Source organism: Chelonoidis abingdonii, chromosome 10, assembly GCF_003597395.2.
Source record: "Chelonoidis abingdonii isolate Lonesome George chromosome 10, CheloAbing_2.0, whole genome shotgun sequence".
Taxonomy (NCBI): domain Eukaryota; kingdom Metazoa; phylum Chordata; order Testudines; family Testudinidae; genus Chelonoidis; species Chelonoidis abingdonii.
Window position 1 is genome coordinate 67,728,867 of NC_133778.1, and position 63,555 is coordinate 67,792,421.

The window sequence follows — 63,555 nt, forward strand, 5'->3', positions numbered from 1 at the left end:
AGCATTACCTGTGTCAATGGAATGGTATGCCCGTTCAGTCCGATCTGGGGTGGCTGAGAATATCGCCGTGAAGCTAGTGCACAGCTCCTTGATCTGCTGTCGCTGCATGCGTCCAAGGGTCATGGAGAGGTTCACCTCTTCCACGCTACCGTCACTTTTTCCTTCATAGTATACACCTTCAGGCCACTTAGCATTATCCCCTCCCTGGGCTGTAAACTGACAAACCTTTAATTCTCTGGAATAAAAGGGCTTTAGAGAATTAACATTGTACACTTTAGGCTTTAGGTTTGGGGTGGGGGATGCTATAAGATAGGTAACAGCTCCAGGCACTCTTGGACTGTGAATGGCTCTTCCCCTGACGCTTCCATCTTATGGGCCTGGAGCACCTTCAAGACCATAACCTGGTCCCCTACTTTGAAGGAACGCTCCCTGGCATGTTTATCATACCAGACTTTTTGCTTTTCCTGAGCCTCCTTGTGTAGGTTTATCTGCTGCTGCTGCCAGTGCAGGCTTGGTGGTGCCCTCTGGTGTTGAAGTTGTAGATGGGTTTGCAAGTGCTGGACTCAGTGCTGGCAATGGTTCTGGTGCTGGTTGCTTTGCCAGTTCCAGTTCTGGGACGGGCTTTGGCAGGGTCTCTGGGATTTGATCTACTATGGCTGTTGCAGTCGTTGGCAGGGAATCCGGTTCCACCACATCTGTCTGGGTCTCTGGTAACACAGACAGGGCCCTGTGGAAAACTCAGGAACAGGGATAGGTGTGAAAGCTTCCTTAGCCTGGCTGCAGGTGGCCATTCCCACCCTCTTGGCTAGCTTCATGTGGTTGGCCAAATCTTCCCCCAGCAGCATAGGAATGGGATAATCATCATAGACTGCAAAAGTCCACATTCCTGACCAGACCTTGTACTGGACAGGCAACTCAGTTGTAGGCAAGTTTAAAGATTTTGACATGAATGGTTGAATTGTCACTTGGGCCTCTGCGTTGATGAATTTGGGATCCACTAAGGATTGGTGGATAGCTGACACCTGTGCTCCAGTGTCCCTCCACGCTGTAACCTTCTTCCCGCCCACACACTCAGTTTCCCTTCGTTCTGAGGGTACCTGGGAGGCATCTGGGCCTGAGGATCTTGGGTGTGACTCTGGCATAATGAACTGCAGTCTGTTGGGATTCTTGAGGCAGTTGGCCTTCACATGCCCCAGCTCATTACATTTAAAACATCACCTAGCTGACTGATCACTGGGGCGAGGTGGGTTGCTGGAGACGGGTGTGGTGGGACGATAAGGTGTCTGGGGTTTTCCTTGGGATGTATATGGGGCCTTGCATTGCCCCCGGTGATAGGGTTTTGTTTCGGGTTGCCCCTTTTGATATTCACTCCAACTGCTACTAGTTTTTTTGGAGGGGGTTCTGCCACCTCCAACCTTTTGGCTCCAATTTCCCCCGCCTCGATTACAATTTTGGGCTTTCTATCTAGGATGTACCTTTCTATTTCCTCAGAAACACCCTCTAAGAACTGCTTCATTTGCATTAGGAAGGGCAACTCTTCTGGAGATTTAACACTTGCTCCTGATGTCCAGGCATCCCAATTTTTCACAATGTGGTAGGCATGTCAGGTAAATGACACATCTGGTTTCTACCTTAGGGCTCTGAACCGCTGATGGGCATGCTTGGGTTTTAGCCCCATTCTGATTCTGGCCTTGTTTTTAAAAAGTTCATAACTGTTCATGTGTTCCTTAGGCATTTCAGCTGCCACCTCTGCTAAGGATCTACTGAGCTGCAGTCTCAGCTCTAGCATGTACTAGTGTAAAGATGCTGAACCCAAGGCAGGCCCTTTCAAAGTTTTCTAAAAAGGCCTTGGTATCATCACCTGCCTTGTAGGTGGGGAACTTTCTGGGATGGGAAGCAGTACCTGGGGAAGGATTGCTAGGGTTGTCTGGTGTATTTTGCTTAGCCCTCACTAACTCCAGTTCATCCTCTGGGCCTCCCTAGCTCTCTTGTGGGTAGCCATTTTGGCTTTCTCTTCTCTTTCAGCAGCTTCCTTCTTGAGTTGTTTTAATTACATCAGTTTCTTTCCTTTTCTTTCTCTTGTGCTTGCAATCTGGCTAAATCCAGTTTTTTCTGGACATCACTGTCTGTCATCCTAGCCTTTCTATGTTTAATCTAGTTATAACCGTGTGAAAGTAGAATGAATTATATTGTAAAAATAAGAATGGATTAAAGAAATGTTGTATGTACCTTTAAGCAGAAATAAGAAATGTTGAAATACAGGTGCCAGGAAAAGAAACATTAGGATAAAGCCTTTATATAAAAACGAACAGTTAAAAAGCACATAAAATGGTCTCTGTTTATTATGGTGAGCAATGATGATAACAAGGGGGGAATGTTTGGTATAAATGTGATACAATAAGTTTGAAAATAACACTGAGCTTTATGGGTAGAAGAAGTTATACATTTTAAACATTCCACAACTACACAGTTAAATAGAAAACAATTATAAAACCTATCCTTGTTTCATACCTGTACTGAACATTGTGGGAACACAGTTAAGATTCAAGGAGGACTGGATAATTTATGCTAGAGAGGAACTCTCTAAGCCGAGGAGCATGCTAGAGCGGGAGGGAGAGACCATTTCCTAATACGGAGAGCAATACAACATTTCGCGACAGTAAATGAAGTAACCCGCCGAGCGAAGGTTGTGAGATATGAGAAATACAGTTTCCATGATGGTCCTGGTTCAGGAGGTTTGGTTACCTTTGTTAACCCCTTACAGGTAAACGAAACGTTAATCTATATCTGTATATGACCAGAAAAGACTTGGCTGCACTTCGCGGTGGATCCGCTCAGCAGTAATTCGGAGAGGAGGAAGCCCCGCGCGGATCTGCAGGCATTTCAGTGGTAGGGTCCGGACGGAGGTTCTCCGCCGCTGAAGATGAACCACGCTGCTCGCGCAGAATCCTGCGTCAGACGGGCTGCGGTCTGGGGGGGAATGACCAGGATTGGATGATCAGTTATGGGTAAACTGAGTGGAGCTCTTGGCTGGAGGAGATGATTCACGTCTTGGGTAGTGGCTGGTAGAAAAGGGAAATTGGTGATTTGCAGGTCTGGGTTACCTATCCTTCACTGGGGGGCTCCGGCTTCCTTGGCACCTGAGGCCAGAACGAATGCTGTTCTCGGAGCCCAGTTTCCTCGCAGACATGTGACGGCCTGGAGAATCCATTGCGCTCGAAGATGCAGCCTCGGAGAGTGTGATCTCTAACTGGTACTCGGAAGGTGCACCTCACAAAGTAGAAATCTTGTAGATTTACAAAAAATTAATTTATTATCACATTTAGCCCGATGAGCCCACACAAAACATATCGCAAAGACTGGTTAATGGTAGGGACGTAGAGAATTACAGACAGTTAGCATGTGTACACTCCTGCCGCATGCCCCATCCTTTTGATGAAAATATAATGTTGCCAATAACTTCCTCATATCACTCACCTTCTACCATCTTTGGCCTATTGGTCATTTCTGGCCCTCGGTCGTCTCAGGCTACAACTTGCTCTCTCTCTCTACTTGCCGGCTGAAGGAGGATGCCCAACTGGTGTTAAAATCGTTACGCGGATGTTACCAACATCACGTTCTTAATGCACATTCAAGTGAAGGCGGAGTTATCCTCGTTTGATGTTTATATTCCACCTTTACCGAATGTTCAGGGATGTCCTTAGATCTTATACTTCAGGCAGAGTGTTATGTGTAGAAGTTAAGCTCGACCATTATATATATACATCAATTCTGATCGAGGCCTCAGGAGAATCTAGGATTTAGTTGTAGGGGTCCCTATGCAGCTGTATATAAAAACCTGCCTCTGTTCAGAGTGCCCATGCTATGGCTCGGATCCGTGGGGCGAGCTCGGATTGCTCCTCCAGCACTCTATTAACGACCTCTGTGGTCACTGTTGACCTACTCATCGCCGAATTAGCATTCCTATACACCAGTAGCAGAGATGTTTCTGTGGAAGCCAGGGCTCACACCTTGGAGGGAGGGATCGAGGCAGCACAGGTATACCACCCTCTCAAGGCACCGCAGCATAAGTGAATTCAGAGACGACAATGCCCACGGAGCACACGTACCTTTCAGCTCATGGTGACAGAAAGACAAATAGGAGTTTAGAGTACAGTTTTGCAAAATTTGTGTTATTAGAACTATGTGTTGAATGCAGGAGAAGTGGGACTCTAAGAAGTTTGGTGACGTAGATTGTTTGAACGTGACAGGATTTGTTTTCAGCTAATGGTAGTTCCGATTATAAGCATGATTTTGCGATGTGTAGGAGGATTGTAGACCACTTTTTGCATACAATTTGGAGAGATGATTTTGTGAGTGTGCTCTGTTAGTTCATTCTTTGTTGTTTATTATTAGAAGCTTGTTATTTTTTAAAACCTCGTTTGAGGTGTCATTGGCTTAAAGGCTGATAGGAACGACAGGGAGGCGCGCACATGACTCGCTTAGTGTTGTTCTACCAACGCTTCTTGGTTACGATGCGAATTTGACATGCCACTTAGACACGGCATGGAGACAGGAGGGCGTGGCAGAAATGTGACAGACTCTGTTCTTGCATCTTAGATGAGAGTTTAATCGGTAATCTAGTGTATTACTTAATTATGGCGTGCCCAGCAGATAACCCAACGGAATGGGAGCTGGGGACGAGCGAAAGAAGAAAGAGAGACATGGCGAGGGAGAGAGTATGTTAACTCCTTGTGTGATGACCCGCTAAAAGACGATATGAGATCAAACTTGGTGTCCCTCTCACAGGAAGACGTATTGAGGTATGCACAGCAGCAGGGAGTCTGCTCGCTCGAACCTCCCATGCGATCAGAGAGTTGGTCTAGCGGAGGATCCAATCCACAAGTGTACAGCTCACGCTGTGAGGGGACAGTGTCTACTACCCACAAGAAAAACGCATGGACCTATTAGGGAATCTGCGTCATGGAGGCAGTCTCAGGGAATTATAGCAGAAATAGGGGCATCCTATGCCGGTTGCAGAGGCAGACACCAGCCCGGAGCCCGGGAAGACTGAAAGGTGAGAACAGATTTCGTGGCATTATGGTGTAGGCTAGATTGTAAAACACCTTATGCGCAAGGTGTATGAATCGTGCAGGAGTTAGTTGCTCGATCTAGCTAGCCCAACATACCTAAATGTTTTGTATTCTTTCCATCTGAGATGTTGTGGAATGCACACAAATGATGCATCAGGCACACACAGATAAGGTGTGGAAAAGCCATTGTATCATGTGATACTCAGAGTCCAATGGAAGGAAGCAAAGAGACTTACAAAAAAAAATCAATTCAAAGACATCATCACTGTTACTGCTTACCAGACATCACGACCTGTTAACACTGTCTGGCATATTGCAACAAGAGTGAATACAGAGTCTTCACAGGTAATGAATGCACCAGCACCCCATGCGACCTATCACGACCTTAGGACATTAGCGCAGAGTACCAATTTGAATGCACGAAGGAAGACAAGTTAGAGGAACAGCTCTGCAATGCTTACAATCTACGCTCTCAATAGGGTTGCAGAAGCCAGACGACGACGCTAAAGAGCAAGGCCAAGAAGCAGCAGTTAGTAGCTCTAACTGCCTGTCTGGCCTGGTGGGATGTAAAACACATGACTGCGGTTCCCTCTCATGTGTGAGGTGTCAGAACCAAATGAAGGGCCCTGCATCAACAGGCACGTCTGGTCGGCGCCTTTCCTCAGCGGTGGTGTCTTAAAGGTCTGGGGAATTCCACAATGAAATTCTTTTATCCAGCAGCAAGTGTGGATAGCTCAACCCCTAAATATTTTAAAAATGCCTAAGGGTCCTGCAGCCACAATCACCAGCCCATTCTCAAGCTGGTGTTTTCCGTCGCTGTTATTGCCCACCAATTGCCTCAAGACTCACTTGGAGGACCTCGTCGTTTAACACAATATCGGAACAGCAATGACATCCTGCGACAGAGACTATTGGCAGTTCCCTTTATCCCACTGGGGAGAATACACATGCAAAAGGCCCTGAGTCAAGCAGTATTAATAATGGCAAATAAAATTGACCGAAAGTTTACGAAGTCCCTGGCAAGAAACAGGGGCAATCCACAGATGACCCTCCAAACCAGCAGGCATGAACGGAGTGCTAGTCGGCCAAAGGCAGGTACTCTGCATCATTGGGAAAAACGCCAACCGATGAGGAACCAGATCGCTCTAGCCACTTAGAACAAATCACATATCTTCCCCTAAAAGAAGCAAGTCCTTTATGGAAGTGACTAATAATCCTGTTAATTTCTCATGGGCATAGAAACTGTTGTCTCAGGAGCCCTGACTATCCTGTTTGGAATCCTAATAATTTTTTGATGTTTTCAGTCAATCTCCATGTTTAATCCAAATTGTGTAAGGCATGCCATGCAGGTGACTGCACAGAACAGAGGTCTAATATGATGATTTTGAATATCGCTGATGAACAAAAGAGTAAAGACAAGTTAATATGTGGAACCCAGTAAAATATTGTCATGACGAAAGCTTGACAAAAGGAGGGATTGTGAAGTAGAATGAATTTATATTGTAAAAAACAGAATGGATTAAAGAAATGTTGTATGTTACCTTTAAGCCAGGAATAAGAAAATTTGAAAATCAGGTGCAGGAAAAGAACATTAGGCATACAAATGGTGCTACTGGCAAACATAACAGAAGAGATGGTAATAGTTGGTAAGGAAAAGATAAATGCATGCCTACCGGCCAGTAAGGCTTATCAGATTCTGCTTCCTTTGTTTCTGTAAGTCTCTGCCCTTTTATCGTATAAATACAGATAGTTTGTGTCTCATGGGGCTCACATTATCTGGGTGTTACAGAGGGCTGTGCTAATAAAACAGAGTAGTCTGACAAACTGTGAGTCTGAGTCTAACTTTGACATAAGAGAGCTAGAAGAAAAACAAACAACCCAGCTTGTGAATTCCTTTGCTACTGTATTGACCTCTGCCTCAGGCAGAGAAAAAAACTCGAACAGAAAAAATCGCCTTTAAAACCTGCTGTGCTTTTGGTTCAAAAATGATCCACACTGTCAGTGACCACGCTAGACTATGCGCTCGGATCGGCACGTTAAAATGATCGTGCTTCGGGGATCGAAATATTGCGTCTGGTCTGAGACGATATCTCTGATCCAGAGCGTGCTTAGATCGATTCCGGAACTCCAGCTAGATAACCCCAACTTCCGGATTCGACACAGTGAGCCGTGCGGATGATTCCCACGTGGTGAAGACGGGTGAGTAAATCGATTTAGATAATTCGATTTCAGCTACCCACTAATTCCGAGCTGAAATTGCGTACTAAAACGATTAATCTCGTCACGTGTATGAACTGGCCACAAGTCCAGGGTCCTTTGCTAGGTCTGCAGCCACATCCCAGCCCATTCTCAAGCTGATGTTCCTGTCTGGTTATCCCACTCAATTCCTCAGACCTCACTGGAGGACCTCGTCCGTTTAACACATATGGAACAGCAATGACACCTGCAAAGAGACTATTGGCAGTTCCTTTATCCCACTTGGGGGAGTAATACACCATGCAAAAGGCTCCTGAGGTTACAAGCAGTAGTTAAAATAATGGCAAATAAAGTTGGAGAAAGTTTAGAAGCCCTGGCCAAAGAAACAGGGGCAATCCAACAGATGCCCTCCAAAACCTCAGGCATTGAACGTAGTGCTAGCGGCCAAAGGAGGGTACTGTGCTCTCATTGGAAAACACCACCAATGAGGAACAGATCGTGCTAGCCACTTAGAACAAATCGCATATCTTCCCCATAAAGAGCCAAGTTCTTTATGGAAGTGGCTAAAGTAACCTGTTCAATTTCTCTGGCATAAGAAACTGGTTGTTTCAGGAGCCCTGACTATCCTGTTTGGAATCCTAATAATTTTTTGTATGTTTTCAGTCAGTCTCCTGTTGTATCCAAAATTGTGTAAGGCATGCCACGCAGGTGACTGCCCCAGAACAGAGTGCTAATATGATGATTTTGAATATCGCTGATGAACAAAGAGATAAAGAACAGTTAATATGTGGAACCCAGTAAAATATTGGTCATAGCGAAAGCTTGACCAAAAGGAGGGATTGTGAAAGTAGAATGAATTATATTGTAAAAATAAGAATGGATTAAAGAAATGTTGTATGTACCTTTAAGCAGGAATAAGAAATTTGAAATACAGGTGCCAGGAAAAGAAACATTAGGCATAAACAATGGTGCTATGGCGAAACATTAACAGAAGATCGGTAATAGTTAGTAAGGAAATAAGATATGCATGCCTAGCCCAGGTAAACTTATCAGATTCTGCTTCCTTTGTTATCTGTTAAGTTCTCGCCCTTTTATCTGTATAAATAAGATAGTTTGTGTCTTGCATGGTGTAGAGAGCTAGATAAGAAAAAAAACAAACAAACCCAGCTTGTGAATTCCTTTGCTACTGTACTTGACCTCTGCTTCAGGCAGAGAAAAAAACTCGCAACAAGAAAAAATCGCCTTTTAAAATCCTGCTGTGCTTTTGTTCAAAAAATGATCTGCCACCAACTGTCACAGTGACCACGTCTAGAACTATGCGCCGGATCGGCACGTTAAAATCGATCGCTTCGGGGATCGAAATATTGCGTCTGGTCTGGACGCGATATCTCGATCCCAGAGCGTGCTTAGATCGATTCCGGAACTCCAGCTAGATAACCGGACTTCCGGATTCGACACAGTGAGCCGTGCGGATCGATCCCACGTGGTGAAGACGGGTGAGTAAATCGATTTTAGATATTCGATTTCAGCTACACTATTCTCGTAGCTGAAATTGCGTATCTAAAATCGATTTAATCTCGTAGTGTAGACCTGGCCAAAGTCAGGGTTCCTTCCCCAATCTGAACTGGGGGGAGGCGGGGAGAGCAGTGAGATCCTAAAAGGTAAAGAGAAAAAATTCCCTGGGAGTTGTAGCATGAGATGAGCTGAGAAACTATTTTTGTTGGTTTGGCTTAAGTTTGGAAAATAAAACTGTCTAAAAGAAACTCTGGGTGGGGCAGTGGGTTCCTTGGGAGAGAAGGGGAGAAGCCCTGTCTTGTTACACTATCCACAACCCTGTACTGGACATGCACAGGAGGGCATTGTGGGTGGAGCCTTCACGTAGGTCTCACCAACATTCTCTGTGCACCATATAAGTGGCTGTGATTCAATGCATCAAAAAACATTCAGTAGTAGTGGAGGTGATTTACTTTCCCACTCATCTTACAAAGGCCCAAAGCAGCTAAGATATACTACCATGAGTAGTTTCACTGGCAGGGGGGTTCTGGTAGTACTGGCCCCTATCCATTCAGGTCTACACCACAAAAAAAATAATTTTAGTTAAAGAGAAAATAAGGGTGATGGGACAAAAATGGATTAGTGATTAAAAGGTGGAAGTGTTAAGAAAAGTATACTATAGAAAAAAGTGAAATCAACTAGGACATAAGTGACAACACAAGTATAGTCAGTGATAAGGAAGCACGCTCAATAACTGTCACTGGGTGAAATGTAAAAATATGGAAGGTGACAAACTTAATGAAAGCACAAAAAACAGGAAGTATGAGGAACTTTACATTAGATTTGGCTCTATGTGCATTATACAAGAAGATATACAATCACTTAGTACTGGGGAAATAGAGTGCCAAAAAATTCTGCACATAATATTTTAAAATTCTGCAAATTTTACTTGTCAAAATAACGGTATAATCATGGCATGGTAATTTATTTCAAAGTACCTGTCAGCAAGTATGTCTCTAACAATACATGCAACAAAAAAGATTCCTCCAGGAGTAGAGTTAAAGAAACCCCTATGACAAGCCAATTCCTGTTTCTTTGTCATGTTTTTGTTGGGCACCTCAGTCTGAGTGTGTCATATGTGCTATCTGGGCACATCTTGGGGAAAAATGCTGCCCCTCTGGTCTTTTAGTTGATTCTCATTTTTTCATCTTGTCCCCATCCTGACACTGATGTTGGGAGAGAGGTACAACTGGGAGGTGCTGGAGGGATTTATGTTTACAGGGAGAGGGTATTTGGAGGGGGCTGCATGTGGCCCCCTTGCTCAGACAACCCTGACCCCTAGAGCCGAGCAGCAGGGCCAGGCACCTGCACCCCCTCCCCCAAAAAGCCCAGCTACAGGATGTCCCCCAACCCAGACACCCACTCCCCACCCCTGAGCCCAGTCTCAGGCCAGACACCTGCACTTTCTTCCCCCAGAGCCCAGGGATCCAGAGGGAGAAACAGCCTGATGTTGGTCAAGCCCGGCTTGTGTGAAGTTTCCTGCATGCTGCGTGCGTGCGTCCTTCCTTCAGGGTGTGCCAGGAACAGCAGCTGCTGAGAACTGTTGGGGACCCCGGTGCCCCAATAATAGCAAGGTTTGTTGTCTGACCGCGAGAGTGACAGGCAACACCAGCAAAGTCTAAACAAAAGCTCTTTACTGAAGAGTGTACACGACAACAAAGAGCAAGCTCGTCTATGTAGAGAACCAGCTTGCACCTTTACAGCTAACATAAGGTTTTACAGACAGTTCCGTCGCGTCACTAATTATTCATTTAAACAACCCACCCCCTTCTACTAATCACTAGAAACCAAAACTTCTATTATACATGTTTCTTTTCTTGTTAAGACTAATTGACCTATGTGAGTAATAATGCCTTAACAATCACTAACAAGCAGGAATGTAGGGGAGTTAGGAATAGACATAAAACAGAAACAGGGAGTAATTCACAGGAGTCTGGGAGTCTGAACACCTGGCTCCTCATCAGTTCTTCAAACAAACCGTTTTCAGAACAACACGAGTAGTACTATGCCAGGAATCCCATTTCTTTATTATCTCATCATTTCCCAACTTTGTAAGCAACATACTGCTTCTTCAGTACTTTTCCACTCAAAGATTACCCAGAGACCTCTGCTAGCCTGACTTCAGTCAGGTTGGCATAACTGGCTTTATGCTATGTTTCCAGTTAGGCCTAACAGAACCCTCCAGCTCCCAGTCCCTCTCCTGCTTCTCTCCTCCCAGCAGCAGTATCCTCTATTTGGGGGCTGGGGAGCCAGGCATTGTGTGGTCCAGCGGCCCCTAGTGGTAGCTAACAGCTCTGCAATGTCAGTTCTGTGAGGAAAAATGAAATTCTGCACAGAACTTCCTTTGACCACTTTCCCTCTGAGAATAACTTTGCCTCAGCTGCGGATTTGAGCCCAGTATTTTTATTTCCATATATTTGTTTTCTTCCTAGATTGGTTTTTGGTTTTGTGTATGGGAGGGGAAATAAAAAATTACAACAAAAAAGTAAAAAATATTAACTGTTGTAATACAGGGAGGTGGTGTGGCTAAAGGGCGGAGCAAGAGCCGATAGCTGCAATTCTCAGTTATGCCAATTTTGTAGGCTCCATATTCTCAGGGTGTCCAGGGACTGGACCTTCACACTGCCACTTTCACACCTTACTGTATCTCTCTAATATCCTGGGATCAACACAGCTACAACACTGCATTCTTTCATACATGACACACAGTCCCCACAACATGGCTGCTGCCAGCAGGAGGCTCAGAAGTGCCAACTGTAATTAAAAACTTTCAGCAAATCTAACCTTTTCCCATTTTATGCATAGGGTGAAGTGCTAGGATTTACCAGACTGTATAGTAGAAATTCCCCTTCCTAGAGATCCTTGTACTGCAGAAGGATTTAGAAGGCTATAAAAGACTAGGCCAGTGAAAACTCCAGCTGTCATAGGGGTGTAATTCAGAAAATGTAAAAAAGTTGACAATGGCTAAGAAGTTGAAAAATTGGACAGTAACAGATTATGAATCCCCATGATGATCTAACCTGGTAACAGTCTCAACAAAAAGAGCTCTCCAGCATGCCTGTAGCTGTTTCCATTCCTTTCCACTGACTCAACCAGCCTTCAAGGGTTTACAATGACATAGGAGACAATCCTGACATCTCATTACATAGATGACTGTATTTGTAGCAGATTGTTACATAACCACTGAGGTCCTTGATTTCTTTCAGGCCTGGTCTACAGTACGCGTTTAAATCGATTTAAAGAGCATTAAATCGATTTAACGCTGTACCCGTCCACACTACAACGCCCTTTATATCGATATAAAGGGCTCTTTAAATGATTTGCTGTATTCTCATCCCCAACGAGAGGAGTAGCGCTTAAATTCGATATTAACATATGGATTACGGTTAGTGTGGACGGAAATCGACGTTATTGGCCTCCGGGCGATATCCCACAGTGCACCACTGACGCCTGGACAGCAATCTGAATCGGATGCAGCGGGCAGGTAAACGGAAAAGCCCCGCGACTTTGAATTACATTTCCTGTTTGCCCAGCGTGGAGTCTTGATCAGTATGGGTGGCGATGCATGTCTCACATAAAAAGAGCTCCAGCATGGACCGTACGGGAGATCTGGATCTGATCGCTGTATGGGAGACAAATCTGTTGTATCAGAGCTCCATTACAGAACACGAAATCCAAAGGGTTTGAAAAATCTCCAGGATACACAGCGCTGCGTGACAAGCGTAACGGGAAGCCAGAGACTCAAATGGATACTCATGGATGGAGGGGTATTGAGGACTCCAGCTATCCACAGTCCATACAGTCTCGCTGGAAAGTATTGCATTTTGGCTGAGCTCCCAATGTCAGTAGGTTCAAACACAGTGTCTGGCGTGGTTCAGGGATAGCTCCTCAGTTTCTTCCCCTCCCCCCCCTGCAGCACGTGAAAGAAAGGGAAAGAAATAATTTCTTGACTTCTTTCAATGTCTATTCTGTACTGAATGCTGTGGTAGATGCGATGCTGCAGCAGTGAAGAGCAGTATCCGTCCTCTCCCCTCCCCTCCCCTCCCGGTGGTAGACGGTGCAGTAGGACTAGTAACCGTCCTCAGAATATCTAACATTTTGACATGAGGGATCATTCCTGGTTACTCCCAGTAGATAGGCAGAACGGCTATAACTAGCTTCATCATAGCAACTGGGGCTTCACCCCCTCCCTTTCTGTGTAAGAAAAAGATTCTGTACTGCTGGACTGTCAAGCAGCAGCATGCTGTGCTCCCTCCTCACACTGCTTAATGTCCTGCCTGGACTATCATTGCGCTGGGAGGCTTCCTCCCCTCTTTTTGTCACTAATAGTTTTCTATTCCTGCATTCTTTATTACTTCATGACACAATGGGCAGGACACTGCCACGGGTAGCCCAGAAGGTTGGGGGAGAAGAAGCAACGGGTGGGTTTGTTGCAGGGGCACCCCCTGTGAATACTGACCGGAGCAGCTGTGCTCTCTGATACACTGGTCCTCTAATACACTTGCCCCTTATTCTAGGCAGACTGACTCTATTTTTAGAAACCATAAGGGAGGTTGACTCGGGGAGTCTATCCCAATTTTGCTTTTGCGTTGTGCCCCCCGGCCGATTTCAGCCAGGGGCACTCATGATAGCAGCGGACAGTACAGAGAAAGAGATAACCGTCATTTCATTGCCAGTTTTCTCTGGCAGTAGACAGTACAGAAAACCAGTAACCATCTCTGCTATCATGCAAAAGCAAGTGAATGCTGCTGTGTAGCGCTGGAGTATCGCCTCTCTGTCCGCGGCATCAGTACAACATACGGTGCCAGAAGAAAAAAAGCTGAACGGGCTCCATGGTGCCGTGCTATGGGCTCTGCCAGGGCATCCAGGGAAAAACGGCGCGAAAGGATTGTCAGCTGATGTTTTCCGGAGAAAGGAATGCTGACAGACATTTACCCAGAACACCCGCGCAACAATAATGATTCAACCCAGAATTCCAAGGGCGGGGGAGACTGCAGGAACTATGGATAGCTACGGAAGAGCTACCCACAATGCAACGCTTCAGAAATCGACGTTAGCCTCAGACCATGGACGCACAACGCCGAATTACTGTGCCTAGTGTGGCGCATGAAATCGTTAATTAAATATCAGTTTTATAAAACCGTATTTAGCTAATCGATATTATCGTAGTGTAAGTGCGTCATTTTACAACCCTTTAAAAGGTGCGAGGGGGGAGGGTGTCCCCAGTTGTGCTGTGTGATGTTACTGACATAACCTATGACTGTATAGATCACTGTTGCAACTGTTATATATTTGCATCAAATATTATACAAAGGTTATAGTGTAAGGTGTAAGGTGTCTATGGAAAGGTTATAATTTGCTGGTTATGATTATGCTGTCTGTGTGTGTGTATCATTTTTATAGTTAAAGGCATGAATATTGGCTATGTATTTGTATCTCAATGTCTTTTGATTCTAAGAAGCCTCAGTGAAGCATTTGGTCAGCTTCTTGAGAAAGGAGTATTCTCAGTAAGTGCCCAATCAAGAAACACTTGACTAACATTGAACTTTGGGAGATGCCAATCCACATCTGCGCTTTCCTGGGAATATTCAAACTAACATATAAACAATGGCAATCGGCCTGTGAAGAACTGTGAGTCATGCATGGAGATGTGGCTTGCCTATGTGACTCCAGGCTCCATTTTGCTGTTGTGATCTTCCACAGGGCAGAGGATATAATTAAAAGGTCCTGAAAACTCCTCCATTTGGTCTTCAGTCCTGCTTCTTGCCTGTGGAGGAACTTTGCTACAAACTGAAACTCTGAACAAAGGGCTGAATGACCCATCCCAGCCGTGGATGTAGTCCAGAGACTTGATTTAAACATGCAGCTTATTCCATCACTGCTACAAGCCTGAACCAAGAACTTTGCCATTACTGTATGTAATTGATTCCATTTAACCAATTCTATCTCTAATCTTTTGTGACTAAACCTTTATATTCTAAAGGATTGGCAACAGTGATTTGTGGGTAAGATCTGATTTGTATAATATTGACCTGGGTCTGGGGCTTGGTTCTTTGGGATTTGGAGAACCTTTCTTCTTTTACTGGGGCATTGGGTTTCTTAATCATTTGTCCCCATAACGAGCGGCACTTGCGGTGATACTGGGAAATTGGGGTGTCTCCGGGAATTGCTTGTGGGACGTATGGTAAGCCAGTGGGGTAAAATCGAAGTCCTCTCTGTCTGGCTGATTTGGTTTGCCTCGGTGTGCAAAGGAACCCGAGCCTTAACTCCCCTGCTCTCAGCAATTTGTCCTGAATTTGTCCTGGTACTTTCAGCTGGGTCGCACCTAAGCCAGCTTCGTTACACGCTGTTTTATCTTTGTTGTGCTTTTTTGGTACATCTGCAGGTAGGGCTGCGCTGGCAGAGGAGGGGGGGTGCCCGGGGATGAGGTTGGAGGCTTGCAGGGTGCCCTAGATGGGCTCCCTGCAAGGGAGGCGGGCGGGGAGGTGCTTCACGTGCACAGCTAATGCCTGCCCCTGCCCCCGCCCCCAATTTCCTAGCTCAGAGGCAGCCCTGGATCACGTTACAGAAAAGAAACCCTGGGAGGCGCTTTCTAGGAAATGAAAGTGAAAGCAGCTCAGTAAGCGGGGAGTTTTTCTTGCAGTGCAGCGGCAGATTCCTCCTGTGGCCAGTTTGCCGCTGAGAACTAGCTGGTCATGGCCGGGGAGGCGACGTGCCCCTTCCCGCTGCTGGTGGAGGGGGACTGGGGGGGCTCGGGGCTCCCCAAGAACCTGAAGAAGAAACTCCTCTGCTACTTCCAGAGCGGGAAGAAATCCGGAGGGGGGGAGTGCGAGATCCAGGAGCGGCCCGGCCAGGTCCTGGTTTGCTTCGCCCAGGAGGACGGTAAGGGGGGGGGGGATAGGGACCCTGACCAGTCTCTTAATGTTCATTATTTGCAGTTTGCGTGTAAGGCGGGGCGGCGCCGGCCCCTGGCGGTGGGGGATGGGGGTGAGCCGAGATAGGCGGGACAGAAAATGGCGCGCGGGGGCGGGGGGAATTACAGAGCTTGTGGTCACACCCGGGGGGCACTGAGGCTCCCCGGCCCCTCCCCGCCTGTCTTGGCGGGAAGGGTCCCCGAGCCCTCGGACAGCCCGCGAGCTTCTCACAGCAGCAGTGTCCCCTGCCTCCCAGCTCGGCCAGGGGCCCCGTCCCTGTGCCACCCCAGGGTGCAGTGCCCAGGTGCCCGCTCTGGAGGGTGACCAGACAGCAAGTGTGAAAAATGAGGATGGGGGTGGCGGGTAATAGGCAGCTATATGAAATAAAGGCCCATAGATTGGGACTGTCCCTATAAGATTGGGACATCTGGCCACCCTGGCCTGTCTGCCAGTCTCTTCTCCCAATAGGTAAATATGCCCAGTGATGGGATGTTAGATGGGGGTGGGGTCTGAGTTACTACAGAGAAGTCTTTCCTGGGTGTCTGGCTGGTGAGTCTTGTCCACCTGCTCAGGGTTTAGTTAATCACCATATTTGGGGTCAGGAAGGATTAGCAGAGGCCCTGGGGGGTTGCCTTCGTCTGCAGCATAGGGCAGGGGTCACTTGCTGGGGGATTCTCTGCACCTTGAAGTCTTTAAACCACAAGTTGAGGACTTCAGTAGCTCAGACATAGGTGAGGGATTTGTTACAGGAGTGAGTGGGTGAGATTCTTTGGTCTGTGATGTGCAGGAGATCAGACTAGATGATCATAATGGTCCCTTCTGACCTTAAAGTCTATGAGTCTATGGTGCCTGCACATCAGGGGCTCCTTTCCAACCCACACGCCCTCTGTTCGGAGCTGTCCGCTCCCCTCCATTCCCCATAGCATGTCCCCTCTCCCTGCTGTGATTCCCTCTTATCTGTGCATCCTCCCCCACTAGTTCCCCTTCCTCTATGCATCCTCCCCTTTCCCTGTCCATGAGTGATCCCTCTCCCCTATGCCTGTCCCCCTTCCCCTGTTCTGTGAACTCCTCCCCTAACCCAGCCCCACCTCCCCCCGCCTGTGAACTCCCTCTCTTATGCATGCTCCTTTCCATCTCTATCCATGGATGCTCCCTCTCCACCTTTGTTATTTCCATGTCCTCACCTTCCCTGTGCTCATATGGCCCCCTTCTTTGCTGCTGCTGGCAGCACTGCCTTCAGAGCTGAGTGGCAGGAGTGCAGCGGCTGCTGCCTTGGCACCCAACTCTGAGGATAGCACCGCCACCAGCAGCCACACAGAATTGCAGAAGTAAGGGTGACCTTTGTGCTGGGACAGGTAGCTATGGGCAGGGGGTGAGGCAAATTTTAGGGTGGCTACAGCCCCTGCAAGTCCCTCTCCCTGCGGTTTCTGGAAATAAGTGTATTTGAAAAGAGTGTGTGTCAGAAGGTCCTGCTTCAATTGACTAGGCTATTCCTCTCTTCCTGTCCTTAAAAAGATACCATCATTGTGAACTCTAGTCACTTTCAAAAAGCAAGTTACAAGTCCTTTCAGTATTCTGCCTGCCCCTGAGTCCCTCTGCCAATTTTTGTGCCACTGGAATCAAAAAATGTTATTTTTTTCAAATTTTTTCTCTCTCCTGGTGTGAGAGACCACCTTGAACAAGGGAAACTGACTGCCTGTGCAGAGGAAACTGTGAAAATAATTCTACACAGTGTTGCAGAAGTTGAGCAAACGGGGGAAAGAGAATGATTTTCCCCCAAATCTTTTGTTCTTGTAACTGGAGTGGGGGGAGGGAGTTCAGACAGAAATATGATTTTGAAGTCAGTGGGATCTCTGCAGCTTTTGTGTCATGTGGCTGTGTGCTGTTAAACAGTTCCTGTGTATCACCGCTGAGGTGGCTACATTTCAGTCTCGGGTGAAATGTTTCTTGTTTGTGCATATATACAAGGGGTAGATGGAGCCTTTGCTCCTGCCCTAAGTAAGGGGCAGTGTGTAATCACATTGCCCCATGAGGAGTCTTGGGGAAAAAATTATGTTCTGGAGGTTAAGGGAAGTTACTGCAACCTTTTACGTGGCAGAACTTACTTCCCTATTGTCAGCTCAGCTCTGCTTGTCAAAGCTTTGTGAGGAGGGATTGGAGCCACAGTTTTGCTCCCATCTGTACCTATCTCCACCCTTCTGCACCTAGTTGCTGACAAGCAGGAGGTTGTATTGGCCTCCACATGCTTGGCTTGGGAACAGGACAGGTTGCATACAAGTGTGGGGTAAACCTTATAACTCCCACACTCCCCTGCATAACCATGTTTGGCCAGACTGTCTCTGCCACTAACTCTGTAAAGCACTTGGGAGGAAAGTGCTATGTGAATGTCCAGTAATATGTTGTTGTTTGTTACAGACTTTTTCTCTACAGAATTTATACCTGCTAATGTTGGGCCATAACTCCTGAGTGGAGAGAGGGTATCATCTATACGCCCACTCTTCCTTTCCTATGCACATCAGATTGAGTAGATCTGAGACTTTGATGCTCATTTCTTGTGTCCTTTTGTAATTTTTGAAACGTCACCCCTGAAGGCTGTGCATATTTGTGTATTTTCTTGATTAAGACCTTTCATTTGTCTCTATCACAATCCTGCCACATATATATCTTTTACTTGGAACACATCTTTAAAAAAAAGAGGAGGTGGGGGGAAGCAATTGCTAGATGGAGCCAGTTGTGCAAAACCACTGTACTACAAAGTAAATGAGTTCTGGTTTCATGGCACACTCTGTATCCAAGTCAATATGTTTATTAGAGAATATTTTATCAAGGATGGATTAACCCTCTAATGTGCTCTGAATGATACCATGATACTTACGTTGCTATGCACAGTGGAAATTCTCTGTGATGGGTTTCCCTCGTAATGCATTGACCAGATCCACCTAATGCCCCAAACCTGAAAATATGTATGCTCATGCTTAATTTTACACATATGAGTAGTCCTATTAGTAGTACAAAAGCGTGCAGACACACCAGTCACATTGGGGCCCAGTTACACTGAATGATTTACGAACACATAGTAAGTGACAGTCCTTGCACTGAAGAAGTTACAGCCATTGGCCCTGATGGTGCAGACTCTTATTCATGTGAGTAGTTAATTTGCTGTGGTGTTGGTGAATCACTCTGATTTAACTGGTGTCTCTGGTGCTACTGTAATACAAATAGCAGGCTTATATATTTCCTTCTTCTCTGCCCTCTTCCAAACAAAACACTTTTCTAATACTTTATGCTTCCTCATTCCCTACTTCCTGCAGCCCCATAAGATCAAAAATCCACTAGAGGAAACAGTGAAAATGATTCTACACAGTGTTGAGCAAACGGGAGAAAGAGAATGATTTCCCCCAAATCTTTTGTTCTTGTAACTATGGGGGGTGGGGAGAAGTTACTGCTGGTTAAGATGAATAACTCCCCATATATATTTATTCAGCGCCCCTCCAATGGAGGGCTCTGGAGCATCACCCAGTGGGGACAATGCTGCCATGGGAGAAGGGATAACCCAGGGACCAGTGTAGAAGCCCCATGTCTCTGTAGATTTCTCAAGATCCTCACAAATCTATGGGTTTAGGGGACCGAACACCCTCCCAGTTCCATGCCTTTACTCACCCCACTATTACTAATGGAACAATTGGAAGGAAATTGTGAGGAAACTCATGTAGGGTATGTATTATTATTTATTTAGTCTCTTATTTATATGGCACCAACAATGTGCTAGGCGCTTTAGAGACTGATGTGACAAGGTCCCTTCCGCAAACTGCCTGCAACCTAAGGGCATGATCTTCCTTGCCCTGACGTCAATGGGCACAGAAGTAGCTTTAACTAGGCAACATGAAAACAAGGGGAAAGATGTGGGAGGTAATGAAGAGCAGTTTTATTGAATGAAGTTTAGCCCATCATTCTAGTGCTATGATTTTTTAAATGTTTTTATTTAATTGTTGGAGTTTGTATGATTTGTTAACAGTGCTCAGCAGGAAGGAGTATGTTGCCCATAATCGTGCATAGACCTATAGACTAACATCCCTTCTACCAAGATTATAATAGTTTTGTTTATTTGTGCTTTAGTGAGACAACGAGTTCTTAACAAAAAGACCCATGAGCTTGACAGGGCAGCAGAAGGAAAATTAAAGCTGGTTGTCATGCAGCTTGAAACAACAGGTGCAACCAAAAAAGACGTGTCCAGGGAAGTGCCAAGAACTAAAGAGGTAAATAAATATGAAACAGAATCCTAACCTGCAGTATTCAGAGTTTTGAAGTAATAGCAAGAATGTCACATGCTATTTTTAATTGGCTTACTGTCCTTTTTGTTTTAGGAGTCCAAGACACCAAGCAAACCCCAAGAACCAGGTACAGTTTTGTTCAAAACAAAACGTTTATAAAAACTAGAAAATTATTTGTGACAAATGAAGCTTTTTCTTCTGTGTTGAGGAATGATATATGGAAGATAAAAACTACTTTTAAGAGAGAGAGAATGCTTTCCACAGTGACTCCTAACTCTTGGCCCAATGTAGAACCCATTAAAGTAAATGAAAAAATCAGAAAAGCTGAACTGCTTCCCCTGTAGAGATTTATTCAGCAGAAATTCTAATATGTGATTTTTCTGCCTGGATTTGGGTTCTACAGCCTGGCTGAATATAGTTATTCAGAAAGGCGGTTAATTTAGGGTATGTGTACATAGCAGCTGGAAAGTGATCAAACTAGTGTACTAAAACCAGAAGTATAGCCACTCGTGGCAGGAGGGGCTAGCCATCCTGAGTATGACCCCATCCAAAACCATAACTATCTACCTAAGGTGGCTATGCCACCATGGATACACTTCTATTTTTAGTGTGCTAGCTCGATCACAGTTAGTATGGGTATGTCTCCTCAAGCTGGAATTTACATTTTCGAGTTCCAGTGCAGACAAGCCCTTGGAAGGGAGTAGTGTTTTGGACATAATCGGTAAGTTCTGTTCTCTTGGTGTAGGCTGTTCTCATGCTCTGTTGTCATGTCCCAGTCCAGCAAAGTACTTAAGTACATGGTTAACTTTTAGCACTGTGAGTAGCATCACTGACTTCAAAGGGATTATTCATGTTCTTAAAGTTTGTCATAAGCTTAATTGCTTTGCTGGATCAGCACCTATAATGCTTTGCTCCTTCTCTCTAATTCCTGCAGAAAGTTTTAAATTTGTTACTCTTGTGAAAGCTATTTTTCTCCTCCAGTTTTTCGTTAGTCTAGCTGTGAACTACAGCAGCCATAGCATATGTCCTCAACTGGTTGACTGCAGCTGAGAAACCAGGTGAGTGTGGTAATATCTTTTATTGGACCAACTTCTGTTGGTGAGAGAGACAAGCTTTCAAACCACACTGACAGGTTTCAGAGTAATAACAGCCGTGTTAATCTGTATCCGCAAAAAGAACAGGAGTACTTGTGGCATCTTAGAGACTAACAAATTTATTTGAGCATAAGCTCTTCTTCCTGAAGCTTGGTGCTGCTCAAAAGTTTGTTTCTCTCACCAGCAGAAGTTGGTCAAATAAAAGATATTACCTCACCCACCTTGTGTCTTTAATATCCTGGGACCAACATGGCTACAACTACACTACATACAGGAATTGCAGCTGAACATTCCAGGTGCCCTCAGGCCCCAGCTGTGCTTCTCAATATGATTAACACTCAGTCCTCATCTGTGAAACATCAGTGGAACATTGGCAGCACAACAGTTGCCCTGGAGAAACAGTATCAAAAGTGTTAATGCAGTTCAAAAGTTAAATTTATTTTTATAGAGGCTTGATGTAAACAGTGGCACTTTCAAGGGACACTGTCAACATTGTTTAGCCATAAAATTAACATGCAACTCTCATGCTAAACTCTGGTATCTGTGTTCCATGGTCTATTTTTAAAACTGATGTTTGCTTTATCAGTTCCACCCATCAACACCTGAATTCACTGTGAGTCACAGAGGAAACACATCTATGCATAAAGGATCCCATGTCTATTGAAAGAATTGCTCATTGGAAATCCATGTGCCTGGGATCTCAGTGTGAAGTCATACATATGAAACTCCCTTCAGCCCTTTGTGAGCTGTTGGTGGCTCCTACATGTCACCACAGCAACATTTCTGGGCCAGACTGTGGGGTGGGATCACTCTTAAAGGCTTGTATAGTCATCAGAAATATTTGTTTAAACCTTTGGTTTTAGGATTCTTTCAACTCTGTGCATATCTGCATTTTTCTTGGCCTAATTAGAAAGGTAATTCCACAGCAACTTTTCTTTAATCCACATTGAGATCTTTAAAAATAACCCTCCCATTTGATAAAACAAAGCTCCTTGACTAATCTCCAGTGAGTGAATGAAAATTAAAGAGCCCCTTATGCTACAGGATTGGAGAACTCATCTGGTATGCCGTTTTTGTTGCAAGATTTTTAGCTAAGAGAAGGGTAAGACTCTCCCTTCCTATTAGTCAGCCTCCTGCATACCCCTGCATGATAAATGCTTATTTGAGTAATCTTTACGTACACATGTGAGAAAGGGGCCAAAGTTTCAGGCCATAGACGCAGTTTGGCAGCTTTTGTCATTTACCTTCTCCCTTCTGTGTTACTATTATTTATTTGTATTGCGGTAGTGCCCAGGGGCCCTTCGTAATGCTTCTCACAACAAAAAGATTGGTTTCAGAGTAGCAGCCGTGTTAGTCTGTATCCACAAAAAGAACAGGAGTACTTGTGGCACCTTAGAGACTAACACATTTATTTGAGCATAAGCTTTCGTGGGCTACAGCCCACTTCATTGGATGCGTAGAGTGGAACATACAGTAAGGAGATATATATACACATACAGAGAACATGAAAAGGTGGGAGTTGTCCTACCAACTCTAAGAGGCTAATTAATTAAGAGAAAAAACTTTTGTAGTGATCATCAAGATAGCCCATTACAGACAGTTTGAGAAGAGGTATGAGAATACTTAACATGGGGAAATAGATTCAATGTGTGTAATGGCGCAAATCTCTCGTTCAGCATCCATTTCGCAAGAGCCAGAGTTTACTTTAAAGTCGTGTAACAGATTGCAAAGGCTCTTAGCCATGTTTCTGACGAAGTGGATGGATACAGTCTAATAAGCTTTCTGTGCACTAGTTTGTTTTTATTATGATGCATCATAATTTTTGAGGTTGTGTGTTATTTTTGAGTAACATAATGCTTGGTTTGAAATAAAAAGATATATCACAAGGTGTAATTCTAAGGTAACTGCTGTCAAAGGAGACAACAAACTAGATTCATTTGGAGCTCTAAAAACTGTGACAGTATTCCTTCAACTGCAATAAGCACCAAGCAATCACATTTATTTAGCCTTATGGGATTTTTTTTTTTCAATTAATGAATGCCATGTATCTTTTCCAGTCTGCTCTGATGATGGGAATTCTGGGTCTGTAGAGCAGGAAAAGAGGACAGGTATGTACGCAATTTGTTAAATAGGACAATCACAAATTCTACTCTTGCATTAATTGATGGTTTTTATGGACATTTAAACTATAACAGCTTCATGGAAAATTAAATGGCTTATGGTGTTTGTTTAATGCAAAGTAGACATAATTACATGAGTGTAAAAGATACAGACTGTCTTTTGTAAGTTGCCAATGTTCTTGGGGAGCCTGCCCACTCTCTTTTCGGGGTCTCTCTGACTGTACCCCACAGGTATCAAGCATTGAGCCTTCACTTCTAGGGTGGAATTGAACAGTTTGCCCACTCTCAGACCAGAGCCTGGGTTACAGCCCCCTGGTATCAACCATGACTAATGTAGCAGACCCAACTGGGATTGGACCCTGCAAGGCTTTGTCTTTGGGAGCCTGTGACAGCATACGTTTGCAGAGAGACAGAAATGACTTCTTCAGAACAAAGCCTGATTTATTTTTGACCAGAGGTACACAGCACTTTAAAAAGTGGGTTTAAAAGCGACAAGGACTACTGCATGCATATTCACTTATGTTAGATTAACCTCTCTTTCCACAGCTGAGGCAGGTCTGGTTTATTCCCTATCCCTCAGTTGGGAGAACCAGCCTATGCTGCTTGCAGCCTGCCTCAGGGCTTAATTTTGTAGTGTAGTCAAGTCCACTTAAGTTAAGTCAACATACAGCCACCGCAGTAAATAAAGCGATGGTTCACATCCACACTTGCTCTTTCTGTCAGTGGTGCCCATCCTCACCAGTAGTGCTTCCACCGACTGAAATGGGGCATTGTGGGACACCGACAGCTGAAGCCTGGAAGCCCTGCATGGGGCTGACAGCTGCTCTCCCTGTCCCACTGCTGACAGCCGCTCCAGGGCTGGCAGCCAGGCGTGGGCTCACAGTTGGGCCCCTGGCACTGACAGCAGGAGTTGTCAGCCACGTGCTGGGTGAGCCCTGTATCCAGATGACAGCTCAGGCGGTCAGCGCCCAGGGGCAGGAGGCCAGCTGTGTACCAGTGCCCTGCTGACAGCTCGGGTTGTCAGTAGGGGGAAGTGTGGAGCTCCAGCTGTCAGCCATCAGCCACACTCAGGGCTGACAGTCAACAGATGACATAAGCACGCAGTAAACAAACACTGTATCGCCCTAACTACATCAACATAAGTACTATCCCTCTTGTGAAGGTGGAATTATGTCGGTGTTGCAGGGGACTTACTTCAGCAGAAGCAGCATTTTAATGTAGACACTGACGTAATTAGGTCAGCGTAAGCCACCTTGCGTTGACCTAAGTCTGCAGTGTATCGCAGGCCTCAGTCAGCCTGTCAGCCTTTTCACTGACACATCCCGCTAACCTCTCTGACCACCTCCCATATCACTTTCTGCAAGGGGCTTTGAGGGGATTGGTCTCCTTTGTTTCCAGTCTTAGCCTGTAGGGAATCAGGTGAGCTCACTTACTAATTGGTGGCCCCGCCATTGTTATCTTAATTCCTTTGAAGATCCTTAAATGAGTCTGACTTCTCTATATCATTGTTTTACCTTTCTTGGGTTCCTTAACAAAATGCATCAAAGGAGACTGTAAAATAACTCTATGCATTCAGTCAGGCAGCAATGTGAAATTGAAAAGGGAAACCAAGTCATACAAAATATTGCTAAAAAATAATCCAGAGAGATAAGGTGGGTGAGGTAATATCTTTTATTGGACCAACTTCTGTTGGTGAGAGAGACATGTTTTCAAGTCACGCAGAGGTCTTCAGGTCTGGGAAAGGAACTCTCAGCATTACAGCTTGTCTCTCTTATCTACAGAATTTGGTCCAATAAAAGATACTATCTCACCCATCTTGGTGCTCTAATATCCTGGGACCAATGTGGCTACAACTAACACTCCATGCAAGAAATAATCCAGACATTTTCCCAGTTTGCCACGTAAGTATCAAGAGCCCAGAACCATTAGCCTCACTGGAAATCTCAGAAGAGGCCAAGTATTAAATGAACCCAAATACTGATTTCCTCTCTCACTGTTGGTTGTGTCTACACAAATTTCCCATTGTTTCCACTGACAGTGGATCTCCACCACTGTCAACAGTGGTGCAAACATTGTTATCCTACAGTGCTCTAAACGGGTGTAGACGTCATGATGGTTTAAAACACCAGTACCCTGTTTATGTTAGAGGTCCCATCATTGCTGGCACTGGTGGTGACAACAGTGGGAAATGTAAGAGGAAAATGTCTGTGTAATCAAAGTGTTACAGGTGGTCCTCTTTGTCATGGATGAGCCAAACTAGGCATTGTGGAGAAGTTTGCACAGCCATTTTCTCTGCTGTTCTGGTTTTGTGGAGGAGACATGGTCTCTAGGACTGTGGATCCACAACCTTTCACTATCATACATTCAGTTTATTTGGCTTTTTAAAGAATTTTGTGAAACAAATTTAAGTAAAGTCATTTTAGAAATAGCTCTCTATTTCCCTTTCTGCTATCATTATTTTTGTGCCGAGAAGCTTGATATTAATGCCGAGAAAGATAAAAAGATCATTTTTCCTTTCTAATTTTGTTCAGTCAATCAGATTTCTGTTCTGTGATTTCATCCTCTTCAGGGAATTTGGGAAAAGAGATGACATCCTCTGAGCAATCCACTGTAGTAATCATCACTGCCCCAGGGGGGGAAATTGATGATGACCTTGTGAGCATGTACTTTGAAAATAAAATGTGGTCAGGTGGGGGACCCATCAAATCCTGCGTCAGAAATAATCAACAAATAATCATCACTTTTGAAAATGCTGAAGGTATGATAGACATACTTCTCAAAAATATGCCCTCTTTGGTAATAGGTCTTTGAAATTCCATGTTGTAGTAGGAAGAGAGCCTGAGACATAAGCCCTTGTATCAGAAGTATGAGGCCTGAACTAAAGTAATGGTCAAAACTTGCTAATATAAAGAAAAGTTAAGTTGTGAGCAAGAGGCAGGCCCTGTTTACAGAATCTGGCAAGAATAGGGCTGATATTGCAGAAACACACATTCCTAAGTAGTGCTAGGCTTAAGAATATATACACACATTCCAGAAAGGTCGTACGAGAACACCTTGATACCAGCACGTTCCCCAAATGTAACAGAAACACACTGACTCATCCTAAAAATAAGGTCAGGATGACAGCATGATGGATAGAGATGTTTTGATCGAACCATTATGTACAAGGTAATGGGTGGTGGTTAGCCACATCAGAGGGTGGCACCTAACTACGTCAGAGGGGTGATATGTAATTTGTTGGTATATGTGTATAAAGATTTATCTCAGAGGGAGTGTCTTTGGTCAGCCTGGGGAGCAGTGGAAAGTCCCACCACTGACTGAGCTGTATTCATTGTCACAGGTATACATGTCTTAGTATCCTCGTAGAGTCTGCCAGGTGCTATTACAGTGCTTCATCGACAATAAATCTGGCCGGGCGCCTTCACACCTTAACAGATTTTGTGGTCATTGGGCAATTTGCTCAGGATCTGCTGTTGCTAGCTATCTGAGCAGAGCTGACAGCACACAGGGAGAACACATATGCAGCCGAACATCTGATGACATGTTATTCCTGGGTGGATGACTGAGTGTGAATAAAATAGCAATACTTGTATCCAGTGTGCACTGGAGATGTGGATGTCATGCCAGCTATGAATACATTAGTACAGGGAAACAATACTGGGATAGGTCTAGGGAGAAATCACTGGATCCGTGTAGATCTCATATATGGAAACCACTGTGTAAGGTGCATGCCAGGGCAGCCTGTTCATGGGCTAAAATAGCAAGTGGGGAACTGACCTACATACTGGCTGGAGATAGGCGGTAAATTCTCTCATTGGCCTTTTTCCCCACGCAAGTTCCATTTTGTTTAGGTTTTGGAAGTTGGGAAAAGAAGGCAGTAAGTTTCATGCCATTGTGAAAACCAGAGAAACACTACTGCTGTTTGTCAAAATTCTTCATACTATACTCAGTCTGCCATGGCACCATGTGCCGGGGAAAATTTACCAGTTGGCTGACGAGTTGCTGGAAATTCTGGACACAAGGTACAGGGCAGCAGCTAAGATAGGGATCAGGAAGATGAAAGGGGTTATAGTCATAACTAAGATTCAGATGGCTTTTCTGTAGGTTAGGTTAGCTTTGTACTGATGTGACAGCTAGTTATTCACATGAGAATATGGAATCTCAATGGAATTAAAAAGGAAGAAAAGAAAAAGAGTTTTGGAACCAAGTTACCATCCTAGGCAAGTAAATTATGTCCTCGTCTGCAATTAGCAAATAAATTACCTCCTTGTCTGTTTCTCCTCTTCTGCAATTAGGCACCCATTCAGAAAGGTCTTTATTTAGCTTCCTAACCTGGGGGCCTCGAACCTGAAAACCAAAAACATCTATACCATGTAGCTTCCAAGAAAAACTAGAATCTCCTAACTCCTTGTTTAACTCCTGTTTAAGACAAGTTGCTGCATAGGGCAGAAAGACTGATTAAGATAAAGTACATAAATCGCCATGACTGGCATCTGTGTGCCTCCTTGAAATTGTTTTTCTGCAGAATCACTGAGCTGGGTGCAAAAGCCAAGGTCTGTTGAAACTCACAGGTCTTTTGTGGAAAACAGACTCCTAGCATATCTCAGGCTTCTCACCTACAACTTTAAAATTGAAGATCTACTTTTCCCTTACTACAATGACAGTATTCAGGGGGAACTTTTCAGATTTTTTCCGTTAGAATCTTAGTCAAACTGAGACATGCGGTGCATCGTTCCTCTGTCTTCCTTTTGGACCACACTCTAGCTGCTTGTTGCCTGACAGTGGCCCTCCCAGGCTGAGCCAGCTCACACATTCACCTCTTGTGAGGCTCCATACAGCCTCAAGCAGGCCCGCAGACAGCAATTCTGTGCCCCCCTAGAAAAGTATGGCTGAGGTTTACGATATGACAACCCTTCTTACTTCTTTTCAAGTTGGGCATCTTTGTCTTGTTTTCCTCTATTTCTGAGCTCCGGACTTAGGTTTTTGCTCCATAATGAACAGTAAGGACTGATTCGAAATAGCACATTCCACATTTCATCACACGCTTACTCAGGCTGCTGTTGCTGATGCTCTGCTAGACCAGCAGGATGTAGCAGCCCTCTGGCAAACTGTTACTGTCACAATGAGGGATGGCACTCAGTACAGAGCAGCAGCAGGAAACCGGATTTCTTTCCCCCCATCCCCCATCAGCAGGCCTGGCCTCAAGTACTGCCCACCATTCACCCCACACGATTTACCGTTAGATAGTAATTAGGGAAGCAACAGAGAAATAAATTCTAATACTTAAACCAAGAGACAAGAAGAGAACTGACCAAGTAGAGATAAGAGTGCTATAAGGGGCCCTGTGCCTGGCAGGTCAGGAATGTGTGGGTGTGTGTTTGTCTGTATAGTAAGGCTTCAGTGAGTGAAGCCTTATGTGGCATAGTCCTACAGCCATGAAGAACAATTATATTAGATAATATTTGCTTGACTACATAGCTCAGTGGCAGGTTAATAGGGCACTATCTAACTAATTTCAGAAAATGAGTTTAAAATAGCCTCAGGTTTTAGACTTGCCCCCCAATTTCCCCTGACCTTTTCCATGGTTTTACCATCACATTTCCATATGTTCTAAAATGCTTTTCTCTGCTTGTTGCTGTGTAAGGAATCCAAACGAACAAGAGAAACTGGCTGCTATACAGGGGAAATGGCAAAACTGATATACACAAAGTACTGTCAAATAAACAAACTGAAGAAATAGAAAAATATGTTTTCTCTAATCTTACTAATAGTCATTTTAGGTGTTGTGAAAATAATGGTGAAGAACATTACAGACACAAGTGTGATATTTAATTGTGGCACTGTCAACTTCAAGTCCAGATCTAGCAAAGCACTTCAGCAAGTATTCTCAAGGGAGCCTAGGGAAATTGGAGTTTTAATGGGAAATATGTCCCTAAAGGGATTTAGGCACCTAACTCCATTTGAAAATCCCAGCCTGAATAATCTGATTAACTTTAATTGTGCCTGTGGTAACTTTGCTCCATAGGGTCCTAAATACATATATTGTACATAAATTAATATATTTCAGGAATAAATTAATACGCTTCATTAGCCCTCACTGAATGTTGTCATTTCAAATCTAATCTAGAGAACAATATTTGGCACTTAAGGACTATTGGCACTAATAACATTTAGTACTAGGGGTAACTGCATTTTTTAAAAGGAAACTGAGATACTCTGGATGTCCCTTTATAGGGCTGTAGAATAACTTTTAACTTGATCATAACTTTTGACCACATGACTTGTTTTAATCTTTTCCGTAACCAGAGAAAGTAAGACTCCAACTGAGATAAGATTTTAAAATATATCAGAACTTAATATAGAACTTAACATATTGATCTATTCTGAGTAACTACAGGTATATAACAGAGATCTCCATTTATTTGTGTTTCTGTGGAACTAGATGTCCAAGAAGTCTTAAAGAAAAAGGATCATGTAGTAAGGAAAATTGCACTCCATGTGAAACCATGGCAAGTGGAGACTGTCCAAGAACTCCCACAAATGACTTCATCCCTAATTGTGCTTGAAAATATAGGAGAGACTACAAAACAATGCATGTTAACTATGCTGGTGGAGAACATCAGTGGCTTATCAGAAGATGACAGTGACTTCAATATGGAAATGATACCTGAAATAAATGTGGCTGTAGTTACATTTATCAAAGATATTGGTAAGATGGAATGTGTGTGTGCAATATGTTTTCACTTGATGCTTTAGAAGGGGCCATTCAGCTAACACTTCAGCTGAGCTGAAAAACAGAGGAACATATTCTGCCATAGGCTTCAGACAAAATCGAATCTCACTTACATCACTGTAAATCAGGAGTAACTCCACTAAAGTAAATGGAGTTGCACCAGAGTAAAGATCAGTGTGAGAAGAGAACTAGATCTAGTGTGTTTGGTAACTTAATGGGGAACTACAGTCATTTGTAAATTACAATCCTGTTTACAGAAGTGCTGGGCAACTGGCAGAGTGTAAAAATAACTATTGGAAATTATATAAAATAGTATTTTGTGCCTGGTGAATTATAATTATGGGCCATATGGTGCCATCAGTTTATCAGCAAAACTGTTAATGGAACGGTGCATGTTTATTAAGACAGAAGCCATCATCAAATATTCATTAAGGGCCAAAACCTTGTTCCATTAAAGTCACTGCAATAGTTTTGCCATTGACCACAACAGGAAAATTATTTGATCCTACGTAATAAATAGTCATTAAAAGATGATTTTTTTTCAAACCAATCGAGATCTATTCTGTGTGTGTGTCAACTACGCATATATAACAGTCATATTATAGTGTACTCTCTTGAGTGATACTTTAGCCTATTTTATATAATATGTTCTTATTTACATCAGTGTCTCTGATCAGTATGTATGATAGGGAACATTATGATTACAACCATTCCAGAAGATAGGCATTCCCTTGTATTGTATAGCAGTAAGAAGTGTATGTGAATTTGTCCTGAAGAAGAATTGCAGTTGATCTGATTAACAAATCAGATCTGATGGTATGGAGATCTATAGCCACTATGCCTAAGACCAAATTCAGGTATGGTTTAAGCAGGCACAACTGTTGTTGCAGTAAGAGAGTAGCACCTCTTATCAGTAGGGTTGAATTGGGCTGACAGTTTTAAACTAATTGCAGCATCCATAGTCCCTGGTACACATGAGTTCATTTAGGACAACATAATTCCAGTATTCCCACTATACAGCATTTCAACATGTGTTTGACTTTAAAAAGAGTAGTACCTAGTATAAGAAAACAACTGTTATTTTTTAGAGAATAGAACTTGAGCAATTTAAAGTGGTACAGCTATCTTATTTTTAAATTAGGTTGAATAAAGCAGTTGGGTTATTGATGATACCGATGGATTCCAACTGCAAGACATACTAACTGCAAAAAGATTTGTCTGATATAATTAACCCACTGTGTAAAATAAACATCTCTGGGGAAGTATGGTCTATGGGAATTAGCATCCAGTTGGAAGTCAGGAATGTCTGAATTCTCTAATCCTGGCTTTGCTACAGATTCCCTCTGTAGCCTTGGGGAAATCATTTTACATATGTAAAACTGTTATTTACAAGATCAGGCACAAAAGCTACTCATCCACCCTCTACCGTGATGGCTGATGATAGTGAAAAAATTAATGATATTTTGTTTCCCTGTTTAAAAAAAATAAAATCACTCAGGCAAGTGGGAAAGTAGACTTTAGCAAAGCTGGTTAGTAAGGATTAAGTATATATAGCTGAACATTTTGATCCCTACACCTATTGCTTATTTTCTTCTGTTTTTCTAAAGTCATAATAGTAAAAATCAGTTAAATTTTTTTCTTTTCTGTTTATAGATATAAGGGAATTTGTTGAAAAGTTCAACCAAAACCATAGAGCAAAGCAACAAAATATAACAGCACGGCATCTTGAGGTGACAAAAAGCATTAAGGCTGAAAATGTACCACCTAACGTATCTATTGACTATATAACCGTCTACTTTGAAAGTAAAAGAAATGGAAGTGCACAAGTGTCAGATGTTCAACAGTTACCGGAAGAGAATGCAGCTATCATTACTTTTCATGATCAGAAAGGTAACATTAAATAAATGATACATATTTATATCTTGCAGTTAAAAGATCAACGTGAAAATGAATGTACTCTTTTAAGTAATGGCTAAATTACCCTTAGAAAAAAGTTTACTGGTTTGATGGTTTGGCAGGTTGTTACTCTGTTAGATTAGAAACCTAGATTTGGGACTGGATATAATATGACTAATATGAGGCACTTAATTTCCAGTGGACATATATTACATTGTTAGGATCTCTGCAATGTCTTTGAGTCTACACAAGGATTCTGTTCTTTCTGTTTCTTAAATTAGGGACTCCAAAGCCAACAAAAATGTCACATAAATTGAAGGGGAATTTTCATCAGGCATTCTTAGGAGCCTGGATAGCTTTTTCTGTCTTTCTACCTAGATTTTTAGTCTTCCTTCCTCACCATGGTATCCAAATTTCTTTCAGGAGCTTGGTCCTTGTGGGCCCTTGGGCTGAGTTCAGTACATCTGAGGGGTGTCTGGATGGGCAGATATGGTGTTATTACCACATTTCTGCCCTCAGCACTCCTGGGGCCAGAGGGGGGTGAGTTCAGCTCCCAGCTTCATTACAGCAGCCCTGAACCTTATGCTCCATTAGTCCTGAGGTTACTCGAATTTACATCAGCTGCAATGGCTCCCTGTGGATTGGTTGGAGCTCTGTGCAGAATGGGGAATGTTGTGCAGAAACCTGTATATTAGCTCTGCACCAGCCGAGAACTCCTCGGGTGACTCTAAGAATGCAATGAAGAATCTGGCCCCAAATTTTTATAGATTAGGCACTAGTGCTGAGTGCTCACATCTTTTATGTAATTGCCTAAATACGGATTTAGGTGCCTAGTTAGAGTATGGATTGTGTTGTAGATTACTGGCACTGTGTGAAAGTAGTTAAGGACTTTTAAATCTGTTTGGCTAGACACCACAGTAGTATTTGAATTAATTCTGATGCAGTATTAATTTTGGCTATAATTATGCCAGATCCTTTAAAATAATATATATTTGCCCAGTTACATTTTAACCAGTCTCCTAAAATGGGAAGTGTTGCTCTGTTTTGTAGTGATAAATAAACAGCTATGGGAGAAGAAGTTCCAGTAGCTTCAATATAGAACCAGATCCTCAGCTGGTATAAATCAAAATATCTCCATTTATTTACTCCAGCTAAGGAGCTGGCCTTAATTTGTATAGGTAGGTTTGGCTTTCTCACTCACCAGCCAGGATCATGGGAACTGTACCTTTCAAGGAGCTGTTAAGCAGCAGGGTGGCCTCCTCCTCCTCCTCCTTACAGTGTTGGCAGGGGCGGGAGTCTCTGCTCTGCTGGACCAGGACAACCACATCCTCCACTTCACTTGTGTCTGCAGGGATCGAGTGTCAGCAGCCCTGTGGGAGTGTGTGTAGCTCTGCTGTCATGGAGCCGCTCCCGGGAGCTGCACAGAGCTCCTATACTGCAACAGGGCGGTGACACCTGATCCCTGCAGGTGCACCGACCCATTGATTTTTATTTTTCATTGATTTTAGTGTGTCAGCTGAAATAGACGTTTACCAACAGTTATCACTTATAATCGAATCCTGCCAAGTCTATGTATAGGTAAGGCAAGCAGCATCTGGTGCTAAGAGATTAAAAGTATAGAACACCAACATCCGTGTTAAACTTCTAATGTGGAACACTGTGTGCATTATACATCTGTAAGTCCACTTAAAATCCCATTACCATAAATGAATTGTTTTCCTCAGGAAGCTGATTAAAATATTATTTGGTCTGACTCTGCAATCACATGATAGAGTTACACCTCCTTAATCAGAGTCTTGTTCATTGTTCACACAATGGATATATTGTACATAAAAAAAGGTAGAAAGCTTTACAAAGTAACTTTTTTTCTGGATGGAATGTCTCAGATTTATTTATAACATGGCAAGAGTAAGTATTACTATTGTGTCAAGTATCAGAGGGGTAGCCGTGTTAGTCTGGATCTGTAAAAGCAGCAGAGAATCCTGTGGCACCTTATAGACTAACAGACGTTTTGGAGCGTGAGCTTTCTTGGGTGAATACCCACTTCGTCAGACGCAGTGGGTATTCACCCACGAAAGCTCACGCTCCAAAACGTCTGTTAGTCTATAAGGTGCCACAGGATTCTCTGCTGCTTATTACTATTGTGTAATCCTGTCTAGTATGATGGATTGTTATGCTGTGGGCATGTACAGTAACATACAGTATATACAAAGGGGGGCTAATGTCAGGGTGTCCCCCTGCTCCTGCACCCAACTTACCCCTTCTCCATATAGAGCAGGGAGGGAACACGGATGGAGAGAGACAGAGAGAGCATGGGGCAGCAGCTGCTTTCTCAACTTCCTGATCTACTTAAAAAGACAATGCACTTAAGAGTGGGTCAGCTTACTTAAAGAGGCAGTGTGCACCTCTCTCTCTCTCTCTCACACACACACAAGGTGTGTGTCTGTCTCTGTCTGCTATGCTGTCTCCTTTCCCTTGTGTTTGTGCTGCCTTGTGTGAGAGGCTACATTAAAAACAGTGTGTTAATCCTTGAAGGCTCAGCCGAGTGCTAGTTCATCATTTAGCAGTAAGGCATTCTCTGGGAAATATCCCTTCCTCTTCTACCCTCTAACGTCACACCTCAACCAAGCTTCGCAATCATCATAGCTGTGAACAATATTAAATTGTTTGTTTAAAACGTATACTGCGTGTATATCTATATAATATATAGTTTTTTGTCTGGTTGAAAAAAATTTCCCTGGAACCAAACCCCCCATTTACATTAATTTTTATGGGGAAATTGGATTCACTTAACATGGTTTCACTTAAAGTCACATTTTTCAGGAACATAACTACAACGTTAAGCGAGAAGTTACTGTACTTAGAAAAATGTCACTTGTCAGTAACTTGGAAATTCTTATTCAATTTAAAAAAAAATATTCAACCTAAAAAGCACTCCTATCAGAATAAAAAGAAATGCAGTAATTCATGAATTGCAACTTCTAAGCTAATTATCTTTAGATGTTTTAAAAAGTGTTAGAGTTAATTGATTTGACTTGGGTAATCTTTATTTTATTTTATATTTAGATGTAACTACTGTCTTGGCAAAGCAGCATTCACTCGACAAAGTACCAATTTCTGTGTATCCATACTACAGCTCATTGGGTACAGCGCTATATGGAAAGGAGAGGCCACAAATAAAGATGCCAGAACCAATTACAATGTCCCTGGATCCTTACATCTTGCAGTTTTTACACACTGATAATAGGCTAATCCAGGGAATAAATCATGAAATGGCAGATTGCAAATGTGAACTAAAGTGGCCTCAACCCAACTGTGCAAATCCAGAAATAACATTGTGTCCCTTCAATGCCTTATCTAAACAGAGATCAATGATCAGGTTGATCAAGACCTGGAATGAAGATGTTTCTAAAAAATTCTCATGTAGCATGTCAAAGTACAAGGCCATTAAATGTGAAATAAATTCAGTGGTGTGGGAAGCCATAAGAAACAGCTTGGTAAAGGATGGTGTTGTGGTCATACCTGACATTCCCAAGAACATAGTTGTCTTAGTAGGTAACACAGAGATTATGAAGGGGGCAGAGCAAGAACTGAAGGAGCTAATAGAAAATGCTAGGAAAAAAATTGAAAGAGAAAAGCAGAGCATGGAACAAACTATGTCAGTTGACCCAGGAAAGTATGCAATTTTACACCTTGCTGGGCTAGAGGAGAATGTTTACAAGGAGTACCCATCTCTGAAGATACATTACGATGCATCATCAAAGAGTATTAGTCTGTGTGGAGTGGCTGCAGAAGTATTTAAAGTCAAAAGTGAAATACTAGAAAAAGTGCACAGCATGGCACAGAAATCGATCAATGTCCATCCTTACATTATCCAGTTCCTACAACACGTAGATAATGAAACTCTGTCACAGCGCTTATTTATGTCAAATCAAATTAATGCCTTTTATGAGCTTGGCACTGATAACATAATGCTGATAGCAGATTCTCCTGGAGTTCTTCTAGAAGCAGAAGAAGAAATGAAGAAGGTTTTGACTTACAAATGCATTGACTTGGAGGACAACTCAGTCCCCAAAAAGAGAGAATGGAGGGAGCTCATCAACCATTTGTACAAGGCACATAACTGTTCCAAGGAAACTATAATAATTGTTGAGTTGGAGGATCAAATAGTCATTGCTGGTTATTTCAGAGCAGTAGCAGAAGCATATCAGCAACTTTCTGATTTTGTAGATAAACACACTCAGGTACAAAAAGTCATCATAGCTAAGTCTGTGGCAGTTGTAATGTTTGTGGAGAAGGAAAAGTCCAATATTTGGCTTGAATTAAAAAAGAAAGGCGTGAAAATTGAATTTGGCACACCGAATAAACGTAATGGTATTTCCCTGAGTGGACCAAGAGGGGAAGTGTTCCAGGCGGTCACCAAAATTGAACAAATTCTGTCTCCGCTACATTCGGAAAATGTGGTAATTGATAAACCAGGGGCCAAGGTGTTTTTCAAAGAACAAGAAAACTTGTATGTGACTGGTGTGAAACAACAATTTAACTGTCTGATCAGGCTGCAAGAAGGAGAAGAACAAAGAGAAGATGGTGAAGTTAATAATGTGTATACGAAGCAAGGCCAGCCCATCTGTGAAAAGATCCTGCAAGATAGAGTTGTAGTAGCAGTTTATAACGGAGACTTGTGCACTCATCCAGCTGACGTTGTGGTGAATGCATCCAATGAAGACTTAAAGCATATTGGTGGCCTTGCTGAGGCACTTTTAAAAGCTGCAGGGCCAGAACTACAAACAGAATGTGACCGTATTGTGCGGAAACGAGGCCCTTTGCAGCCCGGCCGTGCTGTTATTACAGATGCCGGGAACCTCCCATGTAAACAGGTGATTCATGCTGTTGGGCCCAGGTGGAGTGATCATGAACCAGAAAAGTGTGTGCGCCTGTTAAAAAGAGCAGTTAAGGAAAGCCTTCACCTGGCTGAAACGTACAATCATCATTCCATAGCCATCCCTGCTATCAGCTCTGGGATATTTGGATTCCCATTAAAATTGTGTGCACAGTCAATTGTATCATCTATCAAGGAAACCTTGGAAGATTCTCCAGAGGAAAGCTGCTTGATAGAGATTCATCTTGTGGACTCTTCAGAGAAAACAGTTCAGGCTTTCACTGATGCCTTCAAAGATGTGTTTAGAGATAAATCAACCCAACACAATTCGTCACCTCCGTCTGAAGCAGCCTTCAAGCCCAGAAAAAGTAGAAATGCTCAGAGCAGAAAGGGTCTCCAGACAGTAACAACAGATGAAGGATTAAGCATCATACTGGAGAAAGGCAGCATTGAAGATGCTACAGTAGGTATTTTAAATTATCAGATGTTACCCAACTTTAAGTAAAGTTGATTTTCAGTTATAAAATATATGAAAAGATACTTAGATTTTCAGTTCTAATAAACAATTAAACATATACAATATGTTAATATAAGTCATAATTGATTATTTTAACCAGGGGCGGCTCTAGACATTTCACTGCCTGGGGCGCTCTGCCGGTCGCCGGTCCCGCGGCTTCGGTGGACCTCCCGCAGGCGTGCCTGTGGAGGGTCCGCTGGTCTCGCGGCTTTGGTGGACCTCCCGCAGGCGTGCCTGAGGAGGGTCCGCTGGTCCTGCGGCTTCGGTGGACCTCCCGCAGGCGTGCCTGCGGAGGGTCTGCTGGTCCCGCGACTCCACCGAAGCCGTGGGACCAGCAGACCCTCCGCAGGCGCGCCTGGGGGAGGTCCACCGGAGCCCTGCCTGCCACCCTCCCGGCAACTGGCAGAGTGCCCCCCGTGGCATGCTGCCCCAATCATGCGCTTGGTGTGCTGGGGCTTGGAGCCACCCCTGTTTTTAACACAATTGTATAGGTTAGACAAGTTTAGTTTTTCATGGTGTCTATACATATGTAGAGATGAGCAAACATATTTTAGACTGACTGTATTTTGTTATTTGAACTGTATTCATTGTCACATTAAGCTGTGGCAACCACGTGTTTCTCTTCCATCATTTCTTTATGGTTTTATCTGTGTTTATAGTTCACACTGTGATATGAGCTGAAAGCAGCTGTGAAACGTGCTTTCAGGATGACCTTTGCACTCTTGTGCTCTCACTAGCTGTGTGAGTATACCTACTACTTAGTCTATAGGGCAGAGGTGGGCAAACTATGGCCCATGGGCCACATCCAGCCTGTGGGACCATTCTGCCTGGTTCCTGAGCTCCTGGCCTGGCAGGCTAGCCCCTGACCCCTCCCCCGCTGTTGCCCTCCCTCACAGCCTCAGCTCATTTGCTCTGCCACTGGCACAATGCTCTGGGCGGCGGGGCTGTGAGTTCCTGGGGCAGCGCAGCTGCAGAGCCTGGCCTGACCCGGTCTCTGTGCTGTGTGGTGGTGGCGGCGTGGCCCGGCTTCAGTCGGGTGGCGTGACTGTAGCACCGCCAGCTGCCGGTGCTCCAGGCAGTGCAGTAAGGGGGCGGGCGGCGGGGTGGATAGAGGGCAGGGGAGTTCGAAGTGGTGGTCAGGGGGCAGGGGTATGGATAGGGGTCGGGGTAGTTGGGGGGAACAGGGCATTGAATGGGGGCAGGGGTCCCGGGAGGGCAGTCAGGAAGGATGGGGTTGTGGGGGGCAGTCAGGGGCAGGGGTTCAGGGGGCAGTCAGGGGACAGGGAGAAGGGGTGGTTGGGTGGGGTAGGGTCCCGGCGAGCCATCAGGAATGAGAGATGGGGTTGGATAGGGTGGCGGTCTGGGAGCGGTCAGGGGATGGGGGTGGGAGTTGAATGGAGCAGGAGTCCTGGGGGGGGCGGGCATGACCCCCTCCCCTAACCGGCCCTCCATACAATTTACAAAATCCAAAGCAGCCCTCAGGCCAAAAAGTTTTCCCACCCCTGCTATGGGGGAGTGGGTAGGAACTGCCTATAGTCTCTATGAGGGGAAGTGGCAGAACTTCAGATGTTTAAACAGGTAAAAATTAAATTGCTGATCCTGAACACCCTTAAATGCCATTGAAACTTGGCCCTGGTGGCATATGAGCCTGTAACAGTGAGTTATCTTCTATCTGTAAATGTACATGGCCCCATTGTTGCAGTATCTCAGCATCTTAGTGGTGCTTTGGATCGTGTCTCTCAAAGATTCTTTACCGGGGAAGGATTAACTATCTCTGGTACCTGTAGTGAATCGATCTTGCATATTCCATGTAACGTTAACTGCCTACCAATTTTCATATTCCACCAGCATTGAATTTTTAACCATTAATTGGACCAACAGCCAAAACTCCCAATTAAATAACTCACTTATTTCCTTCTCTGTTTTCTAACTATCTCTTCTTTTTCCTTAATGTCTTTGTCTTTTCCCTCTGGCTTTCAAGTTGATGCATTTCTCTTCCATCTCCACCACTTTATTTCTATCCAGTCTTTATCTCCTTGTTCTTTACATCTGTCCCTCTCTCTTTTTGATTCAGCAATCCCTCCCTTTTTTGTCTGAGGCAGAGAGCATCTTCTGGAGCCTTATTTTTACCCCTTTTAGTGCCACTCAGAGGATCCACATGATAACCCGCTGTCCATCCTAAGAGTGCTGGCTGTGGCTGCCACAGCCTGTAAACGTAACAAACTCTTTTGGTCAGAGCGGTTTACTAGAGCATGATGTACCACAGTCCTCTGTGGGACTGACTGTGCTGTTTGCACATCATTCATAACCCATGTTGACCTACGGAGTGAGAGAATTAACTCTTTCCCTCTCCTCTTTCTCTCCTTCAGTTTATTCCTTCTCTTTTTTTCCTCTTTCTCTTCTGTAACTCCTCCCTTACTTCCCTTTCCACATAACTGCACCCATGTGGTTGCTCCTACTCATACCAGTTTACCCTGTGGTGGTAACAGGAGCAGCAAGGCATCTGGAATTCAATAGTAGCATCATGCAATATGGGCAGGACCATTACAAGTATGTGATCCCCCTGCAGGAGAATCACATATGAGGGTTTTCAAATGGACATAGAGACAGTAGAGTAAGAACACAGGATTCTGACATTTCCATATAAAATATAAACTGCTGCATAAGGGACAAATTTCACTCTATTATACTCAAGGTACCCCACAAAAGTCAGTGGGATGATGTAGGTATAACTGAGCATAATTTGGCCCATTTTGTTCAAAAGATTTGCTTTATTCCAGATTGCTACTTTTTAAATTTGCTTTATTTCTTAAATCTGCAGGTGCTGTTATAGTCACTTCGCCTTAAATGTTTCAAGTTTAATCTTATAACCGATATTTGATTTTGTTTAAGACGGACGTCATCGTAAACAGCGTTGCCCAAGATCTACAGCTTGATAAAGGTCCACTCTCTAAGGCCTTGCTGAGCAAGGCGGGTCCGATGCTCCAAGCACAATTATCTGAAGAAGGCCTAGAAAAAGTAGCTAGTGAAGGGTCTGTGTTCAAAACAGATGGATGTAATCTGGGCTGCCATTTTGTGCTTCATGCCATTGTTCCTGGATGGAAAAGTGGGCAAGAATCTGTACAGAAGGTAGAAGGCTATTTTCCTAATTCTCATTTGACTGAATGGGTTTCTCAGTTGGCAGTAATGTAGATTTAATGTGAATTCTCCACTGAAATCAGTGGAGCATTTCCTAGGGGGTCAGCTCTGTTAATTTTGATATAACTAAGATCATTTTGAATTAATCCATGTTTATTTATGATATTTTAATATAAAATACACTATTAAAATATTTAACTGCATGTACTAACGTGAACTTTGTTGTGATTCACAGCTGCTAAAAGACATCATCACGGAATGTCTTCAGACTGCTGAGCAACTGTCTTTAAAGTCAATCACATTCCCAGCAATTGGAACAGGGAATTTAGGGTTTCCTAAGCCTGTTGTTGCTAAATTAATGTTTAACCAGGTGTTCAAATTCAGTCGTAAAAAAAAAATTCAGTCTCTTGAGGAAGTTCACTTTCTGTTGCATCCAAATGATACAGATAATATTCAGGTAACTTGTATCCTATTACTGTGCTTTCTGTTACACATGGGTTAAGGAAATGATGTGAGGCCCAGAACTAGATTACACTGTTTTTGTCAGTAGTTTTCTAAAGTCTCATCCTTCTCTCTTTCCTGCCTTTACACTGGGAATGGTCAGCCCTCCTTGCACTGTTGGTTTAGCACCGGTGCAGCTCCACTACTGGTAGCAATGATTGACGTGTTAGTGTACACCAGTCACAAGCGTGTTTACCACTAAAAGTTAAATAATAGAGTGGTAGAAACACTTGTTGCCAGCCTACTCTGTGCATCCACCATTGCTAGCACTGGTAGAGCTTCACTGGTTCTAGAGCAGTGTTGGGAAAAGCACTGTTGGAAACAAAGACAGTGTGTCTCATGTCATCCTCCAGTGTCAGATTCCCCTTTGGTCTGGAGGCCATTAAATTATGCTTCTTCTGATGTGGGCAGGTGTCAACGTGCTCATTATCATGCTAGCCAAGAAAGTATCTTTGGATTTCCTTCTTGATGATAATATTCAGGCACTGTCCTATGAGGTGATCTCTGCTCCTGCTCTGATAGAATTGCCATTAGACTGCTCCTAGAATGTAAAGCTTCTCTTTGATTCTTCCATACACAGTAACTTGGCTTTCCTGCACAATTTTTTTCTCATTTGCTGGAGCTGGGACAAGTTAACATTGAAATATACCTTAGTCCATGGAGTCATGTGAATCTTTCATGCATAGCCTCAGGTAGCATTCTCTTTCCCCCTCTTCTCTCTGACTCTGTCTTCACTGAATAGTTAACTCAAGTTATCTACACTTGAGTTTAACTCCTCTTGAGTTCACTTAGCTTGAATGAGAGCAGTCACGCTGGGCTGCTGCAAGCAGCGTACAGTGATTGTGTTAGCAGCTGACAAGTTGTGCTAACTTGAGCTGCCACCTATACTCCCTGATGGGCCATCCAGCTTGAGTTAAAAGCACCACCAAACTTGAGTTTTAAGGGGTTTTGTGTGGACGGGAATTGAGTTAGAGGTGTCACTCATGTTAGGAATAAGCCCTCTGTCTATGCACCCTATTACATGCTAATTAGACTTTCACTGTACTGCCTGAAGGTGTTAAACCTGAAGCAATTTGCCAGTTTCTCTCCCTTGCTCATAATTTTCAGGGAATCGTGGTTCCTTTATGATTCCAATTTATCAGTATTTCCATTCAGTGTTGAATAAGATTGCTCGGTGGACAGCATCTAGTCCATCACCTTTAGTTTTTTCTAAATATTTTTAAATTTAATTTTTACTTTTCAAATCTATATTACTACTGAGAAAACTCTGAAGAAGTGATGTCTACAATTGATGACCATGGTTGTCTTTCTAGGCATTTTCAGATGAACTGCAAAATAGAGCAAGTGGAAATATTACCAATATCAAAATGCACAAGACTGTGCCAGAGAATGCCCAGCAAAGACAAGGTAAGTTTTTGTTTTGTAAGTTTTATAAATATTCTAGTGATAGGTGAAAATTTAAAAAAAAAATTTCAAATATATATTTTTTGATATTGGTTTGGTGAACATGTCTGTCCCAGTGTTCAAAGTAAGGCGGTGATAATCCTATTAGTAAAAACCAGTAAAAGCAGAAAATTGAATCTCGCCAGCAATAGGTTTGTGTGTACTGGTAAAAATCATGCCCATAATTCACCACCAGTCATAACAGTAGTAGAAGCTGTAGTGTAGACAGGGCACAGGTATTTTTAGCAGCGTACCAACTAACAAAGATTCTGAGCAGCTAAACAGTTTTACTGTCACCTGTGATGCCTGGTGAATTACTGGATCATACATCCCATGGGGCCAGTCTTGCTCCTATTAAAATCAGTGGACATTCTGCAAGAAAGTAAGACTGAGGAGAAACAAATGTGAAACTGAATAGTTTTTTTCATTGTCCAATCTGACAGGATTACAAAGAACAGGATAAATATTGCAAACTTAATTAGATTTTTTTTAAAAGAATATAATATTCAGATCCTGGAATAGAGAATCTGCCCAAAGGCTACTGAAAAAAAATGAGAATCCACAAGCTTGCTTATTTTCATACTAAATCACGTTTCCACTCATATATCCTGCAGTGGGCCCATATGGTATGAGTGTACAATCATACAGGGATCACCTCCGCTCCATGTACACTGTAAAAGTGTTTTCTGTGCCACCCCAGATTGGAGGGCAGTGATGGGAACAGGTAAAGACAGAGACCAGGGACTTTCCATATACAAAGAGGCAGTGGCTACAAAACATTAGCATTGCAGGGCTATGGCTACTATTTGAGCCTACATATTAGAGCAGCAGCTATAACAGGATAGGTTGTTTTGAAGTTGTGTGCCCTAGACCCAGGTTGGGGGTGGATCTTATCTCCCCAGCTCAACTTTCTCCCACACAGTTACCTGGGCTTTGTGTGGGTGAACATGATTTAACTTTTTATTGTAAACTAGGTGTTTCTGTAATCTTCTCCATGGGAATGTGCCAGACAAAAAACCAAACTTTTTGTGAGCTCTTTACTAAATGCACATAGAGACAGGTGAGTCCCTCACTCTAGGGAATAGAACCTTTGCTGAGATACACTTTTATCCGTTTTAATTTCTTTATTTTCCCTTGCAGTTTTCTTTGGGCCCATTACAACCCCAGTACAGGGAGTGCATGAAATGCAGATTGGTTCCATTACATTCCAGATAGCAAGCGGAGACATTACCACTGAAAAGACAGATGTCATTGTAAACATATCAAATCAAATGTTTAACCTCAAAGCAGGTACTTTAGCCTAGTGATTGAGATTAATGAGAAATACATTGTGAGTGGTTTGAGTGCATGCGTAAGGGGATGGGGGAAGAATTTTCAATATATACAAGTCTTTTTTTATACGTTGTGCCTTGACGTTTTCAAACTGGGAAAGCTGTACTAGGAAGTGTCTGTATTTTGATGTAATTTGTAACACCAGAAAATAATACTGTTCTCCCCAGTATATAGAAAAATCCTATTGAATTTAATAGAGAATGAGAATCTTGTCTCTAGAATGTTTAAACCTCCCTATAGAATTCTAAGGTGGGGAATCATTGTCTGTGATGTTCTGTGTAATGGGGTCAGCTGCCTCCCATATACCCCTCATGGCCAAGGGTGCCTCTGCAGTACCTACTAACAATTCTCCCTCAAAAGGCTTTTTAAACAAACTCCACACGGGCATTTCTGATCCATTCGCTACCCCTTCTCAGGGGTCCAAGTTTATTCACCTAAATAAAGCTCCAAAATAAAACCCAAGAGTTCCAAAACGCAATCCATCTGTTTTAGTATCTTGTCAGGTCACTCCTAAACTTTTCTGCCTGTAGTCTCAATAGGGAAACCTTGCGTCCCAAGGTTTTCTGCTGCAGCCTGATCATTCCCAGCAGTCTCCAATTCATTCTACAGGGGCCTTTCCCACTTTGGCATACCACTCCCAGGCCCCATCTAGCTGGAGCCTCAGGTTTGTGGCTCTTGCTTCCAAACCCTCCTGGGATTAGGTTCTTCCTTGCAGAACCCTCTTTTACTTTCTGCAGTTTCCTGAACTTCCCCCTGCACTCCAGCCACTTGCTGCCTTTTATTGGGAATTACCTGATCCAATCCAGGTGTGCATCTTTAGTATTAAGGGTTCACTACCCCTAAGCCCTCCAGCCCTCAAGAGGCAAGCCATCCTGACCCTGTTACAGTCTGTATGAAGTTTAAACATTACATAAGAAGTAAATATTTCTCTTTTAAATATTATAAGCTTTATAATATCTATAAACCAAGTTATTGATTTCATTCCTGTTAAATTTTATAGGACTTATCTATAAGGAAGTAACAGTTTTATTTGACCTCATTGGGAACTGTTGGGTATTCAACACTTTTGAAGATCAGGCAAATGCCTTGACAGGCATCTAATGTAGGCTTCTATTTTTTTTAAATCTTGGCCTATACTATTATCAGATGTGAGAGATATTGTGTGCTTGGTCTCGTTGACCTAGGTGAGACTTTAAGAGTACTCTTCATTTATTTGATTTGTCAAACTAATATGGCTTTTCTTATTTTAGGTGTCTCTAAGGCAATTCTGGAAGGTGCTGGATCACAGGTTGAAGCAGAATGTGCTCAGCTAGGTATAAATAAAGCATTTGTGACCTGCTTTCTAGAGGCACTGAGCACCCACCATTTCCACTGAAGGCTGTGGGAGCGGTGGGTGCATACCACTGCTGAAAATTAACCACTACGGGTACTTGTGTTTATCCATGATCTCACAACTCCTTAATTAATTAATATGATGCTTGTAAAACATCTTAAGAGATGTTAAAATAAAGTACAAAGCAAAAGAAAAATCCTAAAGAGATGTCAGCATCACGATAAATTAAAAGAACCTGCTCTGCTGTATGACTCATCCTCTTGTGCCAGTAAAACCCTTCAAAACAGGGCAAAATACAAAGGGTTAGATGGTGCCTTTGGTCAGAGCCTGAGCACTAGATGGTACATATTTATATGGTAATTAAATAAGCTGCACCACCCAGGGGAAGCCTCAGAGGACATTGTGCTTCTGACACAACCCTCTGACTTCCTTTCTTGTGTCTCCTTTTTTCTGAAGTTAGGAAGTAGCAATGTGCTGCTGGCCTATACCAGCAACCCACCGCATCCTCCGCATGGCTCAGAGACAAGTCAAAAAGGAAAGTTCCTACCTTAGCAGAACTTATATCTAATTTTAGACATAATCTATGGAAGAATGATAAATACAACCAATGGAAGATAAAGATCCAACAGGAAACAGTAACGAGTTCCATGTTTGTTAAGTACATATAACTGGAGGGAAGAAGGTCAGGGAAGAGGTAAATGTGTAGGTTAGCACTGAAAGGCAATTGCAGGAAGTGGGTCTGATGGGAGAGCTGAAAGAGGAGTGAGGCTGTGTAGTCCACAGAACCACAGAGGAGAGTCTGAATACCAGTGGAGCACTGAGTTGCACCAAGCTGTCTGGGTGCACAGAGCAAGCCAAGGAGTAAGGCCCGGTAAGATGTGGACAGAAGGTGAGCTGTGGCCTTGAAAGCAGGGATGAGGGGTTTGAATCTGGTGCAGAAGGAGATTGGAAGCCAATGATGATTTAGAAACGTTTATATTAGGGATAATTAAAGGATTTATCACTTTCTGTCATGCCTTATATATTTTCTTTCATCTTTCAGCCTCACAACCTCACAATAACTTTATAACCACACAAGCAGGAAACCTGATGTGCAAAAAAATAATTCATCTTGTTGCCCAGAACAATACTAAATCTTTAGTCTCCAAAGTGCTCCAGGAGTGTGAACTGAAGAAGTACACGTCGGTTGCCTTCCCAGCTATTGGAACAGGTTTATGTTTTTGTTGGAAAATAAAACTAAAACCAATCAGCCTTCTTGAGACCAAATTCATCCTGTGTGATTCCATTGACATCAGTGCTCCAGGGATTTGATATACCTGAAAAGTTTATTCTGCTATATTAAGAAAATTGTTGTGGCATTGGGGCATTCAAATAATGTCTAGTGAAGGTCAGAGCAAGGATTTTGAAATGATAAGGAAGCTGGAGATCACGCTTGTTAACTTAAATATGAAAACCATATCAAGTGATTTAAGACTGTCATGTTTTAACGTTAGAAACTTGAGAATATCCATATGATATTACTATCTAGAGAACCATGAATGCTTGTCTCAGCTGATGTTCATGGATATCCCACTGGAAGGTGTCTGTGTGCCTATTCCTGCTGCTACTGAAGTCAGTGGAAGTTTCCACTCTGACTTCTGTAGGAGCAGGAAAAGGCCTTGGATAGGATATGACCCTCTCTCTTTAGGCCTGATTCTTCCTTAGCCCTGCTTCTGCATTCCTGTATCACCCAAAATATCCATTCAAATCAATGAGAATCACTGGAATCAAAGAATGCAGGATTGGGCACTATGTTTAAGATCTAGTTTTGTATGATCAAAAGTATATCTGTATTACATGTCTTTCAACACATTGTAATGTATGTATTTTTTTGTATTGTTACATTTGTTACAGGTCAGGCAGGCCTTGATCCAGCGGTAGTAGCTAATAACATGATGGATGCTGTAGTTGATTTTGCAAGTGATAAATCTGTTCAAATTGTGAAAAACATTAAAATTATCATCTTCCAGCCACAACTACTAAGTGTGTTCCTTGCATGCATGCAGAAAAGAGAAGGTACTGCTAATGTACCTGATACACCTGCATCAGAGTCCTTCTTGTCAAAATGTGCTTGTAAGTAGATGTCTGGTTGTTCATTTTTAAGTTGAGGCATAAATAATCCTTATTTAATTTTAGAAACTGAGTAACTGCAAGTATTTATACTTCATTACAGCATTCTTCGGCTTTGGAAAACAGAAACAGTATTCTTCAGCTACAGAAAAAAAGCCTGCAATGGTTTTGCAAAAGAAAATTGAGAGAACTGTTTTTCAGATTTGTGGTGAAAGCCAAAAAAATGTGGAAGATGCTGTATCCTGGATTAAAAACTTGATTTTAAAGGAACAGCATGAAAGCACTATCTCAGATGAATGGATTTTAAGCTTTGATGACCAGGAATATAAGGAACTAGCAGACCTCCAGAAGAAACTGTACATCATTATTCAGCTGGAATGCAAGGATCCTGTGCCCTTTATTCGAGTATCTGGTGTTACCAAAGACGTCCTACGTGCTTGCTTGAAAATTCAACACATGATCAAAAGAGTTAGAGCGGTTCAAGAAGAACAGTCTAAGGCAGAACTTCTCAGCAACCTAGTTGAGTGGCAATATCTAGAAAAGGATCGGTACCTGCCTTTTGACAGGCTAACAAATCTGCGCTTAGAGGATGCTGCAGCATTAAATCAAAAAGAGATTAACATCACCATTTGGAATAAAAACTATAAAGTGGATCTGGAAGCCAGACGTGCCATAGATGACAGAGGGAAAAGTATGGTCATTCTAAGAGTCTCAAAAGATGAAGGTGAATGAAAGCTGTTTGGTGGTACTTAAGGCCACATTGTGTCTAGCTTGGCATGAGTGAGTTGTGGGGAGAATATAGAAGGGACAAACAAAGTAGCAGTTCGTGTACATATCTGGAATACTAACAGTTCTGAGCAGCCATATACTGGAGAATTGAGAAAGCTGCTAGATTTGGAAACAAAGATGATAAAAGAACAGGAATTACTTGTGGCATCTTAGAGACTAACAAATGTATTTGAGCATAGGCTTTTGTGGGCTACAGCCCACTTCATCAGATGCATGCAGTGGAAAATACAGTAGGAAGACACACACACACACACGCGCGCGCGCGCGATAAGGAGAGTGATCAGTTAAGGGGAGCTATTATCAGCAGGAGGGAAAAAGTACTATTTGTAGTGGTAATGAAAATAGTCCATTTCCAGAAATTGACAAGATGTGAGGAACTGTAGAGGTGGGGGGAATAAGCATGGGGAAATAGTTTTACATTGTGGAATGGCCCATCCACGCCCAGTCTTTATTCAAGCCTAATTTAATGGAGTCCAATTTGCAAATTAATTCTAGTTCAGCAGTCTCTCGTTGGAGTCTGTTTTTGAAGGTTTTTTTTATTGTAATAGTGTGACTTTTAGGTCTGTAATCGAGTGGCCAGGGAGACTGAAGTGTTCTCCAACTGGTTTTTGAATGTTATAATTCTTGACGTCTGATTTGTATCCATTTATTCTTTTACATAGAGACTGTCCAGCTTGGCCAGTGTACATGGCAGAGGGGCATTGCTGGCACATGATGGCATATATCACATTGGTAGATGTGCAGGTGAACGAGCCTCTGATGGTGTGGCTGATGTAATTAGGTCCTATGATGGTATCCCGTGAATAGATGTGTGGACAGGCAACGGGCTTTGTTGCAAGGATAGGTTCCTGAGTTAGTGTTTTTGTTGTGTGGTTGCTGGTGAGTATTTGCTTCAGGTTTGGGGGCTGTGTGTAAGCAAGGACTGGCCTGTCTCCCAGGATCTGTGAGAGTGATGGACGTCCTTCAGAATAGGTTGTAGATCCTTGATGATGCGCTGGAGAGGTTTTAGTTGGGGGCTGAAGGTGATGGCTAGTGGCATTCTGTTACTTTCTTTGTTGGGCCTGTTCTGTAGTAGGTGACTTCTGGGTACTCTTCTGACTCTGTCAGTCTGTTTCTTCACTTCAGCAGGTGGGTGTTGTAGTTGTAAGAACACTTGATAAAGATGTTATAGGTGTTTGTCTCTGTCACATTTGCTCCAACCCCTCAGACAGAGATAAATTTGTTGGGGAAGAGTCAACATGGTTTTTGTAAAGGGAAATCATGCCTCACCAATCTACTAGAATTCTCTGAGGGAGTCAACAAGCATGTGGACAAGGGGGATCCACTGGATATAGTGTATTTAGATTTTCAAAAAGCCTTTGACATCACCAAAGGCTCTTGAGCAGAGTAAGCAGTGATGGGATGAGAGGGATGGTCTCTCATGGATTGGTAACTGTTTAAAAGATAGGAAACAAAGGGTAGGAATAAACAGTCAGTTTTCAGAATGGAGAGAGGTGAATAGTGGTGTCTCCCAGGGGTCTGTACTGGGGCCAGTCCTATTCAACATATTCATAAATGATCTGGAAAAAGGGGTAAACAGTGAGGTGACAAAATTAGCAGATGATACAAAACTAATCAAGATAGGTAAGTCACAGGCAGACTGCAAAACGCTACAAAAGGTTCTCTCAAAACTGGGTGACTGGGCAACAAAATGGCAGATGAAATTAAAGGTTGTTAAATGCAAAGTAATGCACACTGGAAAACATAATCCCAACTATACATATAAAATGATGGGGTCTAAATTCGCTGTTACCACTCAAGAAAGAGATCTTGGAGTCGTGGTAGATAGTTCTCTAAAAACATCCACTCAATGTACAGTGGCAGTCAAAAAAGTAACCAGAATATTGGGAATCATTAAGAAATGGATAGATAATAAGACAGAAAATATCATATTGCCTCTATATAAATTCATGGTACGTCCACATCTTGAATACTGCATGCAGGTGTGGTTGCCCCATCTCAAAAAAGATTTATTGAAATTGGAAAAGGTTCAGAAAAGAGCAACAAAAATTATTAGCAGTATGGAAGGGCTGCCATATGAAGAGAGATTAATAAGACTGGGACTTTTCAGCTTGGAAAAAAGACAACTAAGGTGGGATATGATAGAGGTCTATAAAATTATGACTGGTGTGGAGAAAGTAAATAAGGAAGTGTTATTTACTCCTCATAACACAAGAAGTAGGGGTCACCAAATGAAATTAATAGGCAGTAAGTTTAAAACAAACAAAAGGAAGTATTTTTTCACACAACGTCTAGTCCGTGGAACTCCTTGCCAGAGGATGTTGTGAAGGCCAAGACTATAACAGGTTCAAAAAAGAACTAGATAAATTCATGGAGGATAGGTCCATCCATGGCTATTAACCAAGATGGGCAGGGATGGTGTCCCTAGCATCTATTTGCCAGAAGCTGGGAATGGGCAACAAGGAATGGATCACTTGATGATTATCTGTTCTGTTAATTCCCTCTGGGGCACCTGGCATTGGCCACTGTTGGAAAACAGGATACCAGGCTAGATGGACCTTTGGTCTGACGGCCTTCTTTTGTTTTTACCTGTGAATCTTCGGATGTCTCGCTAAGATAGGTTTATGGCTGCTTTGAACTACCAGAAGGGTGGAAAGCAGCTTGGGTGCATCTGTGAGTCTGACCATGGATTATGCATTCTCTTGACAAAGAGTGGTGTTAATTAGAGATTGGATAATAAATGGGTGTTCTACTTTCAGAAAGGATTTGTAATAAGGCATATGGCTGCATAACCGGAGGAATGTAGTGTAAATAATATTAACAGAATGTTTACTTTGCAGGTAAACAGTTAGTAACTCTCCCTGAAGAGTGGTGTGATATGAAACAAGAACGTGTCAAAGTGGTGGAGCTACATCCAGAAATGAAAGAATATCAGGATGTTCAGATGAAGTTTCAACAGACGTGTTCAGCATTCAAAATTGATAAGGTAAAAGGCTGGCCTGGTTTCTGAGCCTAGATATCTTGGTGACTGGCACTAGATTAGATAACGAAGAGTGGATGAAGAGTTGGTTTAGATTTCTAAAATTTGGACAGTTCCTTGATAGGAGAGGAATGATTAATAGATTTGTACATTCGAAGAGCCGAAAGGATCATTGTGAGCATCTAGTCTGACCTCCTGTATAAAACAGGCCATAGAACTTTCCCAAAATCATTCGTTTTGAACAAGAGCAGATCTTTTTAAAAAACATCCAATCTTGATTTTAAAGTTGTCAGTGATAGAGACTCCACCAGGACAAGTGGTAAATTGTTCCATTTGTTAATTACCCTTGCCATTAAAAATGTATGCCTTCTTTCCAGTCTAAATTCGTCTAGCTTCAACTTCCAACCATGAGCAGACATAGTGAAGAACATCCTTTCCTAGTCTGTATTTATTATATATAGAGAGAGAGATCCTATTATTGCTTTGGAGAAGGAAGCTCAAAAAAGAAGCTAAGCTATGACAGATATAGCACCAGCTTCCGGAAGTCTAGCAAAGTCACTCTGCCCAACCTTACGTGAGACTGCTTCTCAGAACAAATCTTCTCAAGACAGTGCTGAGAATGGAGGCTGGTGATGGAAAGATATCAGCACTATCTTCTTTCCACCCTACATCTCGGACCAGAACCTCTTCTGGTGTAAATCAGCTTCATTTCATTGAAGCCAATGAAACGATGCTGGTTTATATCAGCTGAATATCTGGGTCCTGATCTCCTATGACAGGTCTTCTTGGGAGGGAAGCTCATCAGTCTGCTAGCATCTATCAAAAGAATTTAGAAGATCATCTCTCCTCTCTAGAATCTTTGAGTTGGTTGATGGCCCCTCCCCTACCCAGTGCTTTTAGAGAGTGGCCAGCATTCCCCTTTCAGAAACTTGAGATGCTTCGTGGAGATTTCCCCTAGAACCTCCAAATTCCTTTTGAGATCTTTCTAGGTGTAACTAGTCAAGAAAAGCAAGACCCAGTAGCTCCTCTAATTGGTTCCACTGCTGTGCTTCTTTAAGAGCTAACTGCATACTAGAGATTACTACACACAGGGAATTCCTTACAAAAAATATAATAAAAAGGGACTTGACCATGAAGACAGTTGCTACCATTATATCTACACTAGCTTTTTTCCTAAAATGTCTCCCTACTGCATTATGTGCAGCTCTGCCAGTGGGAGCATACTATAGACGGTCGCTGGGGTTATAATCACCATGTAGTCTAACCCTGCTGAGAGCAAGTCTAAGCAACATGGGGTCAGATTTTTAAAGGTACACCTCTACCCCGATATAACGCCACCCGATATAACATGAATTCGGATATAACGCAGTAAAGCAGTGAGGAGCCCTGGGCCCTTTAAAGCGCCACCCGAGCCCAGCTGCCGGAGCCCCAGGGCTCTGGCAGCCAGGCTCAGGTGCGGATTTTAAGGGCCAGAGGCTCCGGCCACTGCGGGTAGCCCTGAGCCCTTTAAAGTGCTGCCCAAGCCCCGCTGCCAGTGGTGATTTAAAGGGCCCAGGGCTCTCCCCAGCGGCTGGAGCCTCTGGATATATATACCTCTGGATATAACGCGGTAAGATTTTTTGGCTCCCACGGACCGCGTTATATCGAGGTAGAGGTGTATTTAGGTGCCTAAAAATGCAGATAGGCACCTAGTGGTTGAAATCAATGGGCGTTAGACACCTAAGTGCCTTTGAAAATCCCACTCGGCTGCTGTCTACATCTTTATGTGGCTAACTGTCTTTAAAAATCTGGCCCATGGTGTTTAAAACACTGACTGCCAGCACCTTGTCTGCTCTAGCACTTCCACTGTTATTGCCAGCAATGCAATTGCACCAGTGGTACTAAAAAGATGGGAGACTTCAGGAAAATTGCTAATGTAGATAAAGCCAACGTCTTATCTGCTGGTGTGTGCAAACAACCTGCTAGTTTGATGATTTGGGAGAATATTAAGGATCTACAAAAAGAATCTTAATGAACAATAGGAGAAGGTACCTTTCCACTTCCTCTCCTATAAAAGATGTTCTGCCCACTGGCCATCTCCTTCTCTTTTCCAGACCAAATGCTGCCAGTTGCTTCTCCACTTGCTGAGGAGAAAAGACAGATAAACAATACATAATCATTTAATTTTATGCAAAATCCCTCTTTTGAAATACCTTAAAGCTTCCAACATGTCCTGAAGCAGGACTTTAGACCTACCAGTTATAATAATTGTTACATCGGTACAGATGCGCCATCCTGCTCAAGTCTAAATGATGGCGATAGATTGGGATGTTCTGCTACACAGATTACCACATTACTAATACACACATGCATACACTTATTTAGCTGGATGTAGGCCTGGTGGGGCACTGTTTCCTTTCAGATACTCTTCTTGGCTGGTCTCTACTCTTTTTTCCTTTTGTTGCATGCTGATCATCACAAGAAGCTACCACATCATCATATAATGGCAAGACAGTAACAACATGCACCAAAACTGGTGATCTCCCCATCATATTTTGATATATTTTAACCACTGCAACACGCCATTTGAAAGCTAGCACCTCACTGAAGATGTATAAAAGATATGGGACAGCAGTGAAATGGTACAGAGAGAATCTAGGGAATCTAACTAATGAACCTTTTCCTAAATGGATATGTTATTTTTGTAACTACTGCTTCTCTTACTGCACATTCTAAATATTTTTATTCCTGTTAACCAACTATAAAAATGATATATCAGTCACAGAATGAGGCTCTGAAAGCAAAATATTTTGTATCACGTTGTGGGCCAGGTGCTGTTCTCAAGTGATGCCAGTATCAATCTGCTTTAATTGCAGATATTGGTCATTATCAATATCATGTCTCATTTTTTAACTTTGTAGATTGAGAGCGTACAACATCCTTACTACTGGCAGCCCTACCTAGTAAAGAAGCAGGAGATGGATACCAAAAATGGCAGCACAAATAATGAGAAGCTTCTATTTCATGGAATACCTAGTGCTGCCTCTATCATAACTAATCACAATGACACAATCAATTCCAGTCACACAATCAGTTAAACCCATGTCAATTTGGAGAAATTACATTGTTTAGTGGAGTTACTCAAGAGAAGTATCAGGATAAATGGGGCTAGAAAATGCCTCTTTGTAATTAATCATCATGTTTTTCTGATTTGATGCCAAGTGTTTTGGTCATTATCAATAATAATTCATTTTCCTAATGTTGTAGATTGAAAGGATACAAAATCCATTCTACTGGCAGACCTACCAAATAAAAAAGCAGGAGATGGATTCCAAAAATGGCAATACAAATAATGAGAGGCGTCTATTTCATGGAACAATGAGTGGCTCATTAACCATTATTAATAATAAAGGATTTAATCGCAGTTATGCTGGAATGAATGGTAATATGAAATTTAAAGCATGTTGCTTTCTTACGCAGGGGATAAAATAGGATGACAAGGTGTAACAGTATCATGCCATCTATATACACATGCCTCAGATGCACAGTGATTCCTTATTGGCCCTGGAGACTATTCCTTTCTGTACATAAGTTGTATTTTGTATTTGCCTCAGCTGTGCTCCGCTGCAGTCATGACTCAGCTTTAGAAGTAATAATACAATAATGATTCTTAACACTTCTGCACTTCCTTTCATCAGAAGATATCAGAGCACTTCACAAACATTAATGCATTTAGGTTCCTGTACCACCCCTGTAAAGCAAGGAAGTATTATCCTCATTTTATAGATGGGGAAACCATGACATAAAGAGGTTAAGCATCTTGCAAAGCAACCAGTAGCTGAACTGAAAACAGACCTCGGGAGTTTCGACTATCAGCCATCTTTTTGTATATGCCAAATAGTGCATCAAAGATACATGTGTGCATCCAGCATAAAATAAAATTCAAATGTGATCAACTGATTAAGTTCTCTTGTGAGCCTAGAATCAGCAAGGTACTTTTATGAGACAGTATTACTTTAAAAGTTAAATTAATTGTTTTGCTGACAGCCCCACCACAGTCTGGTCAGTGGAGGCATTCAGCTTCTATTTATGTCAGTCTGGATTGTCTCCCTTCACAGGTAGATCTCACACCTGCCACGTTCAAGAAGGATAAACCTCCTTTGCAGAATGGAAAGGGGTGGAGAATGGCAGATCAGAAAGATTTGTGAATTGGCCGGGAGCGTATAAGTATTTTGTCCATTTGGTCCTGTAAAGGTTAATCAGAAAAGATAATACAGCATAGTACTAAATGTTCTTTTTGGTATGGGGACAGCTGTGATCAGACTGAGTCCCTGGTGAAGCGGTTCTAATGGATCTGTGCTGCCAGGGAGCTAGGGGAGGACCTGACCTGGATTGGCCAAAAATGGAAATGAGCTCCACAGTCTGTTCTGTAGCGGTGAACCCCACTCCTCAAAACAAAATGATAGAGGAGGAATTCTGCAGGGAGATTCTCTAGATGTCCTGTCCCAGAGTCTTCTCACCGGCCCCCAGTTTTATAAAGTACTGTGAGACAATATTACTTCTGTATAACTGACAATATTGTGTCAGATCATCCATCTTTCTGTCTCTGCTTCCCTTATCAGCTCCAGTGTCCCTCCAGAAACTCCTTGTTTGTTTCCCATTTTCAGAACCCCCCATCTCTGCCTTCTTCCAGGAAATACCCCTCATTTTCCATGTTGATTGGTGCACTAGATACACCTAAGATAGAGATACAGAGATAACCATTAAAAGATAACATTTGCCAACCTACCATACTTCTGATTTATTTTCTGTTCAAGGTGTCAGAATAAAGTGGTATCTCAGGTACTGCTGTCTGGAAAATGCTGTTGGCAAATACTGGGTTTTTTTGTTGTTTTTTTTTCTTTTTTTAAATAATGTTCACTGTAGACAAATAGAGCATCTCACATGGCTATGACGCGTAGCTCTAATATTTGCCTGTTGTTTTCAGTATGATGTACTGATAATATCTAACCCTTACAATACTACCCAATTTCCCAGTAGATGACACTTGCAAGCTGAGTACTTCATGAGGGCTGGAAATAGTTCTTGCCTGTGTATTTATCTAGGATTTGCAGGACTGTGTTGGGAGTGGGATGGGTGGGTCTTTGTGGTTTATTTTTCTGGTATGGAGAGATTATAGGAGGAGAGTTTAGGCAGCTGGTAGGTGCTATGTGTTTGGGGTGTGTGTGTATGTAGTAGGAGGTTTCAACAGCTGGGATTGGACTCAGATTTCTTATGGGTGACGGTAAAGGGAGAATTAGGCTGCTTTGCCAGTCTGTGAATTAATATGGTTGTCTGCAGAAGCTGAGTGTAGTTTAATATGCTCATCTTCAGTGTTCTGCTGTGCCTGTTTTAGCTAATGACTCGCTGCTCCAATGGAAGCTCTAGGAGGCATTGTGTTTGAAACAGAAAGTGTCTCTCAAAGGTCTAGGAAATGTGGCCGATGCATTAGCCTTGGAGAGTATGCAGCATCCGCTCTCCTCTCCACCTGGACAGTTCTTCTCAGGTTTACTTTTATCTTCGACAGTGTGTCTCAGATCAGGACACAGTTCTTCGTAACCAATCAACATGTTTTTATTAATTCACGCAGAACCTCATAGATATATAATCAACAGTTGTCAGGTCTTCAGTATTTCTAATACATTTCTCAATCTTCAGGTCATTCTGCAAGATGTAAAGATGCACTTTGTCTCGGGTTTGATTTAAATGGACTAGTTTAACGCATCAAAAACACTTGTTTAAAAGTTTGCTTTGACGTTCTGTTAGTCTAGTTTGCTTGAACTTACAAAGGAGAAACATTTTTATAGAATCACTTAGTTAAAATACTCAAATTTCCTTGAAATCTGACTAGAAAGTGTGCAGACCCAACCAGTTTCTTATTCCTAGTGGAAGAGACCTTCCAATTTCAGTTTATCTGGGATTCCTTAGACATGCCTCAGACATTTAAGATGTGGATTGTTGGTCTTCTACTGTGAGCAAACAGAGGTGGGGTGGACAAAGGTACATCTTGTAACCTCGGCTTGTAACAATGGAACAGCTGCCATATGAGGAGAGATTAATAAGACTGGGACTTTTCAGCTTGGAAAAGAGCTGACTAAGGGGGGATATGATTGAGGTCTATAAAATCATGACTGGTGTGGAGACAGTAAATAAGGAAGTGTTATTTACTTCTCATAACACAAGAAGTAGTGGTCACCAAATGAAATTAATAGGCAGTAAGTTTAAAACAAACAAAAGGAAGTATTTTTTCATGCAACACACAGTCAACCTGTAGAACACCTTGCCAGAGGGTTTTGTGAAGGCCAAGACTGTAAAAGCATTCAAAAAAGAATTAGATAAGTTAATGGAGGATAGGTCCATCAATGGCTATTAGCCAAGATGGGCAGTGATGGTGTCCCCTAGCCTGTTTGCAAGAAGCTGGGAATGGGTGACAGGATGGATCACTTGATGATTACCTGTTAATTCCCTCTGGGGCATCTGGCATTGGCCACTGTTAGAAGACAGGATCCTGGGCTAGATGGACCTTTGGTCTGACCCAATATGGCCGTTCTTGTGTTCTAACATTGTTTGTATACTCAATGGAGTGATCACTTTTCTGATTTAGGGGCTGGAAGGTATATCGTTATTAACAATATATTCAAGGCATATTTGATATCTGTGCACTTCGTGCCCATTCTGCTTATGAAATACTATTTGTTTTAGCAATTTTCTCCAGATATCAGTAAGAAGGAATGGGCCCCAGTGCAAGAAACATGGCGCCACTGCAGTCATGACATCTGTAACACCAATATATTAAATTGTAGTGTGAAAGAGATTCCACAGAGGATAAACAGAGAGAGTGTGTGTAATGTCTTCTAGCAGCTCCACAGTGAGAAAAGAACCTGGAGCTAAGTGATAAACTGCCAGCTCGATGTTATCACACTTGACATTGGTAAAAGGCTCCAGGCCAAGTAAGTCTGGAATGGTGCTGTAGCTCTAATTTCAATCCCAGATGTTTTTTTTCAATTATTATTCATGGCAAGGTTTGGTGAAGGTTGTAGCCATCTTGGATATAGAAAAGTGAAAGACAAATGATGGTTGCTCATGAAAATTTCTAAAATCTTTCTCTTTCTGATCACAGCTGCATGCTATGGGAATGGAACCTACTTTGCAGTCAGTGCCAGTTATTCTGCCCAGGATACCTACTCAAAACCAGATGCAAATGGGAAAAAATACATGTACCTGGCCCGAGTCCTCGTTGGAGAATATTGTGCTGGACAAAAAGGAATAATTGCACCACCGTCAAAAAGCAACACTGATCCTACAGATCTGTTTGATAGTGTGACTGACAATAAGACAAATCCATCCATGTTTGTCATATTTAATGACATTCAAGCTTACCCGGAATATCTTATTACTTTCACTAAATAAGCATTCTTGGTTACATGCAAGAGACTTTTAATCTTTATTTTGTCAGGTTACCTCAAAGACCATAAATTAGTGAGAAAATATTTGTGATGAAGGATGGTAAAACATACTTCACTATGTTAGCTTTTTAAAGTTTGATTGCTATGCATATGCCCAGTTGCTTAAATACAGTTTTGTAATAGTCAAAAAACAAGACAGCCTACTTTAAAAAAAATATTTGCAACTACTAGAACAGGGGTGGGCAAACTACGGCCCAGGGACCACATCTGGCGCTTCAGACATTTTAATCTGGCCCTTGAGCTCCTACTGGGGAGTGGGGTCCGGGGCTTGTCCCACTCTGGCGCTCCAGCTGGGGGGGTGGGGTTGGGGGTTTGCCTGGCTCCCAGAAGCAACGGAATGTCCCCCCCTCTGGCTCCTATGCGTAGGGGCAGTCAGGGGGCTCACACGCTGCCCTTGCCCCAAGTGCAGCACCTGCAGCACCCATTGGCTGGGAACCGCAGTCAGTGGGAGCTGCAGGGGCGGCACCTGTGGATGGGGCAGTGCACAGAGCCGCCTGTCCATGCCTCAGTATAGGAGCCAGAGGAGGGACATGCTGCTGCTTCCAGGAGCTGCTTGAGGTAAACACTGCCCAGAATCTGCATCCCTGACCCCTTGACCCAGCCCTGATCTCCCTCCCACCCGCCAAACCCCTCTGTTCCCATTTGGAGCACCCTCCTGCACTGCCAACCTCTCAGCTCCAGCTCCAGCTCCACCTCCAGCTCCTCCTCAGAGCCCACACACCCAGCCAGAGCCCTCAGCCCCACCCTGTACCCTAAACCTCTGTCCCAGCCTGGAGCCCCCTACCACACCCTGAACTCATTTCTGGCCCAACCCCAGAATCTGCACCCCCAGCCAGAGCCCTCACCCCTCCCACACCTCAGTCCCCAATTTCGTGAGCATTCATGGCCTGCCATACAATTTCCATATCCAATTGTGGCCCTCAGGCCAAAAAGTTTGCCCACCACTGTACTAGAACATGCAAACAGTTTACGCTACATGAAGTTTCGAGTTCAGTTTTCAAAAATGAAAACTGCTCAATTACATTACATATCAACCAAATGAAAAATATTCTTGCATTGTATCTGAACACATTTTAATTATTAGTCTCTTATTCAGAATTATGACTGAGCACAATTAATAATTCTATAAGCCAGTTATTCAGTTCTGGAGTTTGTATATTTTACAGCAGAGTCTAATGTAAATCAAGGAACAAATAAACTTATAATAGTGCCAATTAATAAATGAATGTCCTAAGCCTCATGATGCTAATATACTGAACAATTGTACTTCAGACAGTTAGCTTCTTACTCTGTCTGTATCTTCATGCAAGATGTCATCATGTTACATTTATAGTATCTGCAATAAAGCTGAATTAGTTACAGTAAATGGTAACTAATTTGTGTTAATTTGCATGTTGTGTTATACTGATAGCATTTGCTCTGAGGTAGTTTGTATTTCTATTATAAATCTGTTACTGTGTTTTCATAATTCATCTATGAAAATATGGACTGCAAATTTTCTAATCAAGTTTTGCTGTTTTAGAAGAACTTCACACTCAGGATTTTTTATATGACTAGACCATAACTTAAAATGACATTTAAAAGCTGTACATAACAGCAATATCACATTCCATAATCTTTCATTCGGCAGCAGCACATAGCATAGGATCTGACCTTCCAAAAAACTTACTTAATGCAGTAGTGGATGGTTGCAAGATTGGACCCATTGTTTGCATAATAATTTAAAACACTTTTTCCAGTGTGCTATACCACAAAAAAGCACTCATTCTGGAATAAAAGTGGGGAAGATACTAGCACAGCTATAACGGTATAATTATACTGATATAGTTCTGGCAGTAAATTTCCTTGTGTATACAAGCCTGAAGGAGTTTTCCTCCATGGTAGCTACAGTGATTTTGCCTAGTTTGTCAGGGTAAGTTGCACAATTGCAAATCCTTCTGTATGATGGTGCAGTTTTTCTGCAGTGCAAAAATCCCTAATGTAGACAAGCCCTTGGAAAGTTCTATCTGTGTACTAAAGTTTTAACACTTCACTTCCGCTGTCTCCTACACACATTCACAGTCATGATTTGGCTTTCACTTCTTATAGTTGATATAATTTACAGGAAAGTCTTAGTAGACTTATGCTTAGGCTGCAGCCCTAAATTTCAGGTTATTTTTATTTAACTAGGTTTGGAAAAGGTTGCTGATTTCAGGAGCTACATCAGTGTGAAAGACCAATGATGAGTGCTCATTAAAATATTTCAGAACTTGTGTCTCTTGCTACAGCATTTGGAAGTGGAACCTATTTTGCTATCCCTGCGCAGTACTCAGCTGAAGAGACATATTCTAGACTGGATGAGAACTGTAAAAAATGCATGCACCTCACTCAAATACTCACTAGGAAATATTGTGTTGGAAATGCAGGATAATGTGAGCCACCACCAGAAAACAGTAATGATTCTACCAACCTGTATGACAATGTCACCGATAACGTGACAAGTCCAATGTTTGTCATATTTAATGATGGTAATGCATGTTCAGAATATCTTATTCTTCGAGTGATTTGCTCATGTGCATTCCACAATAGGTGTGCATGCTCGCCACGTGCACCGGTGCCAGAAATTTTTCCTCTAGCAGTACCCGTCGGGGAGTGCCCCTAGCGACCCCTGGAGCGGCACCTCTGTGGTGCGGTATAGAGGGCACTGCATGCTCCCCCACCCTCAGTTCCTTGCTGCCAGTGAAGGTGCATTGTACTCTTGTTTGTTCATACAGTGAGACCCTGCTCTGACACAAATTCGGATATAATGCAATATAACACTGGCTCTTCCCCCCGGCCCCTGCTTCCCCTTTTGGCGAGAAGAGCCATTCTCCTTCCCAGCTGCTCCTCGCTCTTCCTCTGCCCCTTGCACATCTCCCCTGCTCTCCCCAGGTGTTTCCCTCTCTTGCTGCATGGCTGAGAGCCCCTGCTGCTTGAAACTGACGGGCTTGAAATGGTAAATTTTCGTAACCCCACTATAACGCGACCCAGCATTTATCACAATCTAATTTTTTGGACCCCAGTCATTGAGTTATAGTGGGGTTTCACTGTAGTTAGTAGTACTTGTAGTTAAAGTAGTTTAGATTAGAGTTAGTTTAGTTTAGTGCGCCCGGGTTGGGGCATGCCCAGTGCCCCAGGCTTTAAGTCGTGCGACACTTGGAGGAGGCTGATGCCAGTAAGTGATCTGCACATGGACTGTTTACACTGTTGGGTTGCCACATGGTCCTCTGTTCACACATTCACCTTGCATTATGCCATCGTCTCCCAAACCAAGGAGGATGCCGGATTCAGCAGGGCAGTGCTCTGTCCCGAGTGTCTGTGAACTCCTATCCACTTCCAACAGATATAGTTGGAATCACCTATTGAGGAATGCACATGAGCAGTCACTCAAAGAAGAAAAGACAGTTACCTTTTTGAGATGTTGCTCATGTCCATTCCACATCCCATCCTCCTTTCCCTCTGTCGGAGTTGTCTGGCAAGAAGGAACTGAGGGTGAAGGGAGCGCACTGCACCCCTTATATGGCGCCATAGAGGTGTTGCTCCAAGGGTTGCTAGGGGAAAAATTTGCAGCACCGATGCACGTGGCGGGCACACACACACCTATTGTGGAATACACATGAGCAACACATCTCGAAGAACACCAGTTACAGAAAAGGTAACTGTCTTCTTTCAAAAAGCAACAAAGAATCCTGTGGCACATTATAGACTAACAGAAGTATTGGAGCATAAATTTTCGTGGTGGAAATTTCCAGAGGCAGGTATAAATATGCAGGCAATATTCTTGCCTGCATATTTATATCTGCCTCTGGAAATTTCCACCACATGCATCTGACGAAGTGGGTATTCACCCACAAAAGTTTATGCTCCAATACTTCTGTTAGTCTATAAGGTGCCACTCTTTGTTGCTTTTTACAGATCCAGACTAACATGGCTACCCCTCTGATACATTTCTTCTTTCAGCAGCTATTTTTTAATACAGAGGTGGAATGAGTTGTGTGTCATTTTTTAAGGAAGAATTCAAAGGTCCTCTCTCCAGCACAGCTTCTGATTCTCCTGACTCTGCACAAATGGACTATGCCTCTTTCCTGTGCTATTTGAAGGCAGTCCACTCTAATTTTTAAAGGTTTGGGAAGCCCCATCCCTCACTCTTGGCCACCAGTGAGTGCACACACAAAGAACAATACACAAATAAATATTAAAGTGATAAAACACATTCTGTGGCCTGTATTAGGCAAGGGATCAAGTTAGATGAGCATAATGGTCCCCTCTGGCTTTAAAATTTATGACTCTATGAGCTTCTCACTAAATGCAATACAGAATCAGGTGTCCCAGACCAGCTCTGCATGTCCCATTATGGGTGGATGAGTCCAGAGGACATTCTGAAATTTTCAGATCTGCATATTTGTGCAGAACTGACTTGTTGGCTTAATACTAACAAGTAGTTTTTGGAGTGTGTCTACAGCTTCAGAAGAACTCAGAAGTGAGGGATGGGCCTTAGTCCAGCACCCCTATCAAAAACACTGGATCAGCTCCAAATTCCACAGAGAAGAGGCCCAGCCCATTTGTGCAAAATTGGGAAGAAGTTGCCCACAGAAAAGACATAATTATTGTAAGAAATGTTGTGTTTTTTAACAAGAAATTTGAAGAATGGGGAAAATATTATTAACATGATTATTATATATTTTGGCTTCTGAAACTCTGGTGACTACTTTTAAATAAACCCAGTTACCTATATCTTTAAAATATTAAGAGAAAAGTCTTATTAAATACCTATTTGCTGTAGCAGTATTAATAATTTTGACTCAGTCTGGCAGTCGTGTGTATGAAGGTTACAAGGACAGCACTGAAGGAGCCCTGCTTAGGTTAAGGAGGTAGGGCTGCTTAGAATGGTGCTTCATTAAATTCTGCTCGTGTGTCATAAACAGATAGCTAAGGGTTAATGTTTCTTTTACCTGTAAAGGGTTAACAAAGGGAACCAAACACCTGACCAGAGGACCAATCAGGAAACCGGATTTTTAAAAGCTCAGTGAAAAGGAATGCTATGCCATTGTGTACGCCCTGGAAAAGCTACGCCCATACGTTTGGGGACGGCGGGTCCAGCTACAAACTGACCATGCTGCGCTAAAGTGGCTTCATACAGCCAAAGGGAACAACAAGGAAATTCTTTATTGGAGTTTAGCTC

At 42.9% G+C, this 63,555-nt stretch overlaps 1 protein-coding gene and 1 long non-coding RNA gene across 4 annotated transcripts; one reads left to right on the plus strand and one right to left on the minus strand.

The window, feature by feature from the left end:
* The first annotated feature begins 15,199 nt into the window (after positions 1 to 15,199).
* On the plus strand, positions 15,200 to 59,725 carry PARP14 (poly(ADP-ribose) polymerase family member 14). Of its 3 annotated transcripts, XM_075070276.1 has the most exons (19): positions 15,200 to 15,704; positions 19,853 to 19,992; positions 20,101 to 20,134; positions 23,159 to 23,209; positions 25,791 to 25,979; positions 29,664 to 29,930; positions 31,608 to 31,844; positions 34,917 to 37,192; positions 40,139 to 40,375; positions 40,620 to 40,841; positions 42,199 to 42,292; positions 43,469 to 43,618; positions 44,911 to 44,973; positions 46,036 to 46,203; positions 46,887 to 47,105; positions 47,206 to 47,826; positions 50,732 to 50,877; positions 54,118 to 54,292; positions 58,010 to 59,725. In XM_075070276.1, exons 1-19 carry the CDS (start codon positions 15,518 to 15,520, stop codon positions 58,297 to 58,299), a joined length of 5,766 nt encoding a protein of 1,921 aa, XP_074926377.1. In that variant the 5' UTR covers positions 15,200 to 15,517; the 3' UTR covers positions 58,300 to 59,725. The 3 variants fall into 3 exon arrangements, with proteins under 3 accessions (XP_074926377.1, XP_032649889.1, XP_032649892.1); XM_032793998.2 differs by lacking the exon at positions 23,159 to 23,209 and having other exon boundaries at positions 15,433 to 15,704; XM_032794001.2 differs by lacking the exons at positions 23,159 to 23,209; positions 25,791 to 25,979 and having other exon boundaries at positions 15,433 to 15,704.
* Positions 22,436 to 52,997, minus strand: LOC116832890 (uncharacterized). The gene is made up of 3 exons (XR_004375553.2): positions 52,903 to 52,997; positions 24,655 to 24,748; positions 22,436 to 23,185 (listed from the first exon to the last, which is right to left on the minus strand). It is a non-coding gene; the product is annotated as an uncharacterized LOC116832890 (long non-coding RNA).
* Positions 59,726 to 63,555: the final 3,830 nt, after the last annotated feature.

Bases quoted from the DNA above. Each gene is read 5' to 3' on its own strand.
- PARP14 (XM_075070276.1), top strand. From the start codon at position 15,518: ATGGCCGGGGAGGCGACGTGCCCCTTCCCGCTGCTGGTGGAGGGGGAC. The intron at 15,705-19,852 runs GTAAGGGGGGGG...TTTGTGCTTTAG, and splicing joins TTGCTTCGCCCAGGAGGACG to TGAGACAACGAGTTCTTAAC. The intron at 29,931-31,607 runs GTAAGATGGAAT...TTCTGTTTATAG, and splicing joins TACATTTATCAAAGATATTG to ATATAAGGGAATTTGTTGAA.